General features: G+C 38.7%; 1 protein-coding gene and 3 pseudogenes across 1 annotated transcript; 2 read left to right on the top strand and 2 right to left on the bottom strand.

Moving 5' to 3' along the window:
• On the bottom strand, positions 23908-24561 carry Or5w22b-ps1 (olfactory receptor family 5 subfamily W member 22B, pseudogene 1; annotated as a pseudogene).
• On the top strand, positions 24386-25045 carry Tfdp1-ps1 (transcription factor Dp-1, pseudogene 1; annotated as a pseudogene).
• Positions 25046-37654: 12609 nt separating this feature from the next.
• Actg1l1 (actin, gamma 1 like 1) lies at positions 37655-39579 on the bottom strand. Its single transcript, NM_001409346.1, has one exon. The coding sequence runs from the start codon at positions 39503-39505 to the stop codon at positions 38378-38380; it is 1128 nt and encodes a 375-aa protein (NP_001396275.1). The 5' UTR covers positions 39506-39579; the 3' UTR covers positions 37655-38377.
• Or5w1c-ps1 (olfactory receptor family 5 subfamily W member 1C, pseudogene 1) lies at positions 43450-44386 on the top strand (annotated as a pseudogene).

Here is a 72089-nt window from a genome sequence, read left to right as displayed (position 1 = left end):
TTGCAGTAATCAGGTATATCAGTGTCATCCAATTTATGACCATAACATTCCAGTCAATAATTAAAAGAATAAACACAAGCAAACAACAGATGCCTGCTTTAGACTTTCACCCTGTGTTATTATTATTATGTCTTTCGGTTTATGTTACCTTTTCTTGTATGTTCATTGTTAAATAAGAGGTTCTCATTAAAAAACAGCTATTGAACAAATAAAAGTGTATACTTTTAAAAGTAATATACTTTGGTTAATTATAAGTGTTTCTTTTCAATTTCATGTTTTTACATTTTATCTTGAATTAAATGTTTCTTTTGTGACTGGGAGAAATGGCATATGTGGCATAGGGAAAATCTGTATCAATTTATATTCAGTTGGCTTACTTCCATCAGTCAATTTCCCCATGATCAGAAACTCGAGGTTTTATTGCATTTAAACTTCTTTTTTTTAAAAAAAAATATTTATTATATATAATTATACTGTAGCTATCTTCAGATACACAGGAAGAGGGCATCAGATCTCATTACAGATGATTGTGAGCCACCATGTGGTTGCTGGGATTTGAACTCAGGACCTCTAGAGGAGCAGTCAGTTCTCTTAAACAGTGAATCATCTCTCCAGCCTGCATTTAAACTTGTACCTTTCATCTCTGGGCTTCCCTTCTTCTGCTCACATTAAAAACATTTTGTTATCCTGTTAGCAAATTTATTTTTAGCACTGACAGGATGGTATACAAACATCAATAAATATAGATCCTGGGCATCTGATGTCCTTTTCTGAGCTCAGTAGGCACCAGTCCTGTAAGCGTTTTACACATAAATATTCAATAAAAAACACTTCGACATATAAAATAAAATAGATAAATCTAAAAAAGATTTAAAATTAAAATTATATTTCTGTCTTTCATATTTAATTTTATTTTTTTCTTTTAAAGTTGTTGATGTATTATCTTTACCAATTGCTGGATACCCAGTAGTTTTGTATATTTTTAAATTAAATTAATTCTTTGATATCTGTATAAAGATCTACAATACATTCAGTTTGTTATCATTGTCCTACACTCTTTGATTATCTTTGTCAACTATTTTCCCATCTACTCACTTTTCTCTTTCCCACATTTACATTTGTTATCTTTACTTCATTTGGTTTTATCAGAGTTGTCTGTGTAACAATATGATTGAGGCTAACTCTGGAGCTAGTTGGTCAAGCAGTAGGTACATAAGTAAAGGAAGTAATTCTATTTTCCAGTAATCTATTCGGAAGAAACAGTTCTTCTGTGAGAGATAGGTTTTCATGAATCATTATGATTAGTGTCCATTCTTACTATTCTAGCTATTTTGGATAGTCATTGTTCTGATTATGCATTGTCCAATCACACATTGTCCATATTTCACACATGTAACTTCTATTTTTCTTTCTGTTCATATAACCTTTAGACTCTCTTTGCATAATATTTTCTGAGTCTTGTGCAGATGGTACAAAATTTGTATTTCTTGGCTAGCTTTTAATTTTCACTTAAACAAAAGGGAAAAAAGAGAGTGACTGAAATAAGAGTGATAATTTAAAATCTGTATGTGTTAAATTTCATTAACCTAATTTACAAAGGTAAATTTGTGTATATCTAGCTAAGGTGAGGGGGAAAAGATAAAAAGGTAGAAAACAATCACCATATGATGAAAAGAACGCACTCTGTGCAATCATAGTAACCTGCCTGTCAGGGAAGAATCTGTTAGTGCTAAGAGACAGGACAGTATTGATTACAGTCCATTAAGGAAGCATCCTTTTCTTGCTGTACCTCCTGTATTCCACAGAGCCTGTTCAGCAAACTAGTCAATATCAACCTTCATACTCAACTCCAAGCCAGCATGTGGATCTTTGTCTGATCAGCTGAGATATTTGTATTGGACCTTGACTCTGCCTTTATGTTGTATTAGAGCTGTGCTTCGCCTGCATCTTGGCTCTCCCTATCGTCATGTGATTCCTTGCACTGAACTGTTTCTGGAAACTACACTTTTGAATTCCATTTCAGCTCCCACCTTCCAACTGCAAGAAGGTAGATAATTATTCCCACAGCATCCCACTTATTGTTATCTTTTGTGGCTCTCTCCTAAAACCGGGAGCTTTGCTGGCACGTTTAGCAAATACACAACAATAATAACTGCAGTTTGAGAGGAATTTATGCACTTCAGAAACATTTCGTACTGAATATACCTTTTATCACTGTTGTTTCTCTTAAATCTCAGAAACATTCCTTCCTTCATTTTTATAGTACTAGTTGGCTAGTATTAAAGTTAATGTTTATGGATTAATTGTCTAAAGTAAGTGTTTTAAGTGTAGTAATAGACACTGTGAACAAAAATTCCCAAAGCAGAAAATAATTCAAAGGAATTATTTTACTTTTAATTATGTTGGAAGGAAAGGACAATAGTTCCCATGGAGTTCAAAAGATAGTGTTGGATCTCCTAAAGCTGGACCTAAACTAGGAAATGAAAGATCTGATGTGTGAACTACCAAGTGAACTTGCAAGAACATTATGCATTCTTGTGCACTGAGCCATCTCTTTCACCAACTAGAGTGCATTTTGGGGGTATTATCTTTTTCTTTTAAATTTAGATGAGGTTTCACAATTTATCTTTAATACATTTTTTGTGTTTGGCTTATTCATTTTGACCTTCAAAGACACATGCCTTCTCTTCTATGAGTTCCCCCACACAGGTGACAATAATTTCTGTTATATTTGACATTAATACTTTACTTGACAAACTGAACATTGCGTTTGTTCTTTCTAGTGTGTGTGTGGATACTTTGTTTGTTCATTTTGTTTGCTTGTTTGCTTTTGCACAAGTTACAGTGAAGGTCAGATATATATATATATATATATATATATATATATATATATATATTGATACCATTCACAACATTTAAATATTAACTCAATATTTTAGACATGGACTTTTTATTAGTGCATTGTTTCCTGTAAAGAGAGTACTTATAGAGAAGTAAAATATAACCAATGCAAATGTCTACATATAAGTTATACTAAATATTTTTCTGCAAGAGAATATATGCTTACCATATTGTCAGAGTTAATCTAGTATCCATAGCTGAAAATATAATAAATCATTCTATATTCTCCAAGGGAAGCCCATTAATGGTATGCTATGAATTTTTCAAAGAGGTCCATCAACTAAAGTTTATATCATTCTACTTTCTTTAAACATTTAGTATAATTCCTTCTTTTTTGTTGTTTCCTTTTGATTGTTGTTGTTTTTATTTTTAAGTCTGGATTTGTTTGTGTGCTGCCAGGTAGGAGGTGGCAACACTTGAGAAACACAAATTTAAGGTCATTCTGGGAAAAATACTGAGTTGGAGGCCAACCTTGGTTATAAGAATGCCTGTCTCATTTTTGGTATAGCAATACCTACAGATCAGTGCCTTGCTCAGCTATCATTAGGGAAGCTTCTTCTTAAAGTAGGTGGGAACAATCACCAGAGGAACACAACTGGACAGTTCATAGACAGATTGAGACATTGGAATGCTAAGTTCTAAATGGGATGTCTTCAATAAACTCCTTTCTTCATGACTTGGGAGTCTATGTGGACATGAAACAAAATGATTGTAAGAAGCAAAGAGATGGGTGGTACCAAAAAAACCCAAAACAGTGTTTTCTAAACATAATAGAGTTGATACACTATGAACTCACAGATACTGTAACAGCACACATGCAGTCTACATATTTTTAATCTGCAAGTGGTTCTTGTACTTCATTGAGTAGTTGGGCAGTAGCTCACATCCCTAATCAAGAAACTGACTCCAATGTAAGTCTCTTCCAAAGGAAAAAAATACTTTCTTGTTCCAAAGGAGTCTCATTGGGTATATATAGGGACCAAAACTAAGTGTGGCCCCAAGTCTACTCATATTTTGGCCAACACAAAATGAAGTAATGCTATATTTGTAAACTTTTGTCCCATATTTCTTTGTTTGGGCAATTTTTGTCTTACTGATTTTGTTTATTTGATGTAAACTACAGTTCATGAGTTTTGTTTTAATATTTTGTATTTATATTTCTTTTTAACTGTTTTTTATTTTTGTTTGATTGTGTGTATTTGCCTGTTTGTTTTCTTTTTACTGGACATTTTATTTACTTATATTTCAAATGTTATTCCCTTTCCCAGTTTCCCTTCTGGAAACACCCTATCTGATGCCCCCTCACCCTGCTTATATGTGCTCCCCCAAACACTTACCCATTCCTGCCTCCCCACCCTGGCATTTCCCTATACTGAGGCATCAAGCCTTCACAGGACCAAGGGCCTTTCCTCCCACTGATGCTCAATAAGGCCTTCTTCTGCTACACATGCAGCTGGATCCTTGGGTCCCTCCATGTATCCTCTTTGGTTGGTGATTTAGTCCTTGGGAGCTCTTGGAGGGGATCTGGCTGGTTGATATTGTTGTTCTTCCTATGGAATGCAAACCCCTTCAGCTCTTTCAATCCTTTTTCTAACTCCTCCATTGGGGAATCCAGTGTTCAGTCGAATGGTATGTTGCAAGCATCTGCCTCTGTATTAGTTAGACTCTGGCAGAGCCTCTTAGAAGACAGTCCTATCAGGCTCTTGTCAGCAAGTACTTCTTGGCATTTGCAATAGTGTCTGGGTTTGGTAGCTGTAGGTATATGGGCTGGATTCCCAGGTGGGGCAGTCTCTGAAGTTTTCTTTCCCTTTTGTGTCATTGTGTAATTTAACTATAAGTGTAATTGTGGCTTCAATGAAGGAATTGGGTAGTGTTCCTTCTATTTCTATTTTGTAGAATAGTTTGGATAGTATTGGTATTAGGTCTTCAACCCCACCTTTAAATAGGTTTATTTGGTTCTCTGGAGTGTAAGTGCTTGAGTTCTTTGTATATGTTGGATATTACCCATCTATCAGATGTAGGATTGATAAAGTTTTTTTTTCCAATCTGTTGGTTGCCATTTTGTCCTTTTCACAGTGACTTTTGCTTTACCAAAGCTTTGATCAGAATAGGATACTGATAGCCAGAAATTGCACTTACAGATTGTTGAAAGCTGTCATGTTTGTGCTAAAAACCTAATTCATTCCTCCACAATAGTTACAAATGCTCTTAGTCACTGAATCATGTATTTCCATCCCCTAATTTTACATTATTTAACATAAAATACGTTTGATGAGACTTTTTGTGTTTGTTAGACTTCTTACTACTATAGTTTCTTCACCATTTAGAATAGTAAAAAGATTGTTTATGAAGTTTTACAGGGACTGGAAGTGTATGTTGAAGGGACCACAAAGTGATATGTTCGAAAATATTATTTCAGAAACAGATAATGTTAAGAGTATACAGTGTACCCAAAGACTATGCATGGACTGACCCTGAGCTCCAACTGCATAGGTAGCAATGAATAGCTTAGTAAGAGCACCAGTGGAAGGGAAAGCCCTTGGTCCTGCCAAGACCAAAACCCCAGTGAATGTGATTGTTGTGGGGAGGGCAGTAATGGGGAGGGGAACAGCGATATAGAAGGGGAAGGGAAGGGGTTAGGGAGATGTTGGCCCGGAAACCGGGAAAGGAAATAACAATTGAAATGTAAATAAGAAATACCCAAGTTAATAAAGATGGAGAAAAAGAAGTATAAAGTGTGTGAGTATATTAAAAATCAAGCAACTGGCTCATTTTCAGGGGTCAATTATGTAGTCTATGGACTATATACCAATGAAATATTCAAAAGTTACAGGCACTGAAGCAGTAAAGTATTCCAAATTTGTCAACTGAACTCAAATGTCTTAGAAATAACTACATACGAATAGAGATTTGATTTTTTATGTTTATGATTTAGTTAAATTACAGCAATACAAATTATATATTGTTTCATAAAATATGTACATATATAGTTTATATATTTTATAATATAAATAAACTTGAATTTTTTATTATGATGTATGAAGTTGATGACAGTAGTATGAGAAAATAGTTCCAACATTAATTAGGAGCTTCATGTACTCACAGGGGAATCAAATACCCTGAAGAAAATTAATCACAGATTTTACAGCAGCATAGCCTAAAGAGAAGAGGCTGCAGAGACATTAGTCCCAAATGGATCATGAAATAATGTAATGCTGCCTTATATTTTGCTACCAAAGACCAACTCACCTCAGATAGGCATCTAAAATTCAAAGCCAGTATATAAGTTTACAAATTACCCCTTTCAGAGAGTACATAAACAGTCTTTAAATTAATAAACTATAGAGGTTATTTGGGTAAGTATATTTAAAATCTATTAATAGAACTATTCTATATTCATAACAGTAATATTCTGATAGCACTTATTTTTGCCTATAAAATTATATTTAATCCCCTTAAGAGGTCTTTAAAAATACTCTTTATCAATTTTAATTTGTGTATATAGATACATATGGGATTTTAAGGACTGTTTTCTTTCTATTTTTATTTTCATTACCATTTAATAAAACCTCATAAGGATTGAAACTATGGAAATAAGTTAAAATAATTTTTAAATTTAAAATCGTACTTAGCTATATATCATAAAGTGAAAGCTAGGCAAATTCTCCCCTATAAATATATATATATATATATATATATATATATATATCCCTAAATTTTAGTATTTATGTTACCTATGTCACACATATCTGGAAAATGATAAAAATATAAATAACTGCACATAGTCATGTCAGTTGAGGTTTGTAGTGCACCCAATTTTATGGTCTATTTTGGAGAAAGTAGCTTCCAGTCCTCATCTGCACCCAGAGCTGTGTCTGTCCCACAGCCTTCAGACACAAAATCTACCTTCAAAGAACTGGTCTGCCAGGAAGATTTTTCCTCCTAAGCCCACAGGCCACAGGTAGGACCCCATGTTCCCTCTACTGTACAAAGAGAGACCAGCCAGGAGTGCACAGGGCTCAGGATTGACTATGATGACCTGAGACTGGACCCTTCCAGTCTCCAGCTGTGCCAGGAGGAGGGGATGTACCACAGCTCTCAGACTCAAAAGCTGACTACAGAGAAAGGGTCAGGTAAGTGTGCTCTCATTCCAAAGATCACAGACTCACAGGCTCACAGGCCTAAGAATAATAGGTAGAATAATAGGCCTAAGAAGAAAAGCAGTAAGGGAAAATGTCAAGTGATATATAAGGTCAGACCTGTAAGAATTATACCAGACTTCTTACCAGAAACTATGAAAGCCAGAAGATCCTGGATGGATGTCATACAGACCCTAAGAGAACACAAATGCCAGCCCAGGCTACTATATCCAGCAAAACTCTCAATTAACATAGATGGAAAAAAACAAGATATTGCATGACAAAACCAAATTTATACAGTATCCTTCTACAAATCAAGCCCTACAAAGGATAATTAATTCCATCACAATTAGGGAAACTACCCCATACAAAAAGCAAGAAAGTAATCACTTTGCAATGAAATCAAAAGAAGAAACACAAACATAATTCAACCTCTAACAAAGAAAATAACAGGTAGGGACAATCATTATTCCTTAATATCTCTCAAAATCAATGGACTCTATTTCCCAATAAAAAGACCTATATTAACAGACTGCATAAGTAAAGAGGGACCAGCATTTTGCTGTGTACAGAAAACACACCTCAGAGACAAAGACAGACATTATCTCAGAGTAAAAGGCTGGAAAAAAACTTTCCAGGCAAATGGTCTGAAGAAACAAGCTGGAGTAGCCATTCTAATATCAAATAAAATTGCCTTTCAACCAAAAGTCATCAAAAAAGATGAGGAAGGACTCTTCATACTCAACAAAGGAAAAATCCACCAAGATGAACTCTCAGTCCTAAATATATATGCTCCAAATGCAAGGGCACCTTCATTCATAAAAGAAACATTGCTAAAGCTCAAATTACACATTGCACTTTACACAATAATAGTAGGAGATTTCACCACCCCACTCTCATCAATGGACAGATCATGGAAACCGAAATTAAACAGAGACATAGAGAAACTAACAGAAGTTATGAACCAAATAGACTTAACAGATATTTATACAATATTTCATCCTAAAAGAAAAGGATATATCTTCTTCTCTGCAACTCACAGCACCTTCTCCAAAAATGATGATTTAATCAGTCACAAAATAGGCCTCAACAGATACAGGAAAATAGAAATTACCCCATGTATCTTATCAGATCACCATGGACTAAGACTTGTCTTCAATAACAACAATAACGACAGAAAGCCCACATGTATATGGGAATTGAACAATGCTTTACTCGATGACAACTTGGTCAAGGAAGAAATAAAGAAAGACATTAAAGACTTCTTAGAATTTAATGGAAATAAAGAAACAACATATCCAAACTTTTGGGGCACAATGAAAGCACTGCTAAGAGGAAAATTCATAGCTCTGAGTACCTCCAAAAGGACACAGAAGAGAGAATACTTCAACAGCTTGACAGCATACCTAAAAGCTTGAGAACAAAAAGAAACAAATATACCCAAGAAGAGTAGAAGGTAGGAAATAATCAGCTCAGGGCTGAAATCAACCAAGTAGAAACAAAAAGGACTATACAAAGAATCAACAAAACTAGGAGCTGGTTCATTGAGAAAATCAACAAGATAGATAAACCCTTATCCAGACTAACCCAAGGGCAAAGAGACAGTATCCAAATTAACAAAAACAAAAATGAAAAAAGAGATATAACAACAGAATGAGAGGAAACTCAAAAAACCATCAGATCCTAGTACAAAAGTCTATATTTAAAAAAAAACTGGAAAATCTGGAGGAAATAGACAACTTTCTTGATAAATACAATGTACCAAAGTTAAATAAGGATTAGATAAACCATCTAATCAATGCCATAATTCCTAATGAAATAGAAGCAATTATTAAGTCTCCCAAACAAACAGACCCCAGGACCAGATGGACTTAGTGCTCTACCAGACCTTCATAGAAGACCTCATACCCATATTGACCAAACTATTCCACAAAATAGAAACATGAGGATCTCTACCAAATTCCTTCTATGAAGACAAAATTACTCTTATACCTAAACCACACAAAGACCCAAGAAAGAAAGAGAACTTCAGACCAATTTCCCTTATGAATACTGATGCAAAAATACTCAATAAAATTCTTGCAAACCAAATCTGAGAACACATCAAAATGATCATCCATCATGATCAAATAGCATTCATCCCAGGGATGCAGAAATGGTTCAATGTACAGAAATCCATTGACCTAAACCACTATATAAACAAATTCAAAGATAAAAACCACATTGTCATTTCCTTAGATGCTGAGAAACCATTTGTAAAAATTCAATACCCCTTCATGTTAAAAGCCTTGGAAAGAACAGGAATTCAAGGCCTATACCCACATACTTATGGTCACTTGATTTTTGACAAAGAAGCTAAAACCATCCAATGGAAAAAAGGTAGCATTTTCAGTACATGGTGCTGGTTCAACTGGATGTCAGCATGTAGAAGAATGCAAATTGATCCATATTTATTACCCTGTAAAAAGCTTAAGTCCAAGCAGATCAAGGACCTCCACATCAAAGCAGATACACTCAAACTAATAGATGAAAAATTGGGGAGGAGTCTCAAACCCATGTGGACTGAGAAAAATTTCCTGAACAAAACATCAATGGCTTGTGCTCTAAGATCAAGAATCGACAAATGGAACCTCATAAAACTGCAAAGCTTCTGTAAGGCAAAGAACACTGTCATTAGGACAAAACGGCAATTTGGAAATTATCTTTACCAATCCTACATCTGATACAGGGCTAATATCCAAAATATACAAAGAACACAAGAAGTTGGACTCCAGAGAGTCAAATAACCCTATTAAAAAACGGAGTACAGAGCTAAACAAAGAATTCTCAAATGAGGAATATGGAATGGCTGAGAAGCACCTAAAGAAATGTTCAACATCCTTAGTCACCAGGGAAATGTAAATCAAAACAACCCTGAGATTCTACCTCATACCAGTCAGAATGGCTAAGATAAAAAACTCAGGAGACAGCAGATGCTGGTGAGGATGTGGAGAAAGAGGAACACTCCTCCATTGTTGGTGGGATTGCAAACTGGTACAACCATTCAAGAAAACAATCTGAAGTTTGCTCAGAGAAATGGACATTCCACTACCTGAGGACCAAGCTAGACCTCTCCTGGGCATATACTCAAATGATGCTTCAACATACAACAACAACAACAACAACAACAAAATGCTCCACTATGTTTATAGAAGCCTTATTTATAATAGCCAGAAGAGGGAAAGAACCCAGATGTCCTTCAACAGAGGAATGGATTCAGAAAATGTGATATATCTATACAATGGAGTGCTACTCAGCTATCAAAAACAATGACTTCATGAAATTCATAGGCAAATGGAATGAACTAGAGAATATCATCTTGAGTGAGATAACCCAATCACAGAAAACCATACATGGTATGCACTCTTGATAAGTGCACATTAGCACAAAAGCTTGAATTACCCACCATGCAATCCACAGACAACATGAAGCTCAAGAAGAAGGATGACCAAAATGCAGATGCTTCCACTCTTTCTTAAAAGGGGGAACAAAAATATTCATAGGAGTGAATATGGAGTCAAAGTTTAGAGCAGAGACTGAAAAAGTAGCCATTCAGAACCTGCCCCACATGAGGCCCATATACATACAGCCACCAAAACTTGATAAGATTGATGAAGCTAAGAAAAGCATGGTGACAGAAACCTGATGTAGGTCTCTCCTGAGAGACACAACCAGAGCATGTCAAATATAGAGGTCAACACTAGGAGCAAACCACTGACCTGATAACAGGACCCCCTTTTGGGGTAATTGGAGAAAAGATTAAAAGTGCTGAAGGGGCTAGCAACCCCATAAGAACAACAATGCCAACCAACCAGAGCGTCCAAGGACAAAACCACTACCAAAAGACTATGCATGGACTGACCCAGGGCTCCAACTGCATATGTAGCAGAAAATAGCCTTGTTGGGCACAACTGGAAAGGGAAGCCCTTGGTCCTGCCAAGGTTGGACCCCCAGTGCAAGGTAATATTGGGGGTGGTGGTAAGGGAGGGTGATGGGGGAGAACACCATTATGGGGGAGGGGAGGGCATAGGGGACTTATAGACAGGAAATTGGGAAATGGAATAATATTTGAAATATAAATACATATATCCAATAAAAAAGAAGAGAAAAAAAGAAAAAAGAGAGAAATTGATATTCTTTCAACTAACCCAAAAGAAGATAGCCACAAAAACATACTTGGACCTCTAACAACAAAAATAACAGGAAACATCAATTATTGGTCCCTAATATCTCTCAACAACAATGGATTCAATTCACCAATAAAAAGACATAAACTAACAGAATGGATAATAAAGAGAACACAGCATTTTGCTGCATATAGGAAACATATCTCCATGACAAAGACAGACCTACCTCAGAGTAAAAGGCTGGAAAACAAATGGTCCCAAGAAACAAGCAGGGGTAATCATTCTAATATCAAATACAATAGACATTCAACCAAAAAATGTATGGAATGGCAGTTCATACTCATCAAAGAAAAAATCTAACAAGATGAACTCTCAATTCTGAACATCTGTGCTCCAAATGCAAGGTCATCCACATTTATGAAAGAAACTTTACTAAAGCTCAAAGCATACATGGCATCAGACACAATAGTTGTAGGAGACTTCAATATACCATTCTCTTCAATGGACAGATCATAGAAACAGAAACTAAACAGAGGCACACTGAAACTAACAGAAATTATTAACCAAGTGGATTTAACAGACACCTATAGAGCATTTCATCCTAAAACAAAAACATATACCTTCTTCTCAGCATCTCATGGTACCTTCTCAAAAACTGACCATATAACTGGTCGCAAAACAGGCCTTAATAAATAAAAAAGATAGAAATCATCACACGCATCCTATCAGATCACTATGAACTAAGGCTACTCTTCAACAACAACAACAACAACAACAACAACAACAACAACAAATCAAAAAGCCCACATACACATGAAAGCTGAACAACACTCTACTCAATGACAATTTGGTCAAAAAAGAAATAAAGAAAGAAATTAAACACCTTTTAGAATTTAACGAAAATGAAGGCACAGCATGTTCAAACTTATTTCATACAATGAAGAAATTGGAGAGAGCATCCACTAACAGTTTGACAGCACACCTGAAAGCTCTAGATCAAAGAGAAACAAATTCACCTAACAGGAGTAGATGCCAAGAAATAATCAAACTCAGAGATGAAATAAACCAAGTAGAAACAAAAAGATCTATAAAAAGAATCAACAAAACCAAGATTTAGTTCTTTGTGAGAATCAATAAGATAGATAAACCCCTAACCAAACTAACTAAGGGTCCAGGGGCAGTATCCAAATTACGAAAATCAGAAATGAGAAGGGAGACATAACAAGAGAAACAAAAGAAATTCAAATCATCAAATCCTACTACAAAAGCCTATACTTAACAAAATTGGAAAATCTAGATGAAATGAATGGTTTTCTAGACAGATACCACATAACAAATTTCATTCAAGAGCAGGTAAACGTTCTAAATAGGCCTATATACCTTAAGGGCATAGAATATTTTAGATTTGCATTGACAACCATGTTCTTTTTTCAAAACCTAACATATCTAAATGTGTAGATAGAATATGCTGCATTCAGGTGAGATTATTTTAAAAATGGTTATTGGCATTCTTAAATGACATTATATATATATGTATATATATATATGAAATTTTGTTTTGATATATTTTTTTATTAACTTGAGTATATCTTATATACATTTCGAGTGTTATTCCCTTTCCCGGTTTCTGGGCAACATCCCCCTAATCCCTCCCACTCCCCTTCTTTATGGGTGTTCCTCTCCCCATCCTCCCCCCTTGCCGCCCTCCCCCCAACAATCACGTTCACTGGGGGTTCAGTCTTAGCAGGACCCAGGGCTTCCCCTTCCACTGGTGCTCTTACTAGGATATTCATTGCTACCTATGAGGTCAGAGTCCAGGGTCAGTCCATGTATAGTCTTTAGGTAGTGGCTTAGTCCCTGGAAGCTCTGGTTGCTTGGCATCGTTGTACCTATGGGGTCTCGAGCCCCTTCAAGCTCTTCCAGTTCTTTCTCTGATTCCTTCAACGGGGGTCCTATTTTCAGTTCAGTGGTTTGGTGCTGGCATTCGCCTATGTATTTATTGTATTCTGGCTGTGTCTCTCGGGAGCGATCTACATCCAGCTCCTGTCTGCCTGCACTTCTTTGCTTCATCCATCTTGTCTAATTGGATGGCTGTACATGTATGGGCCACATGAGGGGCAGGCTCTGAATGGGTGATGCTTCTGTCTCTGTTTTAATCTTTGCCTCTCTATTCCCTGCCAAGGGTATTCTTGTTCCCCTTTTAAAGAAGGAGTGAAGCATTCACATTTTCATCATCCGTAGTGAGTTTCATTTGTTCTAGGCATATAGGGTAATTCAAGCATTTGGGCTAATAGCCACTTATCAATGAGTGCATGCCATGTGTGTTTTTCTGTTATTGGGTTACCTCACACAGGATGATATTTTCCAGTTCCGACCATTTGCCTACGAAATTCATAGTCATTGTTTTTGATAGATGAGTAATATTCCATTGTGTAGATGTACCACATTTTCTGTATCCATTCCTCTGTTGAAGGGCATCTGGGATCTTTCCAGCTTCTAGCTATTATAAATAAGGCTGCGATGAACATAGTGGAGCACGTGTCGTTTTTATATGTTGGGGCATCGTTTGGGTATATGCCCAAGAGAGGTATAGCTGGGTCCTCAGGCAGTTCAATGTCCAATTTTCTGAGGAACCTCCAGACTGATTTCCAGAATGGTTGTACCAGTCTGCAATCCCACCAACAATGGAGGAGTGTTCCTCTTTCTCCGCATCCTAGCCAGCATCTGCTATCACCTGAGTTTTTGATCTTAGCCATTCTCACTGGTGTGAGGTGAAATCTCAGGGTTGTTTTGATTTGCATTTCCCTTATGACTAAAGATGTTGAACATTTTTTTTTTTTGGTTCTTTTTTTCGGAGCTGGGGACCGAACCCAGGGCCTTGCGCTTCCTAGGTAAGCGCTCTACCACTGAGCTAAATCCCCAGCCCCAACATTTTTTAGGTGTTTCTCAGCCATTCGGCATTCCTCAGCTGTGAATTCTTTGTTTAGCTCTGAACCCCATTTTTAATAGGGTTATTTGTCTCCCTGCGTCTAACTTCTTGAGTTCTTTGTATATTTTGGATATAAAGCCTCTATCTGTTGCAGGATTGGTAAAGATCTTTTTCCAATCTGTTGGTTGCCGTTTTGTCCTAACCACAGTGTCCTTTGCCTTACAGAAGCTTTGCAGTTTTATGAGATCCCATTTGTCGATTCTTGATCTTAAAGCATTAGCCATAGGTTTTTGTTCAGGAAATTTTTTCCAGTGCACATGTGTTCCAGATGCTTACCTAGTTTTTCTTCTATTAGTTTGAGTGTATCTGGTTTGATGTGGACTTAAGCTTTGTACAGGGTGATAAGCATGGATCGATCTGCATTCTTCTACATGTTGACCTCCAGATGAACCAGCACCATTTGCTGAAAATGCTATCTTTTTTCCATTGGATGGTTTTGGCTCCTTTGTCAAAAATCAAGTGCTCATAGGTGTGTGGGTTCATTTCTGGGTCTTCAATTCTGTTCCATTGGTCTATCTGTCTGTCTCTGTAACAATACCATGCAGTTTTTATCACTATTGCTCTGTAATACTGCTTGAGTTCAGGGATAGTGATTCCCCCTGAAGTCCTTTTATTGTTGAGGACAGTTTTAGCTATCCTGGGTTTTTTGTTATTCCAGATGAATTTGCAAATTGTTCTGTCTAACTCTTTGAAAAATTGGATTGGTATTTTGATGGAGATTGCATTGAATTTGTAGATCGCTTTTGGTAAAATGGTCATTTTTACTATATTAATCCTGCCAATCCATGAGCATGGGAGATCTTTCCATCTTCTGAGGACTTCTTAAATTTCTTTCTTCAGAGTCTTGAAGTTCTTATTGTACAAATCTTTTACTTGCTTGGTTAAGTCACACCGAGGTACTTGATATTATTTGGGTCTATTATGAAGGGTGTCGTTTCCCTAATTTCTTTCTCGGCTTGTTTCTTTTTTGTGTAGAGGAAGGCTACTGTTTTATTTGAGTTAATTTTATACCCAGCCACTTTGCTGAAGCTGTTTATCAGCTTAAGTAGTTCTCTGGTGGACCTTTTGGGATCACTTTAATATACTATCATATCATCTGCAAATAGTGATATTTTGACTTCTTCTTTTCCGATCTGTATCCCCTTAACCTCCTTTTGTTGTCTGATTGCTCTGGCTAGAACTTCAATAACTATATTGAATTAGTAGGGAGAGAGTGGGCAGCCTTGTCTAGTCCCTGAGATTGCTTCAAGTTTCTATCCATTTAGTTTAATGTTAGCAACTGGTTTACTGTATATGGCTTTTACTATGTTTAGGTGTGGGCCTTGAATTCCTAGTCTTTCCAGGACTTTTATCATGAAGGGGTGTTGAATTTTGTCAAATGCTTTCTCAGCATCTAATGAAATGATCATGTGGTTTTTTTTTTTTGTTTTTTTTTTTTTATAAACTTGAGTATTTCTTATATACATTTCGAGTGTTATTCCCTTTCCCGGTTTCCGGGCAAACATCCCCCTTCCCCATCCCTTCTTTATGGGTGTTCCCATCCCCATTCTCCCCCCCTTGTCACCCTCCCCCCAACAATCTAGTTCACTGGGGGTTCAGTCTTAGCAGCACCCAGGGCTTCCCCTTCCACTGGTGCTCTTACTAGGATATTCATTGCTACCTATGAGGTCAGAGACCACGGTCAGTCCATGTATACTCTTTAGGTAGTGGCTTACTCCCTGGAAGCTCTGGTTGCTTGGAATTGTTGTACATATGGGGTCTTGAGCCCCTTCAAGCTCTTCCAGTTCTTTCTCTGATTCCTTCAACAGGAGTCCTATTCTCAATTCAGTGGTTTGCTGCTGGCATAGGCCTCTATGTTTGCTGTATTCTGGCTGTGTCTCTCAGGAGTGATCTACATCTGGCTCCTGTCAGCCTTCACTTATTTGCTTCATCCGTCTTGTCTAATTGGATGGCTGTATATGCATGGGCCACAAGTGGGGCAGGCTCTGAATGGGTGATCCTTCTGTGTCTGTTTTCATCTTTGCCTCTCTCTTCCCTGCCAAGGGTATTCTTGTTCCCCTTTTGAAGAAGGAGTGAAGCATTCATATTTTGATCATCTGTCTTGAGTTTCATTTGTTCTTGGCATCTAGGGTAATTCAAGCATTGGGGCAAATAGCAACTTATCAATGAGTGCATACCATGTGTGTTTTTCTGTTATTGGGTTACCTCACTCAGGATGATATTTTCCAGTTCCGACCATTTTCCTACGAATTTCATAAGGTCATTGTTTTTGATAGCTGAGTAATATTCCACTGTGTAGATGTACTACATTTTCTGTATCCATTCCTCTGTTGAAGGGCATCTGGGTTCTTTCCAGCTTCTGGCTATTATAAATAAGGCTGCAATGAACATAGTGGAGCATGTGACATTTTTATATGTTGGGGCATCTTTTGGGTATATGCCCAAGAGAGGTGTAGCAGGGTCCTCAGGCAGTTCAATGTCCAATTTTCTGAGGAACCTCCAGACTGATTTCCAGAATGGTTGTACCAGTCTGCAATCCCACCAACAATGGAGGAGTGTTCCTCTTTCTCCACATCCTCGCCAGCATGTGCTGTCACCTGAGTTTTTGATCTTAGCCATTCTCACTGGTGTGAGGTGAAATCTCAGGGTTGTTTTGATTTGCAATTCCCTTATGACTAAAGATGTTGAACATTTTTTAGGTGTTTCTCAGCCATTCGGCATTCCTCAGCTGTGAATTCTTTGTTTAGCTCTGAACCCCATTTTTTAATAGTGTTATTTGTCTCCCCGCGGTCTAACTTCTTGAGTTCTTTGTATATTTTGGATATAAGGCCTCTATCTGTTGTAGGGTTGGTAAAGATCTTTTCCCAATCTGTTGGTTGCCATTTTATCCTAACCACAGTGTCCTTTGCCTTACAGAAGCTTTGCAGTTTTATGAGATCCCATTTGTCGATTCTTGATCTTAAAGCATTAGCCATTGGTGCTTTGTTCAGGAAATTTTTTCCAGTGCGCATGTATTCCAGATGCTTCCCTAGTTTTCTTCTATTAGTTTGAGTGTATCTGGTTTGATGTGGAGGTCCTTGATGCACTTGGACTTAAGCTTTGTACAGGGTGATAAGCATGGATCGATCTGCATTCTTCTACATGTTGACCTCCTGTTTAACCAGCACCATTTGCTGAAAATACTATCTTTTTTCCATTGGTTGGTTTTGGCTCCTTTGTCAAAAAGCAAGTGCCCATAGGTGTGTGGGTTCATTTCTCAGTCTTCAATTCCGTTCCACTCGTCTATCTGTCTGTCTCTGTACCAATACCATGCAGTTTTTATCACTATTGCTGTGTAATACTGCTTGAGTTCAGGGATAGTGTTTCCCCCTGAAGTCCTTTTATTGTTGAGGATAATCTTAGCTATCCTGGGTTTTTTGTTATTCCAGATGAATTTGCAAATTGTTCTGTCTAACTCTTTGAAGAATTGGATTGGTATTTTCATGGGGATTGCATTGAATCTGTAGATCGCTTTTGGTAAAATGGCCATTTTTACTATATTAATCCTGCCAATCCTTGAGCATGGGAGATCTTTCCATCTTCTGAGGACTTCTTCAATTTCGTTCTTCAGAGTCTTGAAGTTCGTATTGTACAAATCTTTTACTTGCTTGGTTAAAGTCACTCCGAGGTACTTTAAATTATTTGGGTCTATTATGAAGGGTGTCGTTTCCCTAATTTCTTTCTCGGCTTGTTTCTCTTTTGTGTAGAGGAAGGCTACTGATTTATTTGAGTTAATTTTATACCCAGCCACTTTGTTGAAGTTGTCTCTCAGCTTTAGTAGTTCTCTGGTGGAACTTTTGGGATCACTTAAATATACTATCACAACATCTGCAAAAAGTGATATTTTGACTTCTTCTTTGCTGATCTGTATCCCCTTGACCTCCTTTTGTTGTCTGATGGCTCTGGCTAGGACTTCAAGAACTATATTGAATAAGTAGGGAGAGAGTGGGCAGCCCCTTGTCTAGTCCCTGATTATAGCTGGATTGCTTCAAGTTTCTCTCCATTTAGTTTAATGTTAGCAACTGGATTACTGTATATGGCTTTTACTATGTTCAGATATGGTCCTTGAATTCCTATTCTTTCCATGACTTTCATCATGAAGGGGTGTTGAATTTTGTCAAATGCTTTCTCAGCAACTAATGAAATGATCATGTGGTTTTGTTGTTTCAGTTTGTTTATACAATGGATCATGTTGATGGTTTTCCATATAATAAACCATGCATGCCTGGGATGAAGCCTACTTGATCATGGTGGATGATTATTTTGATATGCTCTTGGATTCGATTTGCCAGAATTTTATTGAGTATTTTTGCGTCGATATTCATAAGGGAAATTGGTCTGAAGTAATCTTTCTTTGTTGGGTCTCTGTGTGGTTTAGGTATAATAGTAATTGTGGCTTCATAGAAGGAATTCGGGAGTGCTCCATCTGTTTCAATTTTGTGGAATAGTTTGGATAGTATTGGTAAGAGGTCTTCTATGAAGGTCTGATAGAATTCTGCACTAAACCCGTCTGGACCTGGGCTCTTTTTGTTTGGGAGACCTTTAATGATTGCTTCTATTTCCTTAGGAGTTATGGGGTTGATTAACTGGTTTATTCGTTCCTGTTTTAACTTCGGTACCTGGTATCTGTCTAGGAAATTGTCCATTTCCTGCAGATTTTCAAGTTGTGTTGAATATTGGCTTTTATAGTAAGATCTGATGATTTTTTGAATTTCCTCTGAATCTGTAGTTATGTCTCCCTTTTCATTTCTGATTTTGTTAATTTGGACACACTCTCTGTGTCCTCTCGTTAGTCTGGCTAAGGGTTTATCTATCTTGTTGATTTTCTCAAAGAACCAACTTTTGGTTCTGTTGATTCTTTCTATGGTCCTTTTTGTTTCTACTTGGTTGATTTCAGCTGAGTTTGATTATTTCCTGCCTTCTACTCCTCCTGGGCGTATTTGCTACTTTTTGTTCTAGAGCTTTTAGGTGTGCTGTCAAGCTGCTGACATATGCTCTCTCCTGTTTCTTTCTGGAGGCACTCAGCGCTATGAGTTTTCCTTTTAGCACAGCTTCCATTGTGTCCCACAAGTTTGGGTATGTTGTACCTTCATTTTCATTAAATTCTAAAAAGTCTATAATTTCTTTCTTTATTTCAACCTTGACCAGGTTATCATTGAGTAGAGCATTGTTCAATTTCCACGTATATGTGGGCATTCTTCCCTTATTGTTATTGAAGACCAGTTTTAGGCCATGGTGGTCCGATAGCACGCATGGGATTATTTCTATCTTTCTGTACCTGTTGAGGCCCGTTTTTTGACCAATTATATGGTCAATTTTGGAGAAAGTACCATGAGGAGCTGAGAAGAACTATATCCTTTTGCTTTAGGATAGAATGTTCTATAAATATCTGTTAAGTCTATTTGGCTCATGACTTCTCTTAGTCTGTCTATGTCTATGTTTAATTTCTGTGTCCATGATCTGTCCATTGATGAGAGTGGGGTGTTGAAATCTCCTAATATTATTGTGTGAGGTGCAATGTGTGTTTTGAGCTTTAGTAGGGTTTCATTTACGTATGTAGGTGCCCTTGTATTTGGGGCATAGATATTTAGGATTGAGAGTCTTCTTGGTGGATTTTTCCTTTGATGAATATGAAGTGTCCTTCCTTATCTTTTTTGATGATTTTTAGTTCAAAATTGATTTTATCTGATAATAGAATGGCTACTCCAGCTTGCTTCTTCCGACCATTTGCTTGGAAAGTTGTTTTCCAGCCTTTCATTCTGAGGTAGTGTCTGTCTTTGTCTCTGAGGTGTGTTTCCTGTAGGCGGCAGAATGCAGGATCCTCGTTGCGAATCCAGTTTGTTAATCTATGTCTTTTTATTGGGGAGTTGATGCCATTGATGTTGAAGGTATTAAGGAATAGTGATTATTGCTTCCTGTTATATTCATATTTGGCTATGAGGTTATGTTTGTGTGCTTTTCTTCTCTTTGTTTTGTTGCCAAGACGATTAGTTTCTTGCTTCTTCTAAGGTACAGTTTGCCTCCTTTTGTTGGGCTTTACCATTTATTATCCTTTGTAGTGCTGGATTTGTAGAAAGATATTGTGTAAATTTGGTTTTGTCATGGAATATCTTGGTTTCTCCATCTATGTTAATTGAGAGTTTTGCAGGTTACAGTAACCTGGGCTGGCATTTGTGTTCTTTTAGGGTCTGTATGACATCTGTCCAGGATCTTCTGGCTTTCATAGTTTCTGGCGAAAATTCTGGTGTGATACTGATAGGTCTGCCTTTATATGTTACTTGATCTTTTTCCCTTCCTGCTTTTAATATTATTTCTTTATTTTGTGCGTTTGGTGTTTTGATTATTATGTGATGGGAGGTGTTTCTTTTCTGGTCCAATCTATTTGGAGTTCTGTAGGCTTCTTTCATGTCTATGGGTATCTCTTTTTTTAGGTTAGGGAAGTTTTCTTCTGTGATTTTGTTGAAGATATTTACTGGTCTTTTGAGCTGGGAGTATTCACTCTCTTCTATACCTATTATCCTTAAGTTTGATCTTCTCATTGAGTCCTGGTTTTCCTGTATGTTTTGGACCAGTATCTTTTTCCTCTTTACATTATCTTTGACAGTTGTGTCAATGATTTCTATGGAATCTTCTGCTCCTGAGATTCTCTCTTCCATCTCTTGTATTCTGTTGGTGAAGCCCGTATCTACAGCTCTTTGTCTCTTCTTTTGGTTTTCTATATCCAGGGTTGTTTCCATGTGTTCTTTCTTGATTGCTTCTATTTCCATTTTTAATTCTTTCAACTGTTTGATTGTGTTTTCCTGGAATTCTTTCAGGGATTTTTGTGACTCCTCTCTATGGGCTTCTACTTGTTTATTTATGTTTTCCTCGAATTCTTTCAGGGATTTTTGTGATTCCTCTCTGTAGGCTTCTCCTTGTTTATTAATGTTTTCCTGTGTTTCTCTAAGGGATTTCTTCACGTCTTTCTTGAAGTCCTCCAGCTTCATGATCAAATATCATTTTGAAACGAGATCTTGCTTTTCTGGTGTGTTTGGATATTGCGTGTTTGCTTTGGTGGGAGAATTGGGCTCCGATGATGCCATGTAGTCTTGGTTTCTGTTGCTTGGGTTCCTGCGCTTGCCTCTCGCCATCAGATTATCTCTAGTGTATCTAATATCTAGTGTATCTAGTGTATCTAGTATCTTTGTTCTGCTATTTCTGACAGTGGCTAGACTGTCCTATAAGTCTGTGTGTCAGGAGTGCTGTAGACCTGTTTTCCTGTTTTCTTTCAGACAGTTATGGGGACAGAGTGTTCTGCTTTCAGGCATGTAGTTTTTCCTATCTACAGGTCTTCAGCTGTTCCTGTGGGTCTGTGCCTTGGGTTCACCAGGCAGGTCACTCGCAGCAGAAAAGTTGGTCTTACCTGTGATCCCAAGGCTCAAGTTTGCTCATGGGGTGCTGCCTACGAGCTCTCAGTGGTGGCAACAACCAGGAAAGTCAGCGCTGCCCTTTCTGGGAGCTTCCATGCTCCAGGGTTCCAGATGGCATTTTGTGTTTTCCTCTGGCGTCAGAGATGTGTGCAGAGTGCAGTCTCTTCTGGTTTCCCAGGCGTGTCTGGCTCTCTGAAGGTTTAGCTCTCCCTCCCACAGGATTTTGGTGCAGAGAACTGTTTATCCGGTAGGTCCCTTCAGGTTCTGGTGGTGTCTCAGACGCACCGGACCTGCTGCTCCTGGGCCCTCCCCAAAGGAACCCAGAGGCCATATACAGTTTCCTCTTGGGCCAGGGATGTGAGCAGGGGTGGGCAGTGTTGGTGGTCTCTTCCGCTCTGCAGCCTCAGGAGTGCCCACCTGACCAGGCGGTGAGGTCTCTCTCCCAAGGGGTTTGGGAGCAGAGAGCTGCTGGGGTCAGGGATCCGCGGGTTTGGGACTCCCGCTAACCACCGGAAGTCTGTTTTGATATTTTTGATGTCTCATTTTTCTCACATATGATTCAGAAGTTTTCATAACTCGGAGAATCTGATATTTGAGCAAATATATGTATTTATTCTCTCATATAAATCAATGAAGAAAATAGATACAAATGAATTAATGTTTTAAAGAAGGATTGACAAGCATTGTTTAACTAGGGAGAAGTATGGAAAAAGAATAAATGAAGCAAAAGGAGGAAATTATGGAAGAACTGACAGTTCTAGCACCCAGGATACATTGACAAAATATGGTAGATTTGTAACCATCAGGGTTTATATTCTAAATGTATAGCTCCATATATCCTGACCTATGATTGTAAAAATCACTACATAGACATTGTCTTTTCCCACATGAGCATCCCTTGTGTATAGAGGCAGAGCTACCCGAAGATGTTATCCTAAAACTTGATTAGATGAAATGTTCTAGAATTGAGTTAACAGGTCTTAACATTAAGATTGCCCTGAAATCTTGTTGGAACGTGGTCTAGAAATTTAGTTCTATGAGGAGAATTCTGTCTTTTCACATTTCAGTTAAAATATACAATGTAGTTGTTTATAATATGAATTGCACAATTCATTCTTAAACAGTGGCTATTCACATCCTCATGTTGAAATATATCTGACAAAAGAGTTATAGTTAACAAAGAATTTGCAAGATGATTGTTTATGAGTTAACAAATGGATCATTTAACTCACACAATGAAGTGTGCAGGGGAGGGAAATGAAGCTACTGAAAAACATTCTATCAATTACAGACCATGTAGCCATGTACTTTATGAGGGCTCCTTTTCTTTGCTCTTAAGCTACTTTGAGCATCTGAAATTCAAAAATGAAACAGATAAATAGCCCATAAGAGCTTAGCAATTTATAGATACTTTGCCTCGAATCGTTCCTTCCTTCTACTGTAAGTGTGTTCTCTTACTTTTGTGGCCAAGGTCATCTGTTGTGAAGGAGTACTCCAGATTTGTATCTGAAACAAATTGTTCTGTCAAGCTTCCTTGACTTCCAAAAGTAACATACAGAGAAACACAAAACAGCCTGAATATTCCACTGCCTGACAAAGTATGTCAGTCTCTCAGGAAGTGTAAGGCACACTGTTGCTTAGAAACCATGGACCACAACCTAAAATTCTATTTCTTTCAAGGTTAGTTAGGCCAAGCCAACTCCATGGTTCACTATGGGTGAGTATATCTTTAGATATGCGACAGGATGTGTTAGTCAAGGTTGCTACTCTCTTGCAAAGTGCACTTATATATTTACTCTAGGAATATTCTGCACACACTTTATTCTATTGCAGTTTGAAGCTTATTAAGAACTATTAGTTTGCTTGTGCAATGTTTATCCATGACTTACATTTCCCATATGACCAAAGATGAAAGAAGATTCACCATGAATGAAAAACACAAAATACAGAAAAATACCTACTATAACATAATGATCATGATTTTTAATCCAGAGAGTTCTGTATCATATCCTCACTTTGAGTTAGTATCCTATAGCAACATGCTAGTCTTACTGGTATGTGTTGGTAACTTAAGAGGCTTTTCAAAAAACTGTAAAAATGAGAGGAGTGAAGAAATAGTGTTTAAATCTACTGCATTTAATTTAATCTAGTACATATATGTACAAGAATGAGGCAGATATCCACAGTTTCAAAGCCAAGAAAACACAGTGAATAGCTAAAACTTTCATGTGAATCTCAATAAATATTAAAAACCAAATTTTCTTTTAATTTTATCTGAGGCCTCTTTCACATCTTTGTTCCTTAAACTATAATTCAGTGGGTTCAGCATAGGAATCACAAGGGTATAAAATAGAGATTTCATTTTGTCTTGATCAAGGGAGTAAGAAGAACTTGGTTGAAAATATGTGAAGAGTAGAGTTCCTTGAAAAATAGCAACTGCGGTCAAGTGAGAGGTGCAGGTGGAGAAAGCCTTGAGCCTCTCTTCAGTTGAACAGATTTTAAAGACTATTTCAATGATTTAACAGTAAGAAACAAGGACTCCTGAAATGGTTCTCAGTTCAAGAAAGCCATAAATAGTCAATAATACCAGGTAACTTACTTGAGTATCTGAACAGGAGAGAAGGTATAGTGGAGGTAGATCACAGAAGAAGTGATTGATCTAATTAGACCCACAGAAACATAAGTGAAATGCCAAAATGTGCTAATGGCCTTGAACATCATCTCCAAGAAGAAAGACATCAAATGGATTGGCCTGCCCACCAACTCAGCTCAGGAGTGCCAGAACTTAGAGGTAGAGAGGCAGGGGAGGCTGGAAAGGATCAAGGAGAAGTAGTCACAGCTCCAGGAGCTCATCCTGTAGCAAATTACCTTCAAAACTTGGTGCAGAGAAATCGCCAAACTGAGCAGCAGGCCCACAGACCATCGCCTCCCAACTGTCATCCATTTGTCCTTCTTCACTGTCATCACCAGCAAGAAGACAGTCATTGACTGCAGCATCTCCAATGACAAATTTGAGTATCTGTTCAACCTTGACAACATGTTTGAAATCCATGACAATATTGAGGTACTCAAATGCATGGACATGGCCTGTGGGCTGGAGTCAGGCAACTGCTCTGCTGAAGATGTCAAGGTGGCGAGAAATTTGGTACCAAAAACTCTAGAACCATATGTGACAGAGATGGCTCAGGGATCCATTGGTGGAGAATTCCTCATGACAACAGGTTCTACGTCAATAGCACAAGACTTTCTGCCAATGTTTTGAGCAATGGTGCAAATGGGATGCTGGCCACGAACTCTAATTGGTCTCAGTACAGCAGCTCCAGGGTGGAGACCCCTGTGACCTACGTTGGTGAAGATGATGACGACAATGCTGACTTTAATGAGAAAAACGAGGAGGATTGATTGCTCAACTGTAGACTCCTTTCCCTTCAGTCAGTTTCAGGGAAAAAAAAAACATGTATAGAGAAAAGACATGTATAGGCGTTCTGTTCTTTTTGGCCTCCTCCCAAGAAGATACTGCTAGTTGTGGAGTTAGATATGCTGCTTCAAGTAAGGAGTGTGCAGTTTAAGCAGTGTTGCGAATGTGTCATGATGTCAGCATGCCAAAGCAGAGCCTAAACCTACCTTTTATGATTTTCTTTCTTTTCTTTTCTTTTTTTTTGTTTCCTTTCTTTCCATTCTTTTTTAAGTTTGAAGCTTATTTTGCCCTCAACAGTTGTTGTGGGGTTTGCTGAGTAGACTGTACTATGCCCACACCAGTGACAATGATAAAATGCTGCCCTGCCTCTGATGTCCAGCACCCAGGTGGTGTCCAGCCAGGCTTTAGGATGATTTTTTTCTGTTTGTTAAATCATGCATTGTCCAGAGAATGAAAGCAATAGCAAAGCTCTACTTGTTAAACATTAAGTGCCATATGTTCATAACTACTTTTCCTTAAATTACATTGACTTCGTAATTCCATCAAGTCAACGTTTTCTCTATTGCAGCATCAAATTGTGAAACAGTTCTTCTTGTTTGTTTATTTTGTTTTTGTTTGGAAGAAGTTAACTGCCAAGCTGATGCAACTGTGGAAATCATCTAGAAAGTTTGCTAATGGTAAATTTGATTTCTTACAGGCTCCATTTGGAAACTTTTTATTGTATAGTTCTTTACATACTTATAAATCTATCATTTAAAGACATGTACTGAAACAAATGTTGTATTTGTTTCATAAGTATCTTCCTGTTATCTATTATAAAGTTGAAATTAAACATAATGTTTTGACAGTTTAAAAAAAAAGAAACATATCACTTTTCCCTCCCTTTCCTCACAATAACTACAACCTTGCTAGTGTCTTTTTTCCTAATTTCATGCACTCACTCTCGAATTAATAGCAGCATATGTGTGTGTGTGTGTGTGTGTGTGTATTATGTATATGAAAATAAACCTTTTGTGTTTGTTGATTGTGTGTATATGCATTTTTCTTAGGCTATCTTTTATTACTTCAGCATATACTGAGGCAAAGGTAACTGTGATTTGATCTTTGATTTTAGAATCTGTTATGTTTTACAGTAGTACTCTTTAGCAGTAGAACTGGTCTAGTATCAATCATTCTGACATGTTTGATGCACAAAAATCAAGCAGCATTGAATACAGTTGGGTTTCACTACTCAAATTTTCTTCACAAAGAAAAACAGCTATGCAGACAGGTGAGAACAACACTACTGCCCCAATACCTGGTCCAAGTAGAACCTGCATGGAGCCCACAGGACCCAGAAACCATGGAACAGCTGGTGATAGGAACCTACAGGTCTCCATCTACTCCCTGTACCTGATGGTATGCCACAACTCTCCATAACCCAATGCTTCCAGAGAGACCTTGTCTCCCAGGAGTGCTGACACCTCTAAGACTCACAGACTCACGGAGTCAAAGGAAGGACAAAGTCAACAAAACTGGAAAACCTGAATGCAGGTACGAAAGTTAAAGCAGGATGAGATTAACCATATAATAGTCCCATAAGCCCTAAAGAAATAGAAGCATTCATTAAAAGTCTCCCAACCAAAAAAAAAAGCCAAGGATTAGATGGTTTTAGTACAGAATGCTATCAGACATTCAAAGAAGACTGAGTATCAATACTCTTCACACTATTTCACAAAATAGAAACAGAAGGAACAATGCATATTTGTTCTATGAAGCCACAGTTGCACTGATATCTAAACTGCACAAAGACCCAACAAAGGAAGAGAACTTGAGAACGATTTTCTTTATGAATATTGATGCAGAAATATTCAATAAAATCCTCCCAACCTAAGTCCAAGGACACATCAAAATGATTATTCTCATGATCAAGTAGGCTTCATCCCAGGGATGGAGGGATGGTTCAATATACAGAAATCCATCGATGCAATCCACTATGTAAACAAACTCAAAGGAAAAAGAAAACAATATGATCATCTTTCTAGATGCTGAAAAAACATTTGAAAAAATTTAGCACTCCTTCATCTTAAAATTCTTAAAACATCAGCAATTTAAGGCGCATACCTAAAGATAGTAAAAGCAATATACAGCAAACAAGTAGCTAACATCAAACTAAATGGAGAGAAACTTGACCACAAAAGTAGGTGGAAAAAAAGAAGTCAAAATATCACTACTTGCAGATAGTATACTTAAGTGATCCCAAAACTCCTACAGCTTATAATTCTAGTGATATTTTGACCTCTCCCTTTTGACCTATTTTGTGGTCTAATTGCTCAGACTAGAACTTCAAGTACTATATTGAAGAGAGAGTGAGAGAGTGAATGGTCAGCCTTGTTTAGTTCTGCATTTTAGTGGGATTGCTTCAAGGTTCTCTCCATTTAGGTTGCTGCCATACTTGTTTGTTTTAGTTAATTATATATCCAGCTACATTGCTAAAATTAACTCAAATAAATTAGTAGACTACCTCTACTCAAAGGATAAACAGGCTGGGAAAGAAATTAGGGAAATGACACCCTTCACAATAGTCCAAAAAATATAAAATACCTTGGGGTTACTCTAACCAAGCAATTGAAAATCTATATGACAAGAACATCAAGTCTCTGAAGACAGAAATTGAAGAAGATTTCAGAAGATGGAAAGATCTCCCATGCTCATGGATGAGCAGGATTAACATAGTAAAAAATAGCCCTCTTACCAAAAGCAATCTACAAATTCAGTGCAATCTCCATCAAAATTCCAGCTCAATTGGAGATAAAAAGAGCAGTTCTCAAATTCATTTGGAATACCGTAAAACCCAGGATATCAAAAACTATTCACAAAAATAATAGAACTTCTGGGGGAATCACCATCCCTGATCTCAAACTCTACTACAGAACAATACTGAAAAGAGCTGAATAGTATTGTTACAGAAACAGACAGGTAGCCCAATGGAAATTCTATTCCCATATTGTTCTTCCTATGGGGTTGCAAATCTCTTCAGTTCCTTCAGTCCTTATGGTAACTCCTCCATTGTTATCCCTGTGCTCATTCCTATGGCTAGCTGCATGAATCTGCATCTCTATTGGTAAGTCTCTGGCAGAGCCTCTCAGGAGGGGCTATATCAGACTCAGGTCAGCAAGCACTCCAGCATCAGCAATAGTGTCTGTGTTTAGTGGCTGCTTGTCATATACATGGCCAGGTGGGGCAGTCTCTGGTTGGCTTATAGGATTCATCTGGAAGTGAAGCCATCTCGGGATTACCTTTTCTTCTGTTTCTGCTCTACTCTTTGTCCCTCTATTTCCTCCCATGAGTATTTTGTTCTCCCTTCTAAGAACACTGAAGCGTCCATATTTTGGTCCTCCTTCTCCTTGAGTTTCATATGATCTGTGAATTTTTTCTTAGGTATTCCAAGCTTTGGGGCTAATATCCACTTATCAGTAAGTATATATCATGTTTGTTGTTTTGTGTCTCAGCTACCTCACTCAGGATGATATTTTCTAGTTCCATCCATTTACCTAAAATTTTTATGTAGTCATTGTTTTTAATAGCTGAGTAGTACTCCATTCTGTAAATGTAACACATTTTCTGTATCCATTCCTCTGTTGAAGGACATATGGGTTCTTTCCAGCTTCTGTCTATTATAAATAAGGCTTCTGTGAACATAGTGGAGCATATGTCTTTGATATATATTGGGACAGCTTTTGGGTGTATGCCCAGGACTGATATAACTGGGACCTCAGGTAGCGCTAGGTCCAATTTTCTGAAGAACCACTAGACTGATTTCCAGAGTGGCTGTACCAGCTTGCAATCCCACCAACAACAGAGGAATATTCCTCTTTCTCCACATTCTCACCAGGATCTACTGTCACATGAGTTTTTTATCTTAGCCATTCTGACTGTTATAAGGTAGAATCTCAGAGTTGTTTTGATTTGTATTTCCCTGATGACTAAGGATGTTCAACATTTTTAGGTGCTTCATGGCCATTTTATATTCTTCAGTTGAGAATTCTTTGTTTATCACTGTACCCCATTTTTAATAGGGTTATTCGATTCTCTGGAGTCTAACTTCTTAAGTTCCTTGTATGTATTAGATATTAGCCCTCTATTGGATGTAGGATTGGTAAAGACCTTTTCATAGTCTATTGGTTGCCATTTTGTCCTATTGACAATGTCCTTTGCCTTACAGAAGCTTTGCAATTTTATGAGGTCCCTTTTATCAATTCTTGATCTTAGAGTGTCAATCATTGGTGTTCTGTTTAGGAAACTTTCCCCTGTGTCTATGTGTTCGAGGCTCTTTCCTACTTTCTCGTCTCTTAATTTCAGTGTATCTGGTTTTGTGTTGAGATCCTTCATCTACTTGGACTTAAGCTTTGTGCTTGGAGACAAATATGGGTCTATTTTCATTTTTCTCCATACAGATAGCCAATTAGGCCAGCACGATTTATTGAAGAAGCTTTTTTTCCTATTGTATATTTTTTGGCGTTTTTGTCAAAGATCAAGTGTTCATAAGTGTGTTATTTTATTTCTGGGTTTTCAACTTTATTCCATTAATCTACCTGCCTGTCTGTGTACCAGTACCATGCAGTTTTTGTCACTACTGCTCTGTAGTACAACCTGAGGTAAGGGATGGTGATTCCCCCAGCCCTTCTTTTATTGTTAAGAATAGTTTTCTTTATCCTGGGTTTTTTGTTTTTCCAAATGAATGTGCGAATTTCTCTTTCTAACTCTATGTGGAATTGAGTTGGAATTTCAATGGGGATTGCATTTGAATCTGTAGATTTCCTTTGGTAGGATGATCATTTTTACTATGTTAATTCTGCCAATCCATGAGCATGGGAGATCTCTTTATTTTCTCAGATTTTCTATTTCTTTCTTGAGAGACTTGAAGTTCTTATCATACTGATTGTTCACTTGTTTGGTTAGAGTTACCCCAAGATATTTTACATTCTCTGTGGTGATTTTGAAGGAAGTTGCTTCGCTAAATTCTTTCAGCATGTTTATTACTTGTATAAAGGCAAGCTACTGACTTATTTGAGTTAATTTTATATCCAGCCACTTTGCTGAAGTTGTTTATCAGCTGGAGAAGTTCTCTGGTAGAATTTTTGGGGTCACCTATGTATACTATATCATCTGCAAAGAGTGATACCTTTCATCCTTTTTTGCCAATTTTTATCCCAAATATCCTTGTTTTTAATGGCTGAGTAGTATTTCATCATGTAAATGAACCACAGTTTCTTTATCCATTCTTCAATTTATGTACAGTTTAATTGTTTACAGTTTCTTGCTATTACAAATAAAGCTACTATGAACATAGTTGAGCAAGTGACCTGTAGAATGGCAGAATATCTTCTGTGTATATGCCCTGAAGTGTTATAGTTGGGTCTTGAGATAGAACTATTCGAAAGCTTCTGAGAAACTGCCAAATTGATTTCCAGGGTGGTTCTATAAGTTTGTAGTCTCAAACGGATGAATGTTCCCTTTGCTCTTTTTACTGGCTGGAATTTGTTTGAAATTGACACAAGCTGGAATTATTACAGAGGAAGGAGCCTCCCTTGAGAAAATACCTCCATGAGATCCAGCTGTGAGACATTTTCTCAATTAGTAATCAAGGGTGGGATAGACCATTGTGGGTGGTGCCATCCCTGGGATGGTAGTCTTAGGCTCTATAAGAAAGGAAGCTGAGCAAGCCAGGGGAAGCAAGCAGATGAGTAACATCCCTTCATGGTTGTCTGCATCAGGTCCTGCTTCCTGACCCACTTGAGTTCTACTTCTGAATTTGTTTGGTGATGAACAGCAATGTGAATGTATAATCTTAATAAACCCTCCCTTCACGACTTCCTTCTTGGTCATGATAATTTGTACGGGACTAGAAACCCTGACTGAGGCTCTATTAAATGTAGCCAGCATGTGTTGTCCTTTGATTAGAATGACAAAGAAGTCATTCTGATGGTCCTGAGATAGAATCTCAGGGTCCTTTTGATTTTCATTTTCCTGATGACTATGGAGAGTAAACATTTCTTTAGGTGCTTCTTGACCACCTGATGTTCCTCTGTTGTAAACTCTCTGTTTAACATTGTACACTGTTTTTTAATTCAATTATTTGTATTTCTAACTTCTTGAGATCTTTATATATTTTGGATATTAGCTGACTGATGTGGAGTTACTGTAGACCATTTGCAAATCCTTAGGTTGAAGTTTTGTCCTAATAATAGTGTCCTTTGACTTACAAAACCTTTTCACTTTTATGTGGCCACATTTTTATTTATTCATTCATTTATTTATTTATTTATTTATTTATTTTTATTCACTTTACATTCCACTCACTGCCCCCTTCCAGCCCTTCTTCCTGCTCCCTTCCTTCCTCCCAACCCTTCCCCCATTGCCGCCCTCCCCCCACCAGTCTAGTTCACTGGGGGTTCAGTCTTAGCAGCACCCAGGGCTTCCCCTTCCACTGGTGCTCTTACTAGGATATTCATTGATACCTATGAGGTCAGAGTTCAGGGTCAGTCCATGTATAGTCTTTGGGTAGTGGCTTAGTCCCTGGAAGCTCTGGTTGCTTGGCATTGTTGTACATATGGGGTCTCGAGCCCCTTCAAGCTCTTCCAGTTCTTTCTCTGATTCCTTCAATGGGGGTCCTATTCTCAGTTCAGTGGTTTGCTGCTGGCATTCGCCTAAGTATTTGCTGTATTCTGGCTGTGTCTCTCAGGAGCGATCTACATCCGGCTCCTGTCGGTCTGCACTTCTTTGCTTCATCCATCTTGTCTAATTGGGTGGCTGTATATGTATGGGCCACATGTGGGGCAGACTCTGAATGGGTGTTCCTTCAGTCTCTGTTTTAATCTTTGCCTCTCTATTCCCTGCCAAGGGTATTCTTGTTCCCCTTTTAAAGAAGGAGTGAAGCATTCACATTTTGATCATCCGTCTTCAGTTTCATTTGTTCTAGGCATCTAGGGTAATTCAAGCATTTGGGCTAATAGCAACTTATCAATGAGTGCATACCATGTATGTCTTTCTGTGATTGGGTTAGATCACTCAGGATGATGTTTTCCAGTACCAACCATTTGCCTACGAATTTCATAAAGTCGTTGTTTTTGATAGCTGAGTAATATTCCATTGTGTAGATGTACCACATTTTCTGTATCCATTCCTCTGTTGAAGGGCATCTGGGTTCTTTCCACCTTCTGGCTATTATAAATAAGGCTGCAATGAACATAGTGGAGCACGTGTCTTTTTTATATGTTGGGGCATCTTTTGGGTATATGCCCAAGAGAGGTATAGCTGGATCCTCAGGCAGTTCAATGTCCAATGTTCTGAGGATCCTCCAGACTGATTTCCAGAATGATTGTACCAGTTTGCAATCCCACCAACAATGGAGGAGTGTTCCTCTTCCTCCACATCCTCGCCAGCATCTGTTGTCCCCTGAGTTTTTGATCTTAGCCATTCTCACTGGTGTGAGGTGAAATCTCAGGGTTCTTTTGATTTGCATTTCCCTTATGACTAAAGATGTTTTTTTTTTGTTTTTTTTTTTTTGTTTTTTTTTATTAACTTGAGTATTTCTTATATACATTTCAAGTGTTATTCCCTTTCCCGGTTTCCGGGCAAAATCCCCCTCCCCCCTCCCCTTCCTTATGGGTGTTCCCCTCCCAACCCTCCCCCCATTGCCGCCCTCCCCCCATAGTCTAGTTCACTGGGGGTTCAGTCTTAGCAGGACCCAGGGCTTCCCCTTCCACTGGTCCTCTTACTAGGATATTCATTGCTACCTATGGGGTCAGAGTCCAGGGTCAGTCCATATATAGTCTTTAGGTAGTGGCTTAGTCCCTGGAAGCTCTGGTTGCTTGACATTGTTGTACTTTTGGGGTCTCGAGCCCCTTCAAGCTCTTCCAGTTCTTTCTCTGATTCCTTCAACGGGGGACCTATTCTCAGTTCAGTGGTTTGCTGCTGGCATTCGCCTCTGTATTTGCTGTATTCTGGCTGTGTCTCTCAGGAGCGATCTACATCCGGCTCCTGTCGGTCTGCACTTCTTTGCTTCATCGATCTTGTCTAATTGGGTGGCTGTATATGTATGGGCCACATGTGGGGCAGGCTCTGATTGGGTGTTCCTTCAGTCTCTGTTTTAATTTTTGCCTCTCCCTTCCCTGCCAAGGGTATTCTTTTTCCTCATTTAAAGAAGGAGTGAAGCATTCACATTTTGATCATCCGTCTTGAGTTTCGTTTGTTCTAGGGATCTAGGGTAATTCAAGCATTTGGGCTAATAGCCACTTATCAATGAGTGCATACCATGTATGTCTTTCTGTGATTGGGTTAGCTCACTCAGGATGATATTTTCCAGTTCCAACCATTTGCCTACGAATTTCATAAACTCGTTGTTTTTGATAGCTGAGTAATATTCCATTGTGTAGATGTACCACATTTTCTGTATCCATTCCTCTGTTGAAGGGCATCTGGGTTCTTTCCATTTTCTGGCTATTATAAATAAGGCTGCGATGAACATAGTGGAGCACGTGTCTCTTTTATATGTTGAGGCATCTTTTGGGTATATGCCCAAGGGAGGTATAGCTGGATCCTCAGGCAGTTCAATGTCCAATTTTCTGAGGAACCTCCAGACTGATTTCCAGAATGGTTTTACCATTCTGCAATCCCACCAAAAATGGAGGAGTGTTCCTCTTTCTCCACATCCTCGCCAGCATCTGCTGTCACCTGAGTTTTTGATCTTAGCCATTCTCACTGGTGTGAGGTGAAATCTCAGGGTTGTTTTGATTTGCATTTCCCTTATGACTAAAGATGTTGAACATTTCTTTAGGTGTTTCTCAGCCATTCGGCATTCCTCAGCTGTGAATTCTTTGTTTAGCTCTGAACCCCATTTTTTAATAGGGTTATTTGTTTCCCTGTGGTCTAACTTCTTGAGTTCTTTGTATATTTTGGATATAAGGCCTTTATCTGTTGTAAGATTGGTAAAGATCTTTTCCCAATCTGTTGGTTGCTGTTTTGTCCTAACCACAGTGTTCTTTGCCTTACAGAAGCTTTGCAGTTTTATGAGGTCCCATTTGTCGATTCTTGATCTTAGAGCATAAGCCATTGGTGTTTTGTTCAATAAATTTTTTCCATTGCCCATGTGTTCCAGATGCTTCCCTAGTTTTTCTTCTATTAGTTTGAGTGTGTCTGGTTTGATGTGGAGGTCCTTGATCCACTTGGACTTAAGCTTTGTACAGGGTGATAAGCATGGATCGATCTGCATTCTTCTACATGTTGACCTCCAGTTGAACCAGCACCATTTGCTGAAAATGCTATCTTTTTTCCATTTGATGGTTTTGGCTCCTTTGTCAAAAATCAAGTGACCATAGGTGTCTGGGTTCATTTCTGGGTCTTCAATTCTATTCCCTTGGTCTATCTGTCTGTCTCTGTACCAATACCATGCAGTTTTTATCACGATTGCTCTGTAATACTGCTTGAGTTCAGGGATAGTGATTCCCCCTGAAGTCCTTTTATTGGTGAGGATAGCTTTAGCTATCCTGGGTTTTTTGTTATTCCAGATGAATTTGCAAATTGTTCTGTCTAACTCTTTGAAGAATTGGATTGGTATTTTGATGGGGATTGCATTGAATCTGTAGATTGCTTTTGGTAAAATGGCCATTTTTACTATATTAATCCTGCCAATCCATGAGCATGGGAGATCTTTCCATCTTCTGAGGTCTTCTTCAATTTCCTTCTTCAGTGTCTTGAAGTTCTTATTGTACAGATCTTTTACTTGCTTTGTTAAAGTCACACCGAGGTACTTTATATTATTTGGGTCTATTATGAAAGGTGTCGTTTCCCTAATTTCTTTCTCGGCTTGTTTCTCTTTTGTATAGAGGAAGGCAACTGATTTATTTGAGTTAATTTTTTACCCAGCCACTTTGCTGAAGTTGTTTATCAGCTTTAGTAGTTCTCTGGTGGAACTTTTGGGATCACTTAAATATACTATCATATCATCTGCAAATAGTGATATTTTGACTTCTTCTTTACCAATCTGTATTCCCTTTATTTCCTTTTGTTGTCTGATTGCTCCGGATAGAACTTCAAGAACTATTTTGAATAAGTAGGGAGAGAGTGGGCAGCCTTTTCTAGTCCCTGATTTTAGTGGGATTGCTTCAAGTTTCTATCCATTTAGTTTAATGTTAGCAACTGGTTTGCTGTATATGGCTTTTATTGGTCTGAAGTTCTCTTTCTTTGTTGTGTCTTTGTGTGGTTTAGGTATAAGAGTAATTGTGGCTTCGTAGAAGGTATTCGGTAGTGATCCATCTGACTCAATTTTGTGGAAATGTTTGGATAATATTGGTATGAGGTCTTCTATGAAGGTTTGATAGAATTCTGCACTAAACCCGTCTGGACCTGGGCTCTTTTTGGTTGGGAGATCTTTAATGACTGCTTCTATTTTCTTAGGAGTTATGGGGTTTTTTAACTGGTTTATCTGTTCCTGATTTAACTTCGGTACCTGGTATCTGTGTACGAAATTGTCGATTTCCTGAAGATTTTCAAGTTTTGTTGAATATAGGTTTTTATAGTAAGATCTGATGATTTTTTGAATTTCCTCTGAATCTGTTGTTATGTCTCCCTTTTCATTTCTGATTTTGTTAATTTCGACGCACTCTCTGTGTCCTCTCGTTAGTCTGGCTAAGGGTTTATCTATCTTGTTGATTTTCTCAAAGAACCAACTTTTGGTTCTGTTGATTCTTTCTATGGTCCTTTTTGTTTCTACGTGGTTGATTTCAGCTCTGAGTTTGATTATTTCCTGCCTTCTACTCCTCCTGGGTGTATTTGCTTCTTTTTGTTCTAGAGCTTTTAGGTGTGCTGTCAAGCTGCTGACATATGCTCTTTCCTGTTTCTTTCTGCAGGCACTCAGCGCTATGAGTTTTCCTCTTAGCACGGCTTTCATTGTTTCCCATAAGTTTGGGTATGTTGTACCTTCATTTTCATTAAATTCTAAAAAGTCTTTAATTTCTTTCTTTATTTCTTCCTTGACCAGGTTATCATTGAGTAGAGCATTGTTCAATTTCGAAGTATATTTGGTCATTCTTCCTTGATTGTTATTGAAGACCAGTTTTAGGCCGTTGTTGTCCGATAGCACGCATCGGATTATTTCTATCTTTCTCTACCTGTTGAGGCCCGTTTTTTGACCAATTATATGGTCAATTTTGGAGAAAGTACCATGAGGAGCTGAGAAGAAGGTATATCCTTTTGCTTTAGGATAGAATGTTCTATAAATATCCATTAAGTCCATTTGGCTCCTGACTTCTTTTAGTCTGTCTACATCTCTGTTTAATTTCTGTTTCCATGATCTGTCCTTTGATAAGAGTGGGGTGTTGAAATCTCCCACTATTATTGTGTGAGGTGCAATGTGTATTTTGAGCTTTAGTAAGGTTTCTTTTACATATGTAGGTGCCCTTGTATTTGGGGCATAGATATTTAGGATTGAGAGTTCATCTTGGTGGATTTTTCCTTTGATGAATATGAAGTGTCCTTCCTTATCTTTTTTGATGACTTTTAATTGAAAATTGATTTTACTTGATATTAGAATGGCTACTCCAGCTTGCTTCTTCTGACCATTTGCTTGGAAAATTGTTTTCCAGCCTTTCATTCTGAGGTAATGTCTGTCTTTGTCTCTGAGGTGTGTTTCCTGTAGGCAGCAGAATGCAGGGTCCTCGTTGCGTATCCAGTTTGTTAATATATGTCTTTTTATTGGGGAGTTGAGGCCATTGATGTTGAGAGATATTAAGGAATAGTGATTATTGCTTCCCGTTATATTGATATTTGGATGTGAGGTTGTTTGTGTGCTTTCATTCTCTTTGTTTTGTTGCCAAGACGATTAGTTTCTTGCCTCTTCTTGGATATAGCTTGCCTCCTTATGTTGGGCTTTCCCATTTATTATCCTTTGTAGTGCTGGATTTGTAGAGATATATTGTGTAAATTTGGTTTTGTCATGGAATATCTTGGTTTCTCCATCTATGTTAATTGAGAGTTTTGCCGGATACAGTAACCTGGGCTGGCATTTGTGTTCTCTTAGGGTCTGTATGACATCAGTCCAGGATCTTCTGGCCTTCATAGTTTTTGGCGAGAAGTCTGGTGTGATTCTGATAGGTCTGCCTGTATATGTTACTTGACCTTTTTCCCTTACTGCTTTTAATATTCTTTCTTTATTTTGTGCGTTTGGTGTTTTGACTATTATGTTATGGGAGGTGTTTCTTTTCTGGTCCAATCTATTTGGAGTTCTGTAGGCTTCTTGTATGCCTATGGGTATCTCTTTTATTAGATTAGGGAAGTTTTCTTCTATGATTTTGTTGAAGATATTTACTGGTCCTTTGAGCTGGGAGTCTTCACTCTCTTCTATACCTATTATCCTTAGGTTTGATCTTCTCATTGAGTCCTGGATTTCCTGTATGTTTTGGACCAGTAGCTTTTTCCGCTTTACATTATCTTTGACAGTTGAGTCAATGATTTCTATGGAATCTTCTGCTCCTGAGATTCTCTCTTCCATCTCTTGTATTCTGTTGTTGAAGCTTGTATCTACAGCTCCTTGTCTCTTCTTTGGTTTTCTTTTCTTTTTTTTTTTTTTTTTTTTTTTTACTGCAGCACTTTTATTTCTCTTTACACAATGACGTGTTGCTGGGGCCTAATGTTCTCACTGAACAGTAGAAAACCAAAATTTGTCATTTCTTAAAGAATTGAGTACAAAAACCTTACATAAATTAAAAGGATGAATACATTTACAGGTGTCGATGCAAACGTTCCCAACTCAAGGCAAGTAACAACCCATGGAGGTCAGGAGGGAAAAAACCAGAACAGAAACTGGGTCCTAAGGCTCGGACTTTCCCACCCTGTTAGACTGGCAAGAAAAGAAGTGGTAACTAGTTCAGGAACCCTTGCCAGCCTCGGGAAATCCTGGAAGTCTGCTGTTGGTTAATACCCTGCACAGATCACTACATGGTGCTCACAGAGATCCACTAGCCTGGGGACTGACTGACTTTTCCACAGATCTCCCCTGCCACCAAGTGACCGAGCCACATGAACTAAGGACTAAATCAAGATATGCACAGGGTATTAAACATATACCAAGGGAACAGTTAACTTGAATACAAGGTCAAAAATCAGCAACAAGTTCTACGATCCAGTGCTGATATCAGATACAAGCTTCAAGGACAAATTTCTTTTCAAAGGCTTATTCCAGTTTCATGAGGCTAGCATGAGGTGTGTACATTTGCCAGGGCAAATCGATACTTCAGAATCAGCTCATGCAGCAGATGCCTGGCACCTGCTCAGTCCATCTAGAAGCATTTGCGGTGGACAATGGAGGGGCCTGACTCGTCATACTCCTGCTTGCTGATCCACATCTGCTGGAAGGTGGACAGTGAGGCCAGGATGGAGCCGCCAATCCAGACTGAGTACTTGCGTTCAGGAGGAGCAATGATCTTAATCTTCATTGTGCTGGGAGCCAGGGCTGTGATCTCCTTCTGCATCCTGTCAGCAATGCCTGGATACATGGTGGTACCACCAGACAGCACTGTGTTGGCATACAGGTCTTTGCGGATGTCCACATCACACTTCATGATGGAGTTGAAGGTGGTCTCGTGGATGCCACAGGACTCCATGCCCAGGAAGGAAGGCTGGAAGAGAGCCTCTGGACACCGGAAGCGCTCATTGCCAATGGTGATCACCTGCCCATCAGGCAGCTCATAACTCTTCTCCAAAGAGGAAGATGATGCAGCAGTAGCCATTTCTTGCTCAAAATCCAGGGCAACATAGCACAGCTTCTCCTTTATGTCACGAACAATTTCCCTCTCAGCAGTGGTGGTAAAGCTGTAGCCCCTTTCAGTCAGGATCTTCATGAGGTAGTCTGTCAGGTCCCGGCCAGCCAGGTCCAGACGCAAGATGGCGTGGGGAAGGGCGTAGCCCTCATAGATGGGCACTGTGTGTGTGACCCCGTCACCAGAGTCCATGACAATGCCAGTGGTACGCCCAGATGCATACAAGGAGAGCACCGCCTGAATGGCCACGTACATGGCTGGGGTATTGAAGGTTTCAAACATTATCTGCGTCATCTTCTCTCTGTTAGCTTTGGGGTTCAGGGGGGCCTCGGTCAGAAGCACCGGGTGCTCCTCAGGGGCCACACGCAGCTCGTTGTAGAAGGTGTGGTGCCAGATCTTCTCCATGTCGTCCCAGTTGGTGACAATGCCGTGCTCAATAGGGTACTTCAGGGTCAGAATACCCCTCTTGCTCTGGGCCTCATCACCCACGTACGAGTCTTTCTGGCCCATGCCCACCATGACACCCTGGTGTCGGGGGCGCCCGACGATGGAAGGAAACACGGCCCTGGGGGCGTCGTCCCCAGCAAAGCCAGCTTTGCACATGCCGGAGCCATTGTCAATGACGAGGGCGGCGATTTCTTCTTCCATTGCGATCGGCAGAGGACGGGACGACGGAGCAGCGGAAAGAAACGCAGTGTAAGCCGGCGGCGAAGTGTGAGACCTTCTTTGGTTTTCTATATCCAGGGTTGTTTCCATGTGTTCTTTCTTGATTGCTTCTATTTCTATTTTTAATTCCTTCAACTGTTTGATTGTGTTTTCCTGGAATTCTTTCACGGATTTTTGCGATTCCTCTCTGTAGGCTTCTACTTGTTTATTAATGTTTTCCTGTGTTTCCCTAAGGGAGTTCTTCACGTCTTTCTTGAAGTCCTACAGCATCATGATCACATATGATTTTGAAACTAGATCTTGCTTTTCTGGTGTGTTTGGATATTCCATGTTTGTTTTGGTGGGAGAATTGGGCTCCGATGATGCCATGTAGTCTTGGTTTCTGTTGCTTGGGTTCCTGCGCTTGCCTCTTGCCATCAGATTATCTCTAGTGTTACTTTGTTCTGCTATTTCTGACAGTGGCTAGACTGTCCTATAAGCCTGTGTGTCAGGGGTGCTGTAGACCTGTTTTCCTCTCTTTCAGTCAGTTATGGGGACAGAGTGTTCTGCTTTCGGGCATGTAGTTTTTCCTCTGTACAGGTCTTCAGCTGTTCCTGTGGGCCTGTGTCTTGAGTTCACCAGGCAGCTTTCTTGCAGCAGAAAATTTGGTCTTACCTGTGGTCCCGAGGCTCGTGGGGTGCTGCCTACAGGCTCTCTGCAGTGGCAGCAACCAGGAAGACCTGTGCCGCCCATTCCGGGAGCTTCAGTGCACCAGGGGTCCAGATGGCCTTTGGTGTTTTCCTCTGGCGTCTGAGATGTGTGTGCAGAGAGCAGTCTCTTCTGTATTCCCAGGCTTGTTTGCCTCTCTGAACGTTTAGCTCTCCCTCCCACGGGATTTGGGTGCAGAGAACTATTTATCCGGTCTGTTTCCTTCAGGTTCCGGCGGTGTCTCAGGCAGGGGTCCTGCCGCTCCTGGGCCCTCCCCCACGGGAACCAAGAGGCCTTATACAGTTTCCTCTTGGGCCAGGGATGTGGGCAGGGGTGAGCAGTGTTGGTGGTCCCTTCCGCTCTGCAGCCTCAGGAGTGCCCACCTGACCAGGCGGTGAGGTCTCTTTCCCACGGGGTCTGGGAGCAGAGAGCTGCTGTGGGCCGGGATCCATGGGTGTGGGACTTCTGTTAAATATAGGACGTGCCCGGTCCTAGAGGAGTTCTGCCTCTGTGTGTCCCGATTTCACCAGGCAGCTTTCTTGCAGCAGACAAGTTGGTCTTACCTGTGGACCCGAGGCTCAAGTTTGCTCGCGGGGTGCTCCCCACCTGCTCTCTGTGGTGGCAGCAACCAGGAAGACCTGTGCCGCCCTTTCCGGGAGCTTCAGTGCACCAGGGTTCCAGATGGCCTTTGGTGTTTTCATCTGGCGTCCGAGATGTATGTACAGAGAGCAGTCTCTTCTGTTTTCCCAGGCTTGTCTGCCTCTCTGAAGGTTTAGCTCTCCCTCCCACGGGATTTGGGTGCAGAGAACTGTTTATCCGGTCTGTTTCCTTCAGGTTCAGGCGGTGTCTCTGGCAGGGGTCCTGCCGCTCCTGGGCTTAGCTTTTGTTTTATCTTATTTTATTTTACTATTATCCTTTAGAAATCTGTTTGTTTTCTGACAGACAGAAATGGGGTAGATTCTTATGCCATGGTACTGGTAAAAGAGACTGAGAGAAGAGAGGGAGTGGAAACTTTAATCAGCTTACATTATGGGAGAAAAAAATGTTTTCAATATGAGAATAAAATAGCCACTGATTCAAATAAAAAACTAATAACTAATTTCTTTAGGCAATGAGCTAATAATGTGTCCTGTCTTCACTAAGTAAATGTAAATACATTTGTTGAAATGCATGAAATTATTTTGTTTTGGGGATGAATGTGAATGTGTACAGGTGTATGAATATGTAATAGTTCCCTACTTTACAGCATTAAAAATATATATTATGAGTGATGATTAAGAAATAATGAATATAAAATTAATTGAAGTCAAATTGCTAATGTTATTTTGTTAATTAGCTACATAGAAATGTTTTAAAATTGATAATGGGAATACTCTTCAATCACCCTGATTAAAATCACATCATTAGGGGCTGGGGATTTAGCTCAGTGGTAGAGCGCTTACCTAGGAAGCGCAAGGCCCTGGGTTCGGTCCCCAGCTCCGAAAAAAAGAACCAAAAAAAAAAAATCACATCATTAAACCCTGTTATTACAACTTCCTCTTATTCCAAAGGGACCAAGTAGTGAGTACTCCAGGACAGGCAGACAGGCTCATAACTTGGGCAGCTGTGGAGAGTGCTAACTCTATATGTGGACAGAACTATATCCACTAACATCTCTAGTCCTTAATCAGGTACAGACACCTTTGCTGTTTTTCATATGTACATTATAAGTTTCTTTATTTTTCTCTTTATTTTCAGTTGCAACAAATACATGTATGAAGAAGGCAGGTGTGAAACAAGGCAGATGTCTGCTTTATATAATAAGCATTTTAATGTTTATGAAAATAATGGGGCTGACATGTATTATGTTTGGAAGCAAAGTTGGCAAGTTTCATTTAGTACTTCAGTAATAGACATGTGATTTTATGTATCTTAGATGTTATAAATATATTAAATGAAATAATAATTTTAAAATATCTATATACTGAGAAAGATATTTAAAACAATTTATTCAAGTTTTAGAAATCTGTGAGCTACATGGAAATTTTCACATTTCATATGTGTGTATTTACTAATTATGTTTCAATCTCATATATTTGTATATGAACTTTCTGTGTTAATGTAACTATGAACGTACAAAATAAAATCTCAACTTCCATTTATATTTGTAGATTTTTAGTTTGTTACAGTGCAACAGTTAAACAGTGGATATGGACTCTATTTGGAAGAACTTCCCAAGAACTATATTACTTTTTAAAAACACAGATCAGTTGAATAAAAGTCGTCATGAAATGCTAAAGGAAATAAGAAAAAAGTAAAGCAGTATAACAACGTTTGGAGACTTAGGACGGCACAAAGCTCAGACACAAACCTGGATTCTGAGACAATGAACAAAGGCTAGTTTTCTCGTTGTCTGTTTACACATGACATAGAGGTGTGCAGGGTATGAAATTTTGCTGGATTACAACTCAGCTGTTAGGTCATCTGTTTTATTGGTTGTTTTACCACCTCTGCTAGCAGAATGATTAGGGTAGAGCGCTATTTCTGACAGAGTCTTGTCTTTGTGTTCAGGATTTTTGTACCTACAAATCTTTTTGTCTACTTTGCCACATCTCTCTGTTTATTTCAATGAATCTCAATTCTGAGATCCAAGTCATAGCAAATGTAGCTCAATTTTTGAAACCAGAAATCAATTTCAGATGTTTTCAGTAAAGTATGTGAATTTACCTACAAATACCTTTGTAACACTGAGGAATGCTCCATAGGTTTAGAGAATGAAGGGATAAGAATGGTTGCTGTCAGTACACATATTTAATTATGCATATTCATTTTACAGATATAACCATGCTATTTATAAATGAAATATAACAATTCTTATCTGAAGATGTCAGCTTTTTTCATAAGTTGATAGAAGAAACATTGCCTCTATTTCAGAGAGTTTCTAATTCCTAAACTATAAAAGGGAAGGGCAACCGTCTTATAGTGACATGATGTTTGTTTGGACACCATGTGTATAAATTTGGAAGAATATGTGCTATATATTGTAAAGTGAGCTATACTGATACAAGAAATGCTCTAATTTTCTCTCTAATAGACCTTGAGTGAAATACATTTCTAATACTCTAATTCACGCACTGGAGATTTTATCAATTTTTCCCTCTGTTAAAAACAAAGACCAAGAGTCTAACTATGAACACAGAAAAAGTATAACTGTCAGCTTTTCTTTCTTTATTGAAATCCAGGGTATCCAGATCCAAAGAATGAAGTTCAAGAACATCACTGCATTTGATGATTTTGTCTTCTTAGGACTTTCCAGCAGACAGGATGTGCAACAGGGACTCTTTGCTTTCTTCTTCCTTGTTTATAGCGTGACTATAATTGCTAATTTAGGGATGATCCTGCTAATCAAGTTGGACAGCAGACTTCACACACCTATGTACTATTTCCTGAGCAATCTGTCCATCTGCGACATCTGCTACTCCTCCACAATATCTCCAAAATGCTGGCTTATTTCTTGTCTAAAGAGAAGAGGATTCGTTATAATTTATGTGCTGTTCAAATGTATTTTTTGTGGCCTTTGGAGATATGGAATGTCTCATGCTAGCTCTCATGGCCTATGATCGCTATGTTGCCATCTGCAATCCCCTGCTCTACACAATTGCAATGTCCAAGAAGGTCTGCACCCACTTTGTGGCTGTTGCCTGTGCAGTAGGTTTGGTGGATTCAGCAATCCACACATCCTGTACATTCCGACTGTCCTTCTGCAATTCAAATGTCATCAGCCACTTTTTCTGTGACATTCCACCCTTACTGGCCCTCTCCTGCTCAGATACATCCATCAATGAAATACTGCTCTTCACATTTAGTACCTTAGTGATTGCGTCCAGCGTTGTTGCTGTCCTTCTCTCCTACTGCTACATCATTGCAACCATCTGCAGGATGAACTCTGCTGAGGGCAGACGCAAAGCATTTTCCACTTGTGCCTCCCACCTCATGGCTGTGGCCATTTTTCATGGAACTCTGCTTTTCATGTATTTCCGGCCCAGCACAAGTTACTCCATGGACACAGATAAAATGGCCTCTGTTTTCTACACAGTTGTGACTCCCATGTTAAACCCACTGATCTACAGTTTAAGAAATAAGGATGTGAAGGGGGCTCTGAAGAAGGCAATCAATATTTACTTGTGGCCTGGGTGAAATTCTATATCACATGACAAAATGAATAGAATTCTCTGACACTGTTTATGTGTATTAATATAGATTCCCTTGTGTATAACCTTTGAAATATTCCTCCTGAGTATTGAGTATAATGAAAGCATGTACTTTCCTTAGTCTTTAGTCTAAGCTAATAAACAATAAAGAAGCTAGTATTAAATTTTATAGAGAGGGCCCTTAACACCATTGTTAAATGAGAAACAATAGGGCTCAATAAAGTCTTCACATCTAATATTCCTCAACTTTTCCTCTAGATTCAATGAAAGGGTCCATAAATAAAGTTGATATATTCAAAGTGAATGTTGGAGAGTGAAAATAAATTTTTCTGCTGTTGTTTGCAGTAATCGGGTTTATCAGTGTCATCCAATTTATGTCTATAACATTCCAGTCAATAATTATTATCTAAAAGAATAAAACAAGCAAACAAGAGATACCTGCTTTAAACTCTCACCCTGTGTTGTTCTTGTTATTATTATTTTTATTATTATTATAATTATTATGTCATTTAGTTTATATTATTTTTACTTGAATTTATATCTTTGGATACAGGGTTCTTATTAAAAGCCAGTTATGAAATAAATAAGGGTATATACTTTTAAAAGTAATATATCTTTGTTAATTATAAATGTTATTAAAACTTTCTTTCCATTTCATTACTGTATATTTTATCTTGAATCAAATGTTTCTTTTGTGTTTGGCCCAGAAATTACATCCTGGAAAAAGGGTAACTTGGTATCAGTTTTTATTCAGTTGTCTTACTTGCATCAGTAAATTTCCCATGGTCAGCTGTCATCGATTGTTGTTTGATTTTTTTTCTACCTCAAGAGGGTTCCTGTACTCAGGTGAGGTTAGGTGAAATCTTACTTGTCAAATAAGGCTAGAGACTGTGACTGGACAGTGGAAGGGGAATTTGGAGCTGAAAGTTCTAGTGAAGGGACAGAGAGTGACGAAGAGAGAGAGAGAAAAAAATGGAAACACAGAGAGAGACAAGATGGAACCAGAAAGAGAGAAAAATGGAGCAGAGCCCCATGGTCTGAAGAATCCACAAGTAGCTAGGATGTTCATAGATAGGCAATAAGCAGTGTAGGGTACATTTGACCAATCTAGATGTGCAGTATTTGGTTTCCATGAATCTAATTGAGTTTTGTGTTCTTCGTGTGGATATTTTGGGGTTGAAGATTTACTGTTATAATTTGAATAGTACATTATAAGTCTCTGGTGTTATCATTTTACAGGGCTAAGGGAATCTGAGCAAGTAGGAGCCTGCTTTCTCCAGGTTTTATTGCATCTAAACTTCTAACTTTCCTCTCTGGACTTCCCTTATTTTGCTTACACTGAAAACATTTTGTTATACTGTTACAAATTTATTTCTAGCACTGACATGTTGCTTTACAAACATCTATAACTCCAGTTACTGGGGATCCGATGCCCTTTTCTGAGCTCCATAGGCACCAGACGTGTAAACATTTCACACACCTAAATATTCAATAAAAGCACTTATACATGTAAATTAAATAGATATATCTAAAATTAATATTAAAATATTAAAATTACATTTTGGTCTTTCACATCTAATTTTATGATTGTTTTTAAAGTTGCTGAATCATTTTCTTTACCAGTTGTTGAAAACCCTAGTGGTTTTGTTGTACTTTAAATGAATCACTTCTATGATAACTACATATAGGTCTACAATACATTGGGTGTGTCCTCTTTTTCCTACACTGTTTATCTCTTCTATCTTTATCAACTATTTTCCCATCTACTCAACTGTCCCTTTCCCAGATTTATATTTGCTATCTTTGCTTCATTTGGTTTCATCAGAGTCATCTGTATAACAAAAGGATTGAGGCTCTCTCTGGAGCTGGTGTGTCAGCAATAGGTATAAAATTGAAGAAAATGGTTCCACTTTCCATTGGTCTATTCAGAAGAAACAGTTCTGCTTTGAGCGGTAGGTCTCCACGAGTCCTTATGATCCTTGCCTATCTGATCAGAGTTCATTCCTGTGCAGGCTGAGTACAGTCATTTCTAGCTGCTTTGGATGCTCACTGAGGTGATTACTATGATTGTCCAGGTTATGGCATTTCACACACACCTACAATTTCTCTCTTTCAGCTCACATCTCTCTTTCTATTCACTCTTTCTTGCAGAATATTTCCTGAGCCTTGCATGGATGATGCAAAAGTCATATTTATGGCTGGCTTTTAATTTTCACTTAAAAAAAAAACAGAAAAAAAAGGAGTGACTGAAATAAGAGAGATAGATTACAATCTGTATATGCTAAATTTCATTAACAGAATATATGTATATAAATTTATGTTTTTCTAGCTCAAATCAGAAAAAGAGATAAAGAGGTAGAAAAAATCACTACAGGATCAACAGAACTAATTCTGTGCAATCATAGTGAGCTGCATGTCAAGGAAGAACCTGTTAGTGCTATGAGACAGGACACTATTGATTACAGACCATTAAAGTAGCATCCTTTTCTGGCTGTACCTTCTATATTCCATAGAGCCTGTTCAGCTAAATTGTCAATCTCTACCTGCATAGTCTAGCTCCAAGCCACCTGTGAATCTCTGCCTGAACAGATGAGATATTACTACTGTACTGGGACTCTGCCTTTAGTCTGTGATAGAACTGAGTATAGCCTGCATCTCAGCTCTCCCTACAGCCATGTGTCTCCTTGCACTGAACTGTTTCTAGAAACTATACGTTCGGGTTCCATCTCAGCCTCCACCTTCCAATGGCAAGAATGTAGACAATTATACCTATAGCACATCATTTCTTGTGATCTTTTGTGGCTCTATCCTAAAACTAGCACATATAGTAATACAAAACAATAACTGAAGTTTGAGAAGAATCTATGTACCTCAGGAAATATTTGATATTGAATATACATGATGTAGTAGTTACTTTTTTTCAATCTCAGAATCCATTCCTCTCTTCGTTTTTTATAGTATTAGTTGGTTAATATTAAAGTTATTGTTTACAGATTAATTGTCTATGTATAAGTGTTTTAACTGTAATAATAGTCACTGTGACCAAGATTTCCTAACCAGCAAAAAAATCAAAGGAATTATTTTACTTTTAATTATGATTGAAGGAGACAACGATAATGACCTTCGAGCTCAAAAGATAGTGTTCATCTCCTAGAGCTGAGGCTAAATTAAGGAATGAGATATCTGATGCAATGTGTGACCTACAGACTGAACTTGCAAGAACATTATGCATCCTTGCAGACTGAGCCATCTTACTCGCCAACTAGAATATATTTTTGAGTGTTATCATGCTCTTTAAAACTTAGATGAAAGGGTTGGGGATTTAGCTCAGTGGTAGAGCGCTTGCTACCTGGGTTCGGTCCCCAGCTCCGAAAAAAAGAAAAGAAAAAAAAAACTTAGATGAAGTATCACAATTTTAATTTGTCTTTAATACATTTTATAGCACACCATTTATACTTTCTCATTGTGTAATACTATAAATAAATATTGTGAAAAAAGTCAATTCTACCAAGAGTAGCTTACAGATCTCACACATTTTCAGCCCAAACCACACTTCATTCTTTACAGAAAAACATATCATAATATGATATATAATTTCAAAAGATCATGCTCTGATACTACCAGCATATACTTTAGTATATTTTATATAGTGATAAAAAGAACAGTATATTGCTGGCAAAAATACAAATGTGCACCAATGCAATAAAATAACATACCAAAAGAGGACTACTCTTTTTTTTTTTTTTTTTTTTTTTTTTGGTTCTTTTTTTTCCGGAGCTGGGGACCGAAAGGACTACTCTTGATTACCAACATTTGATAGCTGGCCAAAGAAGACAAAAAGTTTAACAGGAGAAAAGACAGTATCTTCAACAAGTGGTACTGAAAAACTGGCTGATACCTGCAGAAGAATGAAATTACACCTGTGTCTATGGCTCCGCACAAAATAGATGCCAAATGGACCATTGATCTATATTTCAAATATGAAATGCTGAAAACACGTGCTATAACAAAATATAGCCAATGCCTTGTAGATTATAGGTATAGAAAGAATATTTTGAAGAAGATGATATTTGTACAGGAATTGAGGATGAATTGACAAAACATAAATCTGAAATCCAAATCATAAAATATTAGGCTACCGGAACAGGCATGAAAGTGAAGTGAAGAGTCACGGAATGGAAGAAAATTTGGATTACTGTTTATAACAGAAGATTTTAATCTGGAATGCATAAGGAAACAAAAAAGAAAAAGAAAGAAACAAGGGAATAAGGAAGGAAGGGAAGAAAGAACTAAGGAAGGAAGGAAGGAAGGAAGGAAGGAAGGAAGGAAGGAAAGAAGGAAGGAAAAAATATGTGAGGAACCAATTAAAAATGGGTGAGAGACTCTGAGAACTCAAAGGGGCTCTGGGGCAGGGGTAGATGAAGTGTCCTACAGTGGGGAGAGGGAACTTATTTAGCCCAACTACAGCAGAAAGACAGGGAATCAAGTGAGGGGTGAGTTTGCTATCCCACAGTCAAAACTCTGACTGATAATTCTTCCTGCCTGAAAGAACTGCAGGACTGGGAGTAGAGAAGAATCTGAAGAAAAGAAGGTACAGCAACAGGCCCAAAGTGGAATCCAGCTAAAGGGGAGAACCCAAGACCTGACACCATTACTGAGGCTATGGGGCATTCACAAAAAAAGGACCTATCATGACTGTCTTTCAAAAGACCCAAAAAGCTGTTGAAAGAGTCAGATGCAGATATGTGCACCCAACCAAAGAACAGAAGCTGCTGACCCCTCTGGTTGAATTAGGGAAAAGCTGGAGGAAGTTGAGGAGGAGGGAGACCCTGTAGGAGGACCAACAGTCTCAATAAACCTGGACCCCCGAGATCTCTCAGACACTGGATCACCAACCAGGCAGCATACACCAGCTGAGATAAGGTCCCTAACACATATACAGCAGAGGACTCTCTGGTCTGGGTTTAGTCAGAGTAGATGCACATAACCATGAAGAGACTCGAGGCCTCAGGAAGTTTAGAGGTCTGATGACCTGGGTGGGATGTGGACAGGGATTGGGGGAGGGTCAGGGGGAGGGTTGAGATGTGGAACAGTTGGGGGCAGGCAGTGGGGTGGACTGATGAGGGGAATAAAATTTGGAGTGTAAAAATAAATTATAAAAATATGGACTGATTTTTAACTGAGTGTTCTCAATTTAAAAGACTAAGAATGTGGAAAATATGCACACTGGTAATCTGCAGAGAGAAATGTAATAGGTTAAAGGAATTTTCATAATTCTTAAATCAAAAGAAAATAATATACTTACTTTAAAGAAAACTATATTTCTGTCAGAGGTATCATAGTGAAACATTGTTTTCAAAACTCTTATGTGTCTGCTACATAAGTTTTTTGTTAAAATCAAATAAACTATAAAGTATCATTTAACTATAATTAAACTATTTAAAGTGCCTTTCAACAAATTAATATTGATACACCCATAATGAACAGGAAAAACTAACCATAATTTTACCTCACATTCCTCTATATTCTTTATAGTAATATATGTAATTAAATATTTTCCCCAAGATAAACCACTCAAAGTTACATTATTGTTCATATAATAATTTTTAAAACTTTATATTTAATGTGTAAAGGTTTTTTCTTTGTGTTATATATGTGCAGTATATGTGTGCCAGATGCACATGTAGTTCAGAATAGGATACTGACAGCCAGAAATTACACATTTAGATTGTTGTGAGTTCTCATGTTTGTGCTAAAATTCTAACTGTTTCTGCCACAATAGTTACAAATGTTCTTACTCACTGAAGCAGGTATTTCCATCCCCTAACTTTACATTACTTAACTAAAATATATTTGATAAGACATTCTGTCTTTGTTAGACTTATTACTGTAGTCTCTTCACCATTTATACTAGCAAAAAGATTGTGTATGAAGTTTCCCAGTGACTGGAAGTGGAATATATGTTGGAGGGACCACAATTTAGCATGTCCCAAATATTATTCTAGAAACAGATAAAGTAAAGGGTATACAGTGTGTGGATATACTAAAAATCAAGCAACTGGCTCATTGTTAAGTATGAACTTTGTAGTACATGGACTATATACCAATGAAATAGTTAAAAGTAACAGACAGGGGGTTGGGGATTTAGCTCAGTGGTAGAGCACTTGCTTAGCAAGCACAAGGCCCTGGGTTCAGTCCTCAGCTCCAAAAAAGAAAGTTACAGACACTAGAGAAGTGAAGTATTCGAAAATTGGAAAAAGAACTGAACACAAACGCCTTGAAAATAAGTACATAGGGGAAGAAATTTAATTTTTCAGTTTCTAGTTCAGTTAAATTATAACACAAGTTCTATTTTACTTCATAAAACATGTACATCCATATTCTATGTTTTTTTACAATATAAGTTAAGTTGAATTTTTTATTCTGATATATCAAGTTGATGGCAGTGGTAAGAAATAAAAGTTCCCACTTTAATTAGGAGCTTCATATATATACTCAGAGGGGAATCAAAGACAATGAGGAAAATTAATCATATATTTTTTTATAACAGCATAGCCTAAGAGGAAGAAGTTACAGAGACATGAGTCCCAAGTGGAACATGAGATAATGTAATGCTGTATTCTTTATTTTTTAAGATTTTATGTATGGGAAAGGGAATAACAATCAAAATGTAAATAAGAAATACTCAAGTTAATAAAGATAAAAAAAAGTGGGGAAGAATCTTGAACACATGGGCACTGGAGAAAATTTCCTCAAAAAAAACACCAATCACTTATGCTCTAAGATCAAAAATCGACAAATGGCATCTCATAAAACTGCAAAGCTTCGAAGCACTACTTGGGATCTCCTTCCTTGGAGGTCTCACTGTTTTAACATAACAGATTTGATAGCTTGTTGGTAAGGTGAGGTCCAGCTTGTCTCCACTAGGTCATCTTCATGTGAATCCGGTGGTTATACGGTTTTGTTCTAGGGATATTTCATTTTTTTAATAACGGTTTTAGCTGACATTCATGGAGAGAATGAACCCTTAGAAGTGTGCCACTAGTGAAAGGAAATCCTGTCTAGAGTATGTTTCTTTACAAAGCTGTGTCACACCATCCTTTGGGCCCTCTGCTGGAAAAGTAGAATCAAGTCTCAAATAATGCCTTTTAAATTGTATCCTCTAGTATTATAGATGTAGGACAGTACTGTATCATACCTCTGTGGATGTAAAATAGCTTGTACCTGCTTTATGATACGTAGTAGTGACCGTGCTTTATCAGAGCTGTTTTTAATGATGTTGCTCAGAATGTTTTCTTTCCAGATGATGATTGAGAAGCTAATTTTTAAAAAAAAATGGTGCCAGGTACCACAAGAGTAACAGAACTGTGCTGTTTTCTCGGGTTTTTTTTTTTTTTTTTACTTTTTTTTTTTTTAATGGAGTGTGCTGGATGTCTCTACAGTTTTGTTCAGATGACTGCAGAACCTGGAAAAGCTGTTGCTGCTGTTGATGCATAACACACTGCTATTATTGGTCTTTTTATATAAATATAAATATATATATACAGATATATAATTTGAATTTTTTGAAACTTTACCTGTGCTGTCAACTTTCGAAAAAAGTATCCCCGTTTACTGTGTTGAGTTGGCACTGTACAGAAATTAACAGCCATATTGGTCTAGAAATGTTGAACTTAAGTTTTTTCCATTTGTACAGGGGTAACACACTGTATTAAATATGTAAGGTCTTATATACGTGGGTTTGATTACAAAAACTAATAAAGTATTCTCTAAATTAAAAAAAAAAACTGCAAAGCTTCTGTAAGGCAAAGGACACTGTGGTTAGGACAAAACAGCAGCCAACAGATTGGGGAAAGATCTTTACCAATCCTACAAGAGATAGAGGCCTTATATCCAAAATATACAAAGAACTCAAGAAATTAGACCACAGGGAGACAAATAACCCTATTAAAAATGGGGTTCAGAGCTAAACAAAGAATTCACAGCTGAGGAATGCCAAATGGCTGAGACACATAAAGAAATGTTCAACATCTTTAGTCATAAGGGAAATGCAAATCAAAAACAACCCTGAAATTTCACCTCACACCAGTGAGAATGGCTAAGATCAAAAACTCAGGAGACAGCAAATGCTGGCAAGGATGTGGAGAAAGAGGAACACTCCTCCATTGTTGGTGGGATTGCAGACTCGTACAACCATTCTGGAAATCAGTCTGGAGGTTCCTTAGAAAATTGGACATTTAACTACCTGACCCAGCTATACCTTTTTGGGCATATACCCAAAAGATGCTCCAACATATAACAAAGACACATGCTCCACTATGTTCATAGCAGCCTTATTTATAATAGCCAGAAGGTGGAAAGAACCCAGATGCCCTTCAACAGAGAAATGGCTAGAGAAAATGTGGTACATCTACACAATGGAATACTACTCAGCTATCAAAAACAATGACTTTATGAAATTCATAGGCAAATGGATGGAACTGGAAAAGATCATCCTGAATGAGGTGTCCCAATCACAGAAAAACACACATGGTATGCACTCATTGATAAGTGGATATTAGCCCAAATGCTCGAATTACCCTAGATGCACAGAACACATGAAACTCAAGAATGATGACCAAAATGGGAAGGTTTCACTCCTTCTTTAAATGGGGAACAAGATTACCCTTCGGAGGGAATAGGGAGACAAAGTTTAGAACAGAGACAGAAGGAACACCCATTCAGAGCCTGCCCCACATGTGGCCCATACATATACAGCCACCAAACTAGATAAGATGGATGAAGCAAAGAAGTGCAGGCTGACGGGAACCAGATTTATATCTCTCCTGAGAGACACAGCCAGAATACAGCAAATACAGAGGCGAATGCCAGCAGCAAACTACTGAACTGAGAAGAGGACACCTGTTGAAGGAATCAGAGAAAGGACTGAAAGAGCTTGAAGGGGCTTGAGACCCACATGAACAACAGTCCCAACCAACCAGAGCTTCCAGGGACTAAGTCACGACCCTAAGACTATACATGGACTGACCCTGGGCTCCAACCCACATAAGTAGCAATGAATAGCCTAGTAAGAGCACCAGTGGAAGGGGAAGGCCTTGGTCCTGCCAAGACTGAATCCCCAGGGAAAGTGATTGTTGGGGGGAAGGTTGTAATGGGGGGAGGATGGGGAGGGGAACACCCATATAGAAGGGAAGTGGGAGGGGTTAGGGGGATGTTGGTCCGGAAACAGGGAAAGGGAATAACAATCGAAATGTAAATAAGAAATACCCAAGTTAATAAAGATGGGGGGAAAAAAATATTTTATATATGAGTACACAGTTGGTGTATTCAGACTTAACAGAAGAGGGCGCCAGATCCATTACAGATGGCAGTGAGCCACCATGTGGTTGCTGGGAATAGAACTCAGGACTTCAGGAAGAGCAGTCAATGCTCTTAACCGAAGAGTCACCTCTCCAGCCCAGTAATGCTGTCTTATATTCTTCTACCAAAGAACAATTCACCTCAGATAGGCACTTGAAATTACAAATTCAAAAATATAAAGTTACAAATTATCTTTTCCGAAAAGACATGAACAGTTTTTAAATTAATCAACTAAATAGGCAATTAGGGCAAGAATATTGAAAATCTACTATAAGTACTATACTATATTCACAATAGTAATATTCTGATCGCACACATTTGTATCTATAAAACCATATTTAAGTCCTTTAGCATATTTTAAAAATACTCTATTAATTTCAATCTGTATTTAGATACATGCGGGATTTTAAATACTGTATTTTGTTTATTTTTATTTTTATTACATTTCAATAAAACTTCATAAAGATAAAAATTGTGGAAATATATTAAAATAATAATTAGTAAATTTAAAAGCATACTGAGCTATATATAATAAAGTGTTAGGCAAATCCTCCCATTTACATCTATAATATATGTATTTATGTTGCCAAGTCACACACACCTGGAAAATCATAAAAATGTAAGTAACTGCACATACTCATGAGGCCAGTATTTTCTTGATAGTCTTAATTTGTCGTCATGACGTTTTTTTAATATTCAATATCTAACATTTGAAGCTGTGCATATACATCTGTGACTTAATGTTGTTTAAACTAATAAATGATTACAATATTTTTCTTTTGACTACAAAGCCCCCCAACAAATATTTAATAAGTATGGTAGCCAAACTTTCATATAAATTCAGAGAGAAATGTAATCAGAAGTTACTTGTTACCACGATAAACTAACAGACATTTTGATCACAACTAATAGAAAATAGTAACAGCTATTTTGAATAGGAATATGGCTATCATTTTCTTTTTTTTTTTTTTATTAACTTGATTATTTCTTGTTTACATTTCGAATGTTATTCCCTTTCCCTGTTTTCGGGCAAACATCCCCCTAATTCGCCCCTCCCCTTCTGTATGGGTGTTCCCCTCCCCACCTTCCCCCCATTGCCGCCCTCCCCCCAACAATCACATTCACTGGGGGTTCAGTCTTAGCAGGACCAAGGGCTTCCCCTTCCACTGGTGATCTTACTAGGATATTCAATGCTACCTATGAGGTCAGAGTCCAGGGTCAGTCCATGTATAGTCTTTAGTTAGTGGCTTAGTACCTGGAAACTCTAGCTGTTTGGCATTGTTGTTCATAAGAGCCCCTTCAAGCTCTTCCAGTTCTTTCTCTGATTCCTTCAACGAGGGTCCTGTTCTAAGTTCAGTGGTTTACTGATGGCATTTGCCTCTGTATTTGCTGTATTCTGGCTGTGTCTCTCAGGAGAGATCTACATCCAGCTCCAGTCAGCCTGTACTTCTTTGCTTCATCCATCTTGTCTAATTGGGTGGCTGTATATGTATGGGCCACATGTGGGGCAGGCTCTGAATGGGTGTTCCTTCTGTCTCTGTTTTAATCTTTGCCTCTCTATTCTCTGCAAAGGATATTCTTGTTCCCCCTCTTAAAGAAGGAGTGGAGCATTCACGTTTTGATCATCCATCTTGAGATTCATGTGTTCTAGGCATCTAGGGTAATTCAAGCATTTGGGCTAATAGCCACTTATCAATGAGTGCATACCATGTATGTCTTTCTGTGATTGGGTTAGCTCACTCAGGATGATATTTTCCAGTTCCAACCATTTGCCTACGAATTTCATAAAGTCGTTGTTTTTGATAGCTGAGTAATATTCCATTGTGTAGATGTACCACATTTTCTGTATCCATTCCTCTGTTGAAGGGCATCTGGGTTCTCTCCAGCTTCTGGCTATTATAAAAAAGGCTGCTATGAGCATAGTGGAGCACGTGTCTTTTTTATATGTTGGGGCATCTTGTGCGTATATGCCCGAGAGAAGTATAGCTGGATCCTCAGGTAGTTCAATGTCCAATTTTCTGAGGAACCTCCAGACTGATTTCCAGAATGGTTTTATCAGTCTGCAATCACACCAACAATGGAGGAGTGTTCCTCTTTCTCCACATCCTCGCCAGCATCTGCTGTCCCCTGAGTTTTTGATCTTAGCCATTCTCACTGGTATGAGGTGAAATCTCAGGGTTGTTTTGATTTGCTTTTCCCTTATGACTAAAGATGTTGAACATTTCGTTAGGTGTTTCTCAGCCATTTGGCATTCCTCCGCTTTGATTTCTTTGTTTAGTTCTGAAACCCATTTTTTAATAGGGTTATTTGTCCCCCCGCGGTCTAACTTCTTGAGTTCCTTGTATATTTTGGATATAAGGCCTCTATCTGTTGCAGGATTGGTAAAGATTTTTCCCAATCTGTTGGTTGCTGTTTTGTCCTAACCACAGTGTCCTTTGCCTTACAGAAGCTTTGCCGTTTTATGAGATTTGTTGATTCTTGATCTTAGAGCATAAGCCATTGGTGTTTTGTTCAGGAAATTTTTTCCACTGCCCATGTGTTCCAGATGCTTCCCTAGTTTTTCTTCTATTAGTTTGAGTGTACCTGGTTTGATGTGGAGGTCCTTTATCCACTTGGACTTAAGCTTTGTACAGGGTGATAAGCATGGATCGATCTGCATTCTTCTACATGTTGACCTCCAGTTGAACCAGCACCATTTGCTGAAAATGCTATCTTTTTTCCATTGGATGGTTTTGGCTCCTTTGTCAAAAATCAAGTGCCCATAGGTATGTGGGTTCATTTCTGGGTCTTCAGTTCTGTTCCATTGGTCTATCTGTCTGTCTCTGTACCAATACCATGCAGTTTTTATCACTATTGCTCTGTAATACTGCTTGAGTTCAGGGATAGTGATTCCCCCTGAAGTCCTTTTATTGTTGAGGATAGTTTTACCTATTTTTGTTATTCCAGATGAATTTGCAAATTGTTCTGTCTAACTCTTTGAAGAATTGGATTGGTATTTTGATGGGGATTGCATTGAATGTGTAGATCAATTTTGGTAAAATGGCCATTTTTACTATATTAATCCTGCCAATCCATGAGCATGGGAGATCTTTCCATCTTCTGAGGTGTTCTTCAATTTCTTTCTTCACAGTCTTGAAGTTCTTATTGTACATATCTTTTACTTGCTTGGTTAAAGTCAGACCGAGGTACTTTATTTTGTTTGAGTCTATTATGAAGGGTGTCGTTTCCCTAATTTCTTTCTCGGCTTGTTTCTCTTTTGTATAGAGGAAGGCAACTGATTTATTTGAGTTAATTTTATACCCAGCCACTTTGCTGAAGTTGTTTATCAGCTTTAGTAGTTCTCTGGTGGAACTTTTGGGACCACTTAAATATACTATCATATCATCTGCAAATAGTGATATTTTGACTTCTTCTTTACCAATCTGTATTCCCTTTATTTCCTTTTGTTGTCTGATTGCTCCGGATAGAACTTCAAGAACTATATTGAATAAGTAGGGAGAGAGTGGGCAGCCTTGTCTAGTCCCTGATTTTAGTGGGATTGCTTCACGTTTCTTTCCATTTAATTTAATGTTAGCAACTGGTTTGCTGTATATGGCTTTTACTATGTTTAGGTGCGGGCCTTGAATTCCTATTCTTTCCAAGACTTTTATCATGAAGGGGTGTTGAACTTTGTCAAATGCTTTCTCAGCATCTACTGAAATGATCATGTGGTTTTGTTCTTTCACTTTGTTTATATAATGGATCACATTGATGGTTTTCCGTATATTAAACCATCCCTGCATGCCTGGGAAGAAGCCCATTTGATCATGGTGGATGATTGTTTTGATGTGCTCTTGGATTCGGTTTGCCAGAATTTTATTGAGTATTTTTGCTTCTATGAAATCTTCTGCTCCTGAGATTCTCTCTTCTATCTCTTGTATTCTGTTGGTGATGCTTTAATCTATGGCTCCTTGTCTCTTCCTTTGGTTTTCTATATCCAGGGTTGTTTCCATATGTTGTTTCTTGATTGCTTCTATTTCCATTTTTAATTCCTTCAATTGTTTGATTATGTTTTCCTGGAATTCATCAGGGATTTTTGTGATTCCTCTCTTTAGGCTTCCACTTGTTTTTTTGTTTTTTCCTGTGTTTCTCTAAGGGAGTTCTTCACGTCTTTCTTGAAGTCCTACAGTATCATGATCAGATATGAATTTGAAACCAGATCTTGCTCCTCTGGTGTTTTTGGATATTCCATGTTTGCTTTGGTGGGAGAATTGGGCTCTGATGATGCCATGTAGTCTTGGTTTCTGTTGTTTGAGTTCCTGCGCTTGCCTCTTGCCATCAGATTATCTCTAGTGTTACTTTGTTCTGCTATTTCTGACAGTGGCTAGACTGTGCTATAAGCCTGTGTGTCAGGAGTGCTGTAGTTCTGTTTTCCTGTTTTCTTTCAGCCAGTTATGGGGACAGAGTGTTCTGCTTTCAGGCATGAAGATTTTCCTATCTACAGGTCCTCAGCTGTCCCTGTGGGCCTGTTTCTTGAGTTCACCAGGCAGGTTGCTTGGAGCTGGAAGGTTTGTCTTACCTGTGGTCCCAAGGCTCAGGTTTGCTCCTGGGATGTTGCTTATGAGCTCTCCGTGGCGGCAGCAACCAGGAAGATCTGTGCCGCCCCTTCTGGGAGATTCTGTGCACCAGGGTTCCAGATGGCTTTGGTGTTTTCCTCTGGAGTCAGAGATGTGGTCAGAGTGTAGTCTCCTCTGGTTTCCCAGGTATGTCTGCCTCTCTGAAGGTTTAGCTCTCCCTCCCACGGGATTTAGATGCAGAGAACTGTTTATCTGGTCGGTCCCTTCAGGTTCCGGCGGTGTCTCAGATGCAGCCGATTTTCTGCTCCTGTGCCCTTATCCAAGGGAACCCAGAGGCCGTATACAGTTTGCTCTTGGGCCAGGGATGTGGGCATGGGTGGGCAGTGTTGGTGGTCACTTCCTCTCTGCAGTCTCAGGAGTGCCCACCTATCTCAGCGGTGAGCTCTCTCTTCCACGGGGTCTTGGAGCAGTGAGCTTGAGGCAGGGAGCGCGAGAGTGACTATCATTTTCATATTCACATTATTCATGGAACCATGCTGCTTTGAAAGTAAGTATTGTACAAGTGAATATTACGTACAAGTGAATTTAAAACTTCAGTGTCTTGCCCCTTAGTCAATTTACATTATGTATAAGTCTATCACATGATAGTACAATAAATATATAATACCTTTTAAGGCTAATTCAGAGAAACTGACATTTCGAGGATAAAATTTCTCAAAAACACCTCCATTCTAGAGTAGAGAGTACTAAATTTAATTAATATGTAATACCACACATTTATTATGTCTTTAGTTACTTTATTTTATTTTATAAAATATAAAATTATTTTAATTAGTGGCACTTAAATGTTATTAAAATTAAATAACATATAACATTTAAATACACAAAATTAAATATAAAGCAGTTTGATGATTGCAGTTTAGTGTGTATTTCTGAGGATGAAAATAAACTAAGGGATAAAATAATGTTCTGCATAATGAAAGTATTACAAAAAGAAACCTTTTCATTTTTTCCCCTGGGGAACTTCTTTTTTTTTAATTAATTACTTTATTTATTTACATTCCAGATTGTCCTCCCTCCTGGTACTCTCCCATAGCTCCTTATCCCATTCTCCCTCTTTCTTGCCTTCCCTCCCTCATATCCTCCTTCCCTGGTACCTTCAGTCTGTTGAGTACCTTCTTCTACTGAGGTCAGACCAGGCAGTCCTATGCTTTATGTGTGCCTGGGAACCTCGCACCATTCTGTGTGTGCTGCCTGGTTGATGGCTCAGTCTCTAGGATCTCCAAGGGGTCCGGGTTAGTTGACACAGCTGGTCTTCCTAACCTAAGTGGTTGTCTTCCCCCTTCTGCTCCTTCAATCTTTTTCCTAATTCATTCAGGGGATGACCCACGTTTCCATCTAATGGTTGAGTGTAATTGCATCTGACTTATGTTTATAGGGCCTTAGAGGACAGCCATGCTAGGCTCCTATCTGTAAACATATTAAGCATCAGTAACAATGTCCGGCCATGGTACACCATACATCACCCCTGTGAGATAGATCACAAGTGGACTGGTCACTGAACAGCCTTTCCTTCAGACTCTTCTATTTTCTCCCTCAGTTCTGTTAGACATGAACAATTCTGAGTCAGAAATTTTGCCAGTGTGGTGGTCAAATGTCTCTCTGCACTTGGAGCCCTGTCTATCCCACTGTAGGTAAACTCTTTGAGTTTCCTTTCTCTGCTATTGGGCATTTTGGCTAAGGTCACCACCACTGAGTCCTGAAAATTTCTAACCTCTTAGGATTCTCTGATATTCAAGGGGGTCCCTCCATCTCCTGTCTACAGAGACTGTATATTTCCGTTCATTAACCTGGCCTTCTGGACTTCTCTATCCATGCCCCCCACATCCCCCAAACCTGATGCTGTTCTCCTTTTCCCCTCCTTCTCCCACTTCCCACCCAGATACCTACCTCCTTCTGCCTCACTTGATAGTTTTGTTTCCTCATTATAAGTGGGACTTAGGAAACAGACCGGATAAACAGTTCTCTGCACCCAAATCCCGTGGGAGGGAGAGCTAAACCTTCAGATAGGCAGACAAGCCTGGGAAACCAGAAGAGACTGCTCTCTGCACACACATCTCAGACACCAGAGGAAAAAGCCAAAGACCATCTGGAACCCTGGTGCACTGAAGCTCCTGGAAGGGGCGGCACAGGTCTTCCTGGTTGCTGCCGCTGCAGAGAGCCCGTGGGCAGCACCCCACGAGCGAACTTGAGCCTCGGGACCACAGGTAAGACCAACTTTTCTGCTGCAAGAAAGCTGCCTGGTGAACTCAAGACACAGGCCCACAGGAACAGCTGAAGAACTGTACAGAGGAAAAACTACACGCCCGAAAGCAGAACACTCTGTCCCCATAACTGACTGAAAGAGAGGAAAACAGGTCTACAGCACTCCTGACACACAGGCTTATAGGACAGTCTAGCCACTGTCAGAAATAGCAGAACAAAGTAACACTAGAGATAATCTGATGGCGAGAGGCAAGCACAGGAACCCAAGCAACAGAAACCAAGACTACATGGCACCATAGGAGCCCAATTCTCCCATCAAAACAAACATGGAATATCCAAACACACCAGAAAAGCAAGATCAAGTTTCAAAATCATTTTGGATCATGATGCTGGAGGACTTCAAGAAAGACGTGAAGAACTCCCTTAGAGAACAAGTAGAAGCCTACAGAGAGGAATCGCAAAAATCCCTGAAAGAATTCCAGGAAAACATAAATAAACAAGTAGAAGCCCATAGAGAGGAGACACAAAAATCCCTGAAAGAATATCAGGAAATCATAAATAAACAAGTAGAAGCCCATAGAGAGGAGTCACAAAAATGCCTGAAAGAATTCCAGGAAAACACAATCAAACAGTTGAAGGAATTAAAAATGGAAATAGAAGCAATCAAGAAAGAAGACATGGAAACAACCCTGGATATAGAAAACCAAAAGAAGAGACAAGGAGCTGTAGATACAAGCTTCACCAACAGAATACAGGAGATGGAAGAGAGAATCTCAGGAGCAGAAGATTCCATAGAAATCATTGACTCAACTGTCAAAGATAATGTAAAGCAGAAAAAGCTACTGGTCCAAAACATACAGGAAATCCAGGACTCAATGAAAGATCAAAACTAAGGATAATAGGTATAGAAGAGAGTGAAGGCTCCCAGCTCAAAGGACCAGTAAATATCTTCAACAAAATCATAGAAGAAAACTTCCCTAACCTAAAAAAAGAGATACCCATAGACATACAAGAAGCCTACAGAACTCCAAATAGATTGGACCAGAAAAGAAACACCTCCCATAACATAATAGTCAAAACACCAAACGCACAAAATAAAGAAAGAATATTAAAAGCAGTAAGGGAAAAAGTTCAAGTAACATATAAAGGCAGACCTATCAGAATCACACCAGACTTCTCACCAGAAACTATGAAGGCCAGAAGATCCTGGACTGATGTCATACAGACCCTAAGAGAACACAAATGCCAGCCCAGGTTACTGTATTCAGCAAAACTCTCAATTAACAGTGATGGAGAAACCAAGATATTTCATTACAAAACCAAATTTACACAATATATTTCTACAAATCCAGCAGTACAAAGGATAATAAATGGTAAAGCCCAACATAAGGAGGCAAGCTATACCCTAGAAGAAGCAAGAAACTAAATTCTTGGCAACAAAACAAAGAGAATGAAAGCACACAAACATAACCTCACATCCAAATATGAATATAACAGGGAGCAATAATCACTATTCCTTAATATCTCTCAATATCAATGGCCACAACTCCCCAATAAAAAGACATAGATTAACAAACTGGATACGCAACGAGGACCCTGCATTCTGCTGCCTACAGGAAACACACCTCAGAGACAAAGACAGACACTACCTCAGAGTGAAAGGCTGGAAAACAACTTTCCAAGCAAATGGTCAGAAGAAGCAAGCTGGAGTAGCCATTCTAATATCAAATAAAATCAATTTTCAACTAAAAGTCATCAAAAAAGAAAAGGAAGGACACTTCATATTCATCAAAGGAAAAATCCACCAAGATGAACTCTCAATCCTAAATATATATGCCCCAAATACAAGGGCACCTACATACATAAAAGAAACCTTACTAAAGCTCAAAACACACATTGCACCTCACACAATAATAGTGGGAGATTTCAACACCCCACTCTCATCAATGGACAGATCATGGAAACAGAAATTAAACAGAGATGTAGACAGACTAAGAGAAGTCATGAGCCAAATGGACTTAACGGATATTTATAGAACATTCTATCCTAAAGCAAAAGGATATACCTTCTTCTCAGTTCCTCATGGTACTTTCTCCAAAATTGACCATATAATTGGTCAAAAAACGGGCCTCAACAGGTACAGAAAGATAGAAATAATCCCATGCGTGCTATCGGACCACCACGGCCTAAAGTTGGTCTTCAATAAAAATAAGGGAAGAATGCCCACATATACGTGGAAATTGAAAAAGGCTCTACTCAATGATAACCTGGTCAAGGAAGAAATAAAGAAAGATATTAAAAACTTTTTAGAATTTAATGAAAATGAAGGTACAACATACCCAAACTTATGGGACACAATGAAAGCTGTGATAAGAGGAAATCTCATAGCGCTGAGAGCCTGCAGAAAGAAACAGGAAAGAGCTTGTCAGCAGCTTGACAGCACACCTAAAAGCTCTAGAACAAAAAGAAGCAAATACACCCAGGAGGAGTAGAAGGCAGGAAATAATCAAACTCAAAGCTGAAATCAACCAAGTAGAAACAAAAAGGACCATAGAAAGAATCAACAGAACCAAAAGTTGGTTTTTTGAGAAAATCAACAAGATAGATAAACCCTTAGCCAGACTAACGAGAGGACACAGAGAGTGTGTCCAAATTAACAAAATCAGAAATGAAAAGGGAGACATAACTACAGATTCAGAGGAAATTCAAAAAATCATCAGATCTTACTATAAAAACGTATATTCAACAAAACTTGAAAATCTTCAGGAAATGGACAATTTCCTAGACAGATACCAGGTACCGAAGTTAAATCAGGAACAGATAAACCAGTTAAACAACCCCATAACTCCTAAGGAAATAGAAGCAGTCATTAAAGATCTCCCAACCAAAAAGAGCCCAGGTCCAGACGGGTTTAGTGCAGAATTCTATCAAACCTTCATAGAAGACCTCATACCAATATTATCCAAACTATTCCACAAAATTGAAACAGATGGTGCCCTACCGAATTCCTTCTACGAAGCCACAATTACTCTTTTTTTTTTTTTTTTTGGTTCTTTTTATTGGAGCTGGGGACCGAACCCAGGGCCTTGCGCTTCCTAGGTAAGCTCTCTACCACTGAGCTAAATCCCCAGCCCCCACAATTACTCTTATACCTAAACCACACAAAGACAAAACGAAGAAAGAGAACTTCAGACCAATTTTCCTTATGAATATCGACGCAAAAATACTCAATAAAATTCTGGCAAACCGAATTCAAGAGCACATCAAAACAATCATCCACCATGATCAAGTAGGCTTCATCCCAGGCATGCAGGGATGGTTTAATATACGGAAAACCATCAATGTGATCCATTATATAAACAAACTGAAAGAACAGAACCACATGATCATTTCATTAGATGCTGAGAAAGCATTTGACAAAGTTCAACACCCCTTCATGATAAAAGTCCTGGAAAGAATAGGAATTCAAGGCCCATACCTAAACATAGTAAAAGCCATATACAGCAAACCAGTTGCTAACATTAAACTAAATGGAGAGAAACTTGAAGCAATCCCACTAAAATCAGGGACTAGACAAGGCTGCCCACTCTCTCCCTACTTATTCAATATGGTTCTTGAAGTTCTACCCAGAGCAATCAGACAACAAAAGGAGATCAAGGGGATACAGATCGGAAAAGAAGAGGTCAAAATATCACTATTTGCAGATGACATGATAGTATATTTAAGTGATCCCAAAAGTTCCACCAGAGAACTACTAAAGCTGATAAACAACTTCAGCAAAGTGGCTGGGTATAAAATTAACTCAACTAAATCAGTTGCCTTCCTCTATACAAAAGAGAAACAAGCCGAGAAAGAAATTAGGGAAACGACACCCTTCATAATAGACCCAAATAATATAAAGTACCTCGGTGTGACTTTAACCAAGCAAGTAAAAGATATGTACAATAAGAACTTCAAGACACTGAGGAAAGAAATTGAAGAAGACCTCAGAAGATTTAAAGATCTCCCATGCTCATGGATTGGCAGGATTAATATAGTACAAATGGCCATTTTACCAAAAGCAATCTACAGATTCAATGCAATCCCCATCAAAATACCAATCCAATTCTTCAAAGAGTTAGACAGAACAATTTGCAAATTCATCTGGAATAACAAAAAACCCAGGATAGCTAAAGCTATCCTCAACAATAAAAGGACTTCAGGGGGAATCACTATCCCTGAACTCAAGCAGTATTACTGAGCAATAGTGATAAAAACTGCATGGTATTGGTACAGAGACAGACAGATAGACCAATGGAATAGAATTGAAGACCCAGAAATGAACCCACACACCTATGGTCACTTGATTTTTGACAAAGGAGCCAAAACCATCCAATGGAAAAAAGATAGCATTTTCAGCAAATGGTGCTGGTTCAACTGGAGGGCAACATGTAGAAGAATGCAGATCGATCCATGCTTATCACCCTGTACAAAGCTTAAGTCCAAGTGGAGCAAGGACCTCCACATCAAACCAGACACACTCAAACTAATAGAAGAAAAACTAGGGAAGCATCTGGAACACATGGGCACTGGAAAAAATTTATTGAACAAAACATCAATGGCTTATGCTCTAAGATCAAGAATCACAATTGGGATCTCATAAACCTGCAAAGCTTCTGTAAGGCAAAGGACACTGTGGTTAGGACAAAACAGCAACCAACAGATTGGGAAGAGATCTTTACCAATCCTGCAACAGATAGAGGCCTTATATCCAAAATATACAAAGATCCTAAGAAGTTAGACTGCAGGGAGAAAAATAACCCCATTAAAAAATGGGGTTCAGAGCTAAACAAAGAATTCACAGCTGAGGAATGCCGAATGGCTGAGAAACACCTAAAGAAATGTTCAACATATTTAGTCATAAGGGAAATGCAAATCAAAACAACCCTGAGATTTCACCTCACACCAGTGAGAATGGCTAAGATCAAAAAATCAGGTGACAGCAGATGCTGGCGAGGATGTGGAGAAAGAGGAACACTCCTCCATTGTTGGTGGGATTGCATACTGGTACAACCATTCTGGAAATCAGTCTGGAGGATCCTCAGAACATTGGACATTCAACTGCCTGAGGATCCAGCTATACCCCTCTTGGGCATATACCCAAAAGATGTCCCAACATATAAAAAAGACACGTGCTTCACTATGTTCATTGCAGCCTTATTTATAATAGCCAGAAAATGGAAAGAACCCAGATGCCCTTCAACAGAGGAATGGATACAGAAAATGTGGTACATCTACACAATGGAATATTACTCAGCTATCAAAAACAACGACTTTATGAAATTCATAGGCAAATGCTTGGAACTGGAAAATATCATCCTGAGTGAGCTAACCCAATCACAGAAAGACATACATGGTATGCACTCATTGATAAGTGGCTATTAGCCCAAATGCTTGAATTACCCTAGATGCCTAGCACAAATGAAACTCAAGATGGATGATCAAAATGTGAATGCTTCACTCCTTCTTTAAAAGGGGAACAAGAATACCCTTGGCAGGGAAGAGAGAGTCAAAGATTAAAACAGAGACTGAAGGAACACCCATTCATAGCCTACCCCACATGGGGCCCATACATATATAGCCACCCAATTAGACAAGATGGATGAAGGAAAGAAGTGCAGACTGACAGGAGCAGGATGTAGATTGCTCCTGAGAGACACAGCCAGAATACAGCAAATACAGAGGCGAATGCCAGCAGCAAACCACTGAACTGAGAATAGGACCCCCGTTGAAGGAATCAGAGAAAGAACTGGAAGAGCTTGAAGGGGCTCGAGACCCCATATGTACAACAATGCCAAGCAACCAGAGCTTCCAGGGACTAAGCCACTACCTAAAGACTATACATGGACTGACCCTGGACTCTGACCTCATAGGTAGCAATGAATATCCTAGTAAGAACACCAGTGGAAGGGGAAGCCCTGGGTCCTGCTAAGACTGAACCCCCAGTGAACTAGACTGGTGGGGGGAGGGCGGCAATGGGGGGAGGGTTGGGAGGGGAACACCCATAAGGAAGGGGAGGGGGGAGGGAGATGTTTGCCCGGATACCGGGAAAGGGAATAACACTCGAAATGTATATAAGAAATACTCAAGTTAATAATAAAAAAAAAGAAAAAAAGAAATAATGAATATAAAATTAATTGAAGTCTAATTGCTAAACTAATTTTGGGAATTAGCTATATAGAAATGTTTTAAAATTGATAATGGGAATGCTCTTCAATCACCCTGATTAAAATCACATCATTAAACCCTGTTATTATAACTTCGTCTTATTCCAAAGGGACCAAGTAGTGAGCCCTCAGGAACAGGCAGACAGGCTCATAACTCAGGCAGCTGTGGAGAGCGCTGACTTTGCATGTGGACAGAACTATATCCACTAACATATCTAGTCTTTGATCAGGTACAGAAATCTTTGCTGTTTTTCATATGTACATTATAAGTTTCTTTATTTTTCTCTTTTTCTTTCAGTTACAACAAATACATGTATGTAGAAGGCAGGTGTGAAACAAGGCAGATGTCTGTTTTATATAATAAGCATTTTAATGTTTAAGAAAATAATGGTGGTGACACGTATTAAGATTGAAAGAGAACATGGCAAGTTTCATTTAGTACTTTAGTAATAGACATGTGATTTTATGTACCTTAGATTTTACAAATATACTAAATGAAATAATTATTTTAAAATATCAATATACTGAGAAAGATATTTAAAATAATTTATTCAAGCTTTAGAAATCTGTGAGCTCTAAGTCCAAGTGGATCAAGGACCTCCACATCAAACCAGACACACTCAAACTAATAGAAGAAAAACTAGGGAAGCATCTGGAACACATGGGCACTGGAAAAAATTTCCTGAACAAAACACCAATGGCTTATGCTCTAAGATCAAGAATCGACAGATGGGATCTCATAAAACTGCAAAGCTTCTGTAAGGCAAAGGACACTGTGGTTAGGACAAAACGGCAACCAACAGATTGGGAAAAGATCTTTACCAATCCTATAACAGATAGAGGCCTTATATCCAAAATATACAAAGAACTCAAGAAGTTAGACCGCAGGGAAACAAATAACCCTATTAAAAAATGGGGTTCAGAGCTAAACAAAGAATTCACAGCTGAGGAATGCCGAATGGCTGAGAAACACCTAAAGAAATGTTCAACATCTTTAGTCATAAGGGAAATGCAAATCAAAACAACCCTGAGATTTCACCTCACACCAGTGAGAATGGCTAAGATCAAAAACTCAGGTGACAGCAGATGCTGGCGAGGATGTGGAGAAAGAGGAACACTCCTCCATTGTTGGTGGGATTGCAGACTGGTAAAACCATTCTGGAAATCAGTCTGGAGGTTCCTCAGAAAATTGGACATTGAACTGCCTGAGGATCCAGCCATACCTCTCTTGGGCATATACCCAAAAGATGCCTCAACATATAAAAGAGACACGTGCTCCACTATGTTCATCGCAGCCTTATTTATAATAGCCAGAAACTGGAAAGAACCCAGATGCCCTTCAACAGAGGAATGGATACAGAAAATGTGGTACATCTACACAATGGATTATTACTCAGCTATCAAAAACAACGAGTTTATGAAATTCGTAGGCAAATGGTTGGAACTGGAAAATATCATCCTGAGTGAGCTAACCCACTCACAGAAAGACATACATGGTATGCACTCATTGATAAGTGGCTATTAGCCCAAATGCTTGAATTACCCTAGATCCCTAGAACAAAGGAAACTCAAGACGGATGATCAAAATGTGAATGCTTCACTCCTTCTTTAAATGAGGAAAAAGAATACCCTTGGCAGGGAAGGCAGAGGCAAAGATTAAAACAGAGACTGAAGGAACACCCATTCAGAGCCTGCCCCACATGTGGCCCATACATATACAGCCACCCAATTAGACAAGATGGATGAAGCAAAGAAGTGAAGACCGACAGGAGCCGGATGTAGATCTCTCCTGAGAGACACAGCCAGAATACAGCAAATACAAAGGCGAATGCCAGCAGCAAACCACTGAACTGAGAATAGGTCCCCCGTTGAAGGAATCAGAGAAAGAACTGGAAGAGCTTGAAGGTGCTCGAGACCCCAAAAGTACAACAATGTCAAGCAACCAGAGCTTCCAGGGACTAAGCCACTACCTAAAGACTATACATGGACTGACCCTGGACTCTGTCCCCATAGGTAGCAATGAATATCCTAGTAAGAGCACCAGTGGAAGGGGAAGCCCTGGGTCCTGCTAAGACTGAACCCCCAGTGAACTAGACTATGCGGGGAGGGTGGCAATGGGGGGAGGTTTGGGAGGGGAACACCCATAAGGAAGGGGAGGAGGGAGGGTGATGTTTGTCCGGAAACCGGGAAAGGGAATAACACTTGAAATGTATATAAGAAATACTCAAGTTAATAAAAAAAAAAAAAAAAGAAAAGAAATCTGTGAGCTCAGCAGAGAGGACTTAGGCAGTACCCCACGAGCAAACTTGAGCCTTGGAACCACAGGTAGAACGAATTTTTCCCCTGCAAGAAACCTGCCTGGTGAACTCAAGACACAGGCTCACAGGAACAGCTGAAGACCTGTAGAGAGGAAAAACTACACGCCTGAAAGCAGAACACTCTGTTCCCATAACTGGCTGAAAGAAAACAGGAAAACAGGTCTACAGCACTCCTGACACACAGGTTATAGGACAGTCTAGCCACAGTCAGAAATAGCAGAACAAAGTAACACTAGAGATAATCTGATGGCGAGAGGCAAGCACAGGAACCCAAGCAACAGAAACCAAGACTACATGGCATCATCGGAGCCCAATTCTCCCACCAAAGCAAACACGGAATATCCAAACACACCAGAAAAGCAAGACCTAGTTTCAAAATCATATTTGATCATGATGCTGGAGGACTTCAAGAAAGACATAAAGAACTCCCTTAGAGAACAAGTAGAAGCCTACAGAGAGGAATCGCAAAAATCCCTGAAAGAATTCCAGGAAAACACAATCAAACAGTTGAAGGAATTAAAAAAGAAATAGAAGCAATCAAGAAAGAACACATGGAAACAACCCTGGACATAGAAAATCAAAAGAAAAGACAAGGAGCTGTAGATACAAGCTTCACCAACAGAATTCAAGAGATGGAAGAGAGAATCTCGGGAGCAGAAGATTCCATAGAAATCATTGACTCAACTGTCAAAGATAATGTAAAGCGGAAAAAGCTACTGGTCCAAAACATACAGGAAATCCAGGACTCAATGAGAAGATCAAACCTAAGGATAATAGGTATAGAAGAGAGTGAAGACTCCCAGCTCAAAGGACCAGTAAATATCTTCAACAAAATCATAGAAGAAAACTTCCCTAACCTAAAAAAAGAGATACCCATAGGCATACAAGAAGCCTACAGAACTCCAAATAGATTGGACCAGAAAAGAAACACCTCCCGTCACATAATTGTCAAAACACCAAACGCACAAAATAAAGAAAGAATATTAAAAGCAGTAAGGGAAAAAGGTCAAGTAACATATAAAGGCAGACCTTTCAGAATCACACCAGACTTTTCGCCAGAAACTATGAAGGCCAGAAGATCCTGGACAGATGTCATACAGACCCTAAGAGAACACAAATGCCAGCCCAGATTACTGTATCCTGCAAAACTCTCAATTAACATTGATGGAGAAACCAAGATATTCCATGACAAAACCAAATTTACACAATATCTTTCTACAAATCCAGCACTACAAAGGATAATAAAGGGTAAAGCCCAACATAAGGAGGCAAGCTATACCCTAGAAGCAAGAAACTAATCATCTTGGCAACAAAACAAAGAGAATGAAAGCACACAATCATAACCTCACTTCCAAATATGAATATAACGGGAAGCAGTAATCACTATTCCTTAATATCTCTCAATATCAATGGCCTCAACTCCCCAATAAAAAGACATAGATTAACAAACTGGATACGCAACGAGGACCCTGCATTCTGCTGCCTACAGGAAACACACCTCAGAGACAAAGACAGACATTACCTCAGAGTGAAAGGCTGGAAAACAATTTTCCAAGCAAATGGTCAGAAGAAGAAAGCTGGAGTAGCCATTCTAATATCAAATAAAATAAATTTTCAACTAAAAGTCATCAAAAAAGATAAGGAAGGACACTTCATATTCATCAAAGGAAAAATCCACCAAGATGAACTCTCAATCCTAAATATCTATGCCCCAAATACAAGGGCACCTACATATGTAAAAGAAACCTTACTAAAGCTCAAAACACACATTGCACCTCACACAATAATAGTGGGAGATTTCAACACCCCACTCTCATCAATGGACAGATCATGGAAACAGAAATTAAACAGAGATGTAGACAGACTAAGAGAAGTCATGAGCCAAATGGACTTAACGGATATTTATAGAACATTCTATCCTAAAGCAAAAGGATATACCTTCTTCTCAGCTCCTCATGGTACTTTCTCCAAAATTGACCATATAATTGGTCAAAAAACGGGCCTCAACAGGTACAGAAAGATAGAAATAATCCCATGCGTGCTATCGGACCACCACGGCCTAAAACTGGTCTTCAATAACAATAAGGGAAGAATGCCCACATATACGTGGAAATTGAACAATGCTCTACTCAATGATAACCTGGTCAAGGAAGAAATAAAGAAAGATATTAAAAACTTTTTAGAATTTAATGAAAATGAAGGTACAACATACCCAAACTTATGGGACACAATGAAAGCTGTGCTAAGAGGAAAACTCATAGCGCTGAATGCCTGCAGAAAGAAACAGGAAAGAGCATATGTCAGCAGCTTGACAGCACACCTAAAAGCTCTAGAACAAAAAGAAGCAAATACACCCAGGAGGAGTAGAAGGCAGGAAATAATCAAACTCAGAGCTGAAATCAACCAAGTAGAAACAAAAAGGACCATAGAAAGAATCAACAGAACCAAAAGTTGGTTCTTTGAGAAAATCAACAAGATAGATAAACCCTTAGCCAGACTAACGAGAGGACACAGAGAGTGCGTCCAAATTAACAAAATCAGAAATGAAAAGGGAGACATAACTACAGATTCAGAGGAAATTCAAAAAATCATCAGATCTTACTATAAAAACCTATATTCAACAAAACTTGAAAATCTTCAGGAAATGGACAATTTCCTAGACAGATACCAGGTATCGAAGTTAAATCAGGAACAGATAAACCAGTTAAACAACCCCATAACTCCTAAGGAAATAGAAGCAGTCATTAAAGGTCTCCCAACCAAAAAGAGCCCAGGTCCAGATGGGTTTAGTGCAGAATTCTATCAAACCTTCATAGAAGACCTTATACCAATATTATCCAAACTATTCCACAAAATTGAAACAGATGGAGCCCTACCGAATTCCTTCTATGAAGCCACAATTACTCTTATACCTAAACCACACAAAGACCCAACAAAGAAAGAGAACTTCAGACCAATTTCCCTTATGAATATCGACGCAAAAA

Source organism: Rattus norvegicus, chromosome 3 (genome assembly GCF_036323735.1).
Source record: "Rattus norvegicus strain BN/NHsdMcwi chromosome 3, GRCr8, whole genome shotgun sequence".
Lineage (NCBI taxonomy): Eukaryota > Metazoa > Chordata > Mammalia > Rodentia > Muridae > Rattus > Rattus norvegicus.
The sequence above is the reverse complement of the archived record's forward strand: the minus strand, read 5'-3'. Positions and strand labels throughout refer to the sequence as shown.

Bases quoted from the DNA above. Each gene is read 5' to 3' on its own strand.
- Actg1l1 (NM_001409346.1), bottom strand. From the start codon at position 39,505: ATGGAAGAAGAAATCGCCGCCCTCGTCATTGACAATGGCTCCGGCATG.